The sequence below is a fragment of the Pseudogymnoascus destructans genome (genome assembly GCF_001641265.1).
Source record: "Pseudogymnoascus destructans isolate 20631-21 unplaced genomic scaffold scaffold_2, whole genome shotgun sequence".
Taxonomy (NCBI): Eukaryota; Fungi; Ascomycota; class Leotiomycetes; order Thelebolales; family Thelebolaceae; genus Pseudogymnoascus; species Pseudogymnoascus destructans.
Genome location: NW_020167521.1, coordinates 1 through 60,060, shown reverse-complemented (window position 1 = coordinate 60,060; position 60,060 = coordinate 1). Strand labels below are relative to the sequence as shown.

At 50.7% G+C, this 60,060-nt stretch overlaps 17 protein-coding genes across 17 annotated transcripts in view; 7 read left to right on the top strand and 10 right to left on the bottom strand.

The window, feature by feature from the left end:
* The window catches only part of VC83_00691 (uncharacterized protein), a 2,344-nt gene extending 1,543 nt beyond the window's left edge, over positions 1-801 (bottom strand). The window contains exons 1-2 of the mRNA XM_024464378.1: positions 506-801; positions 1-445 (exon numbers count right to left, since the gene is read on the bottom strand). The exon at positions 1-445 is cut by the window's left edge and continues 721 nt beyond it. Coding sequence (XP_024327718.1) covers positions 1-445; positions 506-623 — 563 coding nt within the window. The 5' untranslated portion in view covers positions 624-801. The remainder of the gene's footprint in view (positions 446-505) is intronic.
* Positions 802-5,404: 4,603 nt separating this feature from the next.
* VC83_00690 (uncharacterized protein) lies at positions 5,405-7,824 on the top strand. The gene is made up of 2 exons (XM_024464377.1): positions 5,405-6,517; positions 6,586-7,824. The coding sequence occupies exons 1-2, from the start codon at positions 5,824-5,826 to the stop codon at positions 7,383-7,385; spliced, it is 1,494 nt and encodes a 497-aa protein (XP_024327717.1). The 5' UTR covers positions 5,405-5,823; the 3' UTR covers positions 7,386-7,824.
* A 7,827-nt stretch (positions 7,825-15,651) lies between these two features.
* Positions 15,652-17,906, bottom strand: NOP2 (rRNA (cytosine-C5-)-methyltransferase nop2). Its single transcript, XM_024464376.1, has one exon. It carries the CDS (start codon positions 17,827-17,829, stop codon positions 15,730-15,732), a length of 2,100 nt encoding a protein of 699 aa, XP_024328057.1. The 5' UTR covers positions 17,830-17,906; the 3' UTR covers positions 15,652-15,729.
* Positions 17,907-18,159: 253 nt separating this feature from the next.
* On the top strand, positions 18,160-18,836 carry VC83_00688 (uncharacterized protein; the record flags this gene model as incomplete). The annotated part of the gene is made up of 2 exons (XM_024464375.1): positions 18,160-18,270; positions 18,318-18,836. 2 exons carry the CDS (start codon positions 18,160-18,162, stop codon positions 18,834-18,836), a joined length of 630 nt encoding a protein of 209 aa, XP_024328058.1.
* Positions 18,837-19,083: 247 nt separating this feature from the next.
* On the bottom strand, positions 19,084-20,162 carry COF1 (cofilin; the record flags this gene model as incomplete). The annotated part of the gene is made up of 4 exons (XM_024464374.1): positions 19,867-20,162; positions 19,797-19,807; positions 19,274-19,580; positions 19,084-19,221 (listed from the first exon to the last, which is right to left on the bottom strand). Exons 1-4 carry the CDS (start codon positions 19,867-19,869, stop codon positions 19,084-19,086), a joined length of 459 nt encoding a protein of 152 aa, XP_024328059.1. The 5' UTR covers positions 19,870-20,162.
* HSP60 (chaperonin) lies at positions 20,163-22,793 on the bottom strand. The gene is made up of 3 exons (XM_024464373.1): positions 22,580-22,793; positions 22,387-22,528; positions 20,163-22,335 (listed from the first exon to the last, which is right to left on the bottom strand). Exons 1-3 carry the CDS (start codon positions 22,691-22,693, stop codon positions 20,828-20,830), a joined length of 1,764 nt encoding a protein of 587 aa, XP_024328060.1. The 5' UTR covers positions 22,694-22,793; the 3' UTR covers positions 20,163-20,827.
* A 931-nt stretch (positions 22,794-23,724) lies between these two features.
* VC83_00685 (uncharacterized protein) lies at positions 23,725-26,019 on the bottom strand (the record flags this gene model as incomplete). The annotated part of the gene is made up of 1 exon (XM_024464372.1): positions 23,725-26,019. One exon carries the CDS (start codon positions 26,017-26,019, stop codon positions 23,725-23,727), a length of 2,295 nt encoding a protein of 764 aa, XP_024328061.1.
* A 964-nt stretch (positions 26,020-26,983) lies between these two features.
* VC83_00684 (uncharacterized protein) lies at positions 26,984-27,524 on the bottom strand (the record flags this gene model as incomplete). Its single annotated transcript, XM_024464371.1, has 3 exons — positions 26,984-27,269; positions 27,348-27,400; positions 27,453-27,524. 3 exons carry the CDS (start codon positions 27,522-27,524, stop codon positions 26,984-26,986), a joined length of 411 nt encoding a protein of 136 aa, XP_024328062.1.
* A 1,176-nt stretch (positions 27,525-28,700) lies between these two features.
* On the bottom strand, positions 28,701-29,087 carry VC83_00683 (uncharacterized protein; the record flags this gene model as incomplete). Its single annotated transcript, XM_024464370.1, has 1 exon — positions 28,701-29,087. The coding sequence occupies one exon, from the start codon at positions 29,085-29,087 to the stop codon at positions 28,701-28,703; it is 387 nt and encodes a 128-aa protein (XP_024328063.1).
* Positions 29,088-30,843: 1,756 nt separating this feature from the next.
* On the bottom strand, positions 30,844-31,538 carry VC83_00682 (uncharacterized protein; the record flags this gene model as incomplete). Its single annotated transcript, XM_024464369.1, has 2 exons — positions 30,844-31,239; positions 31,425-31,538. 2 exons carry the CDS (start codon positions 31,536-31,538, stop codon positions 30,844-30,846), a joined length of 510 nt encoding a protein of 169 aa, XP_024328064.1.
* A 982-nt stretch (positions 31,539-32,520) lies between these two features.
* VC83_00681 (uncharacterized protein) lies at positions 32,521-34,063 on the bottom strand. Its single transcript, XM_024464368.1, has 2 exons — positions 33,600-34,063; positions 32,521-33,534 (listed from the first exon to the last, which is right to left on the bottom strand). Exons 1-2 carry the CDS (start codon positions 33,663-33,665, stop codon positions 32,776-32,778), a joined length of 825 nt encoding a protein of 274 aa, XP_024328065.1. The 5' UTR covers positions 33,666-34,063; the 3' UTR covers positions 32,521-32,775.
* Positions 34,064-34,878: 815 nt separating this feature from the next.
* Positions 34,879-35,760, top strand: VC83_00680 (uncharacterized protein; the record flags this gene model as incomplete). The annotated part of the gene is made up of 3 exons (XM_024464367.1): positions 34,879-35,021; positions 35,361-35,684; positions 35,748-35,760. 3 exons carry the CDS (start codon positions 34,879-34,881, stop codon positions 35,758-35,760), a joined length of 480 nt encoding a protein of 159 aa, XP_024328066.1.
* An 802-nt stretch (positions 35,761-36,562) lies between these two features.
* Positions 36,563-38,460, bottom strand: UFD1 (ubiquitin fusion degradation protein). The gene is made up of 3 exons (XM_024464366.1): positions 38,292-38,460; positions 37,897-38,220; positions 36,563-37,843 (listed from the first exon to the last, which is right to left on the bottom strand). Exons 1-3 carry the CDS (start codon positions 38,292-38,294, stop codon positions 36,977-36,979), a joined length of 1,194 nt encoding a protein of 397 aa, XP_024327751.1. The 5' UTR covers positions 38,295-38,460; the 3' UTR covers positions 36,563-36,976.
* Positions 38,461-38,621: 161 nt separating this feature from the next.
* Positions 38,622-40,064, top strand: VC83_00678 (uncharacterized protein; the record flags this gene model as incomplete). The annotated part of the gene is made up of 1 exon (XM_024464365.1): positions 38,622-40,064. The coding sequence occupies one exon, from the start codon at positions 38,622-38,624 to the stop codon at positions 40,062-40,064; it is 1,443 nt and encodes a 480-aa protein (XP_024327750.1).
* A 705-nt stretch (positions 40,065-40,769) lies between these two features.
* On the top strand, positions 40,770-42,910 carry VC83_00677 (uncharacterized protein). Its single transcript, XM_024464364.1, has 2 exons — positions 40,770-41,690; positions 41,746-42,910. The coding sequence occupies exons 1-2, from the start codon at positions 41,258-41,260 to the stop codon at positions 42,783-42,785; spliced, it is 1,473 nt and encodes a 490-aa protein (XP_024327748.1). The 5' UTR covers positions 40,770-41,257; the 3' UTR covers positions 42,786-42,910.
* A 1,358-nt stretch (positions 42,911-44,268) lies between these two features.
* Positions 44,269-45,383, top strand: VC83_00676 (uncharacterized protein; the record flags this gene model as incomplete). Its single annotated transcript, XM_024464363.1, has 2 exons — positions 44,269-44,932; positions 44,971-45,383. The coding sequence occupies 2 exons, from the start codon at positions 44,269-44,271 to the stop codon at positions 45,381-45,383; spliced, it is 1,077 nt and encodes a 358-aa protein (XP_024327747.1).
* A 2,261-nt stretch (positions 45,384-47,644) lies between these two features.
* On the top strand, positions 47,645-48,472 carry VC83_00675 (uncharacterized protein; the record flags this gene model as incomplete). The annotated part of the gene is made up of 2 exons (XM_024464362.1): positions 47,645-47,807; positions 47,868-48,472. The coding sequence occupies 2 exons, from the start codon at positions 47,645-47,647 to the stop codon at positions 48,470-48,472; spliced, it is 768 nt and encodes a 255-aa protein (XP_024327749.1).
* Between the last annotated feature and the right edge of the window lie 11,588 nt (positions 48,473-60,060).

Here is a 60,060-nt window from a genome sequence, read left to right as displayed (position 1 = left end):
AATAAGAACGGGTACCCAAGTCCATCATTTGCTCCAGACTCGGCGATAATAATCTTCTGCAGCTCCTTCGGCACATTCTTGTCCGCAAATTTGCCCTTGACGATGGAATTCGACAACACGGGGTCCGTCGGCGTGACACAAGCGCCCACCGCCAATGCATGCAGAAATGGCAAGTTGGGCACCATGGCCCAAATCAGCAGACTACTGCACATCCACATGGTGGTCATAACAGGCGCAAGCAAAAGCGAGAGCGGTTTCCATTCTCGCTTCAGATACCGACTGGGCAGCTGCACGCCAGCGAGGACAAGTTGGACGCCAAGGACGAGGCGTGAGAAGGCGAGCGTAATCTGCTCGAGGGCAATTTTATCTCCATTGGCATATTCTAGTGGCCTCACGAAGTTGGTGGCAGGCGGAGAGAAGACAACTCCCGCGAGAAGGGATATCACTGATATGGAGGTCGTTAGTGGGGGTGCTGCATGTGGCATCATTGGCTGGGCAGGCTTACAGGCTTCGGAGAGATAGAATTTCTCCTTGAACAAGTACGATACAAGCCCAAAGAGCGTGATGAAGCCGCCAAGAACAGAGCATACAACATTAAAGTTTGTAACAGCGAGTGTAGGCATCTGAGCGAGATGTGCGGGAGGGACGAAGCTTATCGTGTTTCTGATCAGCGCAATCCCGAGGAATTGGCAGAGAGCAGCAAAAGGTGAAATATATGTCAAAACATAGGGTAATAATGAGAGAAGATGGATTTTTATCTATGGTGGTTATTATTTGGTCAAGGGAGAATAATTTGCTGTGGGAAGTTGAGACGAAAAAGAAACGCGTTTGGCGGCGGCCGAGGCTCAAAAATCTAAGCGCCAAGGCTCTAAGGGCCCCATCCTCATTGTTTATTGTTGCTTGTTTGGGCAGGAGCACGTGGGGGAAGGGAGCTAGCTCTCCAGACGTGCCCAACTTCTTCATAGCTGCCACTGTAAGTTTAATAGGTTTATGGCTTTCTTAGTACCGGCTACCGGCGGCATTCGAGACTATTATATTGGAAATTAGATGAAAGCCGTTTCGAGGAGGCTGTATCAAGCGCCATTAGCGCTTATTATGGTGGAAAAGGCCCGACAATTACTCCGCCGATCACCATCCAACACCCTTCAAACACCTTCATAATCATAAATTATCATAAATTTATCACGAATAATCGCGAATAAGTTCCCCTAGACCCCTACGCTACTGCACCCATTTAACTAGGTTAACGCCGGTAGTGCGGCGGTAGTCAATGCCACCCCCGCATAATGATGTTCATACTCTATTTCACTCTATTTGGCACACGTGGAAGTGCACAGTTACCCTCATCCCCTCCCTCTGGTTTCCCCATTTTCCAAGCTTTCTCCATCTTCCTCTAATACTTTATCATACTCTAGCATAGAATAGACTCCTCCAACTCGGCACGTTGACCAAGAGCGCGAGGTTCTAGGGACGTCAGTATCTGGCAATGAAGATAGGCCCGGTAGTGGTTGTTGTGTCGAATGTTGGGGCGACGGGTAGAACCAACGGATTCAGCGTCCCATCATCTCAGTTCGATTCCGGGGATACAATCGTCGACCTCTTTACCTGCACAACGGTAACCGCAGGTTCCGGAGGTGCGTTTCAGAGTGCGGCAAACAATGGCGAATCCAGAGTATGGATACGCACCCAGGACAAGGGCAGCTTTTGCGCTTGAAGGGACAGACTGCTTGGCAGACGGTAGAGGAAAGGGCAGCGCCTTCAGTTACTGGGGAAAAAATGACTTTTACGCACAATAAATGTTGAACTAAGTGGATTATCTCAGTACAGCGGTAGAAGTAAAAGTAATAATGGTGAACAGCAGAGCACTGGTGTATGTGATTGTTTTGTTGTTGTTGTTAGAGTGAAGCAATCTACGGAATCTATACCTTGCCAGCGCACAGGCCAAATCCATTACAGTGGCCATACTGTATGGCTACCGTAATGGTCGGCGCGACCGTCGCACTGGAGCGACTGTATAATCGCCGCTCTAATACTGACGGTGTATTGAACTGCCCGTAGGCGGCGACCGTGCCCTCAGTCTGGGATGTATGGCCGGCGCGACGGGTTTTGGATGTAATACTGTAGTTGTAATAGTACTGTAATTGTGAAGAACCACCGCCGCCGGCCATAATCCGTAGATGCCTCGCCATAGTATGGCGACGGCAATGCTGCCGTAATTCTGTGTGGACGCCGTAATGGTGGCCAGATCCATATCCAAACGGTGTTGTTAGCGAAGCCGTGGCGGCAAGTTCACGGTGGTCATCAAGAAACGCAGAAATCCTGGTATAATACTGTATATTCCTAAACTACCTACTCTATATATCCAGCCCCGATCCATGGCCCCGTCCAAAGTAGAGGTGCGACTATTCCAAAGTCGCACCAACCACCAACCAGCCCTCCAGACGTCCACTGCCTCCTCTGGCCTAGCGCTCCAGGCCTTGATCCTATCCCGAATCCAATGTCAGCTCCCAGCCCTCGCCGTATCCTCTAGTGTATGTGTTTATGGCTGGAAGTTACATATCCAGCCAAGTCCGCCGGCCCAAGGTTTCTCTGTCGGGGGTGATATCCAAGGTATTGCCGAGCTATTGTGTTTGTTTCGTATCGCCAGTCTTCGGTAAGGGTGTGGTTGTTAGTCGGAGACAGAAGAGCGTCGAAAGCTGGATATCTCCACATTAGTTTGGCACTGTTCTAGATGGATCCAGATATCAGTTAGTGGTTTGTGATGAAGGGGAACGCAGACTTACCTAGTAGATCTGTGCCCGAGTTGTTGATGGGCTGCTGGAAGTTCTCGGCCGAAGCAGGAACGAGCGGAGGAAAGAAGAGGAAAAGAAGAGGCTGACGAGAAGCTGTACTTACCTTGTGTGAAGCTGGCATAATGTTAGCAGCCACGAAGAGCACGACACAGAAGGAAACTCCAATGTGAAAACATTAGAAAGAAGCTGCTAAAGTAGCACGAAAAACAGGAAGAAGAAACGGAAGAAATAGACAAATTTGAAATAGATAAACGAACCAAATACCAACCGTTAAACGAGTGTGATCATCGCCAGAGCTCTGAGCTGCACTGCTAATAAATATTAACCCAAAACATGAGAACGAAACGATACCTAGACCTGTTGAGTATAACCGGCTATATATGGCAATGGCCAGGGACCCCAAACAAATACCAAGCTCTGTATCCATCTCTAAACCAAGAGCTAAGAAACACAAGGTAAAACACGAAAAAGCAGAGGAGAAAACGGAGACCCCGTTCAAACCAGAAGTACCTGCCTATGCATCGCTGATGACAGCTGTCTAAGAACAGCTCCACGGATCGTGCATAGTAAACACCCCAAAACACAGCCAAAATCAACCCTGAGCTATGCAACCTCCGTTTTTTCAGAATTCGGCAGGCCGACCCCTTCAAGATAAAAAACGCCATACAAATTGAGGATCTGCGCAGTACTACCTTAATGGCTCGAAAATGCGCAATATGCAGAGCATTTCAAAGCTCATAAGATGCCTAGAAATCAAAAAATAAATCGGAAAATAAGTTGAGAATATATTCGGGCTGTCCATGGGAGTGTGGGCAGCAGCGAGGACTCACCAGGTATCTTAGCACAGAAGATTCCACTCAGGGCATCAGTATCGAGAGGGATAGTTCGGAGACGGGCGTGAAAGGGTATGGCTAGGTGTCGAGCGTTAAGGTGGGAGGCGGCTTGGTGTTGAGTATCCAGTGTGAAGACACATGGGGAGCTTTGGATTGTGAGAATCCATCCTAGGGATCATTCCAGGTTTGAAGCCCAGAATGAGCCTGGGGAGGTGCTGACATGACAGGATGTCGAGGGCTGAGGGTATGGGAGGGTGTGGTATCGATATCTTGGCACCTGGATACTTTGGTTGATGGCATTGAAGGCCGGAGAGGTTCCAGCATAGAGACCAATATCTGGAGATCATTGCCACTGTGATGATCAGCATGCGGGTGGGTCAGCTTGCTGTCCATTAGAGCGAAGAGAATTGTATGGAGTTATTTGTAGGTAGCTTGGGCTTCGGCAAGGTCGTGGATTCAAGAGTGGTTTTGGCTTTTGCGATTAGAAGAGGGGAGTCAGCGAAGACTCAGTCAGAAAAAGTGGTGATAGATAGAGAGAGAAAGCTTGCCTTGATGTGTTTCCAGCAAGATGATCTAATGGGCTCTGGGAAGCACGACTGCCAGCTCGACTGTCAGCTGTGTTGACGGTGGTACTGATGAGGGCTTGGATAACTGGACCTCTTGAAATATCAAGCTTCTCAAGCTGATACTGGCATTTGAAATGCCCCAAGGAAATACTCCAGATGATGACATGAGCTGTGGCAGCTCTGCTGAGGCTTGGCGGGGTTTTCCTGGTATTGTGCTGGGTGCGTTAGAAATACAGAAGCAAACCCATCTCAAAGCCGTTTAGATAGCTTTCCTATCTAAATGTGAAGTTGTTGATTGTATAGAAAGGTAATAACAGCAGTAGAAATACAGTATCCAAGACATAGAAGTATGAGTGGAGGTGAAGAGATGGTGAACTCAGCAGAGGTATGGAAGCAAGCGATTTGTGGGATTCTAGCACAAAATGGAAGGATCCCAGCTTTAGTCTAGAGAGCTCCGATTTACCTAATAACATTCTTTTACTGTGCCTAGGCTAGGTCACTAAGCTCTGTAGAGGTTGCATATGCCTAGATGATAGGGAAACCTCTTAGGGATCCATAGTGGTCGAAAAGTGCGAGTAGCTTCGACGCCATTTGCTTTGACTATTATGGTATCTAATATGGGCACAGGATCGGCAATATCAAAGAAGTGATCCGCCGGCCGCCGAGCCGAGAATGAATGACCATGCTGTGTAGAAGGGGTAGTTGTGGAGTTGACTGAGTCCAGGGCATGGATGGCAATAGCATCTGTCCGATGGTCGGAGAATCTTAGATAATCCCAGCGCTTGCGATACAGCATGGGCAAGCGGGGTTACTGACTGTCTCGTCCCGGCCATTCTGCTGCTCTGGGATCTACAGTCTAGAGGCGTTCTATGTTTGATGCCCTATACCTATAGCGATAAGGGGGCGGCCCCTTGGTAGCTGGCTTGAGCCAATTGCAACTCTTGCGGCGCTCGACACTAGAGCATATGCAGAATAGCAGCGAGCGCGTACCGCAATCCTTATCATATTATAACCCCAAACAGTAGCAGTTGCTGGTTTCGTAGTAGTGGATTGATTAGCAACTCATACCCCATACCCCATACCCCATACCCCATACCTCATACTCCCTACCCCATACCCCATACCCCATACCCCATACCCCATACCCCATACCCCATACCCCATACCCCATACCCCATACCCCATACCCCATACCCCATACCCCATACCCCATACCCCATACCTCATACTCCATACCTCATACTCCACACCCCTATACTCGGTACCCCGTACGGGGCACAGCAGGATACAGTACGGCGACAAAAGTATGTGTATGTGTACGGGCCTGTGCTCTGCTCAAACGAAGTAATTCCAGCAAATTTGTAGTACAAGACCACGGGCCATACACATAACTTACTCTTATCGCCGTACTGTATAGGTTGTCGTTAGTCCGTGCATTACTTGATTAACCACGGCAACTGGCGCAGATGCATGCAATTACTCCACTATAAGTATCCGTTCCCATTTCCATTTCCATCTCCATTCCCCCCTTGCTGGCTCGCGGGATGCAACTTGCTACCAGCTCCTAAACTACCCCAACACAGTTCTTGAATCAGCTCCAAACCCATCGACGCAACGCCACACGACAACCTCATGGAGGCCACGCGCGATGCCAAAAACTCTCTCAGCCAGATGGGCTACAAGTCCGAGCTCCCTCGCAGCCTCAGCATGTTGAGCATTCTCGGCCTGTCCTTTGCCATCATGGCCGTCCCCTTTGGTCTGTCTACTACAATGTACATCACCTTGACCAATGGCCAGTTTGTTGCCGTTCTCTGGGGCTGGGTCGTCGTCTCCCTTATTTCCCTCTGCATTGCTGCGTCCCTTGCTGAGATATGTGCCGTCTACCCAACTGCGGGCGGTACCTACTATTGGTCTGCCATGTTAAGCACTCCTCGCTGGGCACCTGTTGTGAGCTTCATTGCTGGCTGGCTCACCCTTGTTGGCAACTGGACTGTTACACTCTCCATCAACTTCTCTGGTGCACAATTGGTATTGAGCACGATATCAATTTGGGATGAGGACTTTACGCCTAATCAGTGGCAGACAGTGCTTTGCTTCTGGGCTGTCATGCTTCTCTGCACGCTTGTCAATGCCTTTGGGTCGCGCTATCTTGACCTGATCAACAAAGTATGCATCTACTGGACAAGCATTAGCATCTTCATTATATTGGCTACACTGCTTTCCATGTGTGATCATAAGAGGTCCGCGAAAACGGTCTTTACCCACTACGATCCATCTGCTAGTGGCTGGCCAGCGGGCTGGTCCTTTTTTGTTGGGCTTTTGCAAGGTACGGGATGCTCCCTCTTATATCGTACAACGACGGCCATTATGGATGGTGACGCTAACGAATTGCAGGCGCCTACGTCCTAACAGGATATGGCATGGTTGCCTCCATGTGCGAAGAAGTCCAGAACCCAGAGCGCGAAGTTCCAAAAGCCATCATCCTCTCAGTTGCTGCAGCCGGCCTTACTGGCGTCGTCTATCTGGTTCCCATCCTCTTCGTACTACCGGATGTGAAACTGCTCCTAGATGTGGCCAATGGGCAGCCTATTGGTCTTATTTTAACAACGGCCACAGGTTCAAAGACTGCTGGCTTCTGCTTGCTGCTGCTAATTCTAGGGATTCTCTTCTTTGCCGGGGTTGGCGCCTTGACTGCTTCCTCTCGATGCACATACGCTTTTGCTAGAGACGGCGCAATTCCTGGATACAAGCTGTGGAAAAAGGTCAACAAGACACTTAACGTCCCGCTATCAGCCTTGCTTCTTTCCGCGTTTGTTGACTGCGCCCTTGGTTGTCTGTATTTTGGCTCCTCTGCGGCATTCAACTCGTTTACTGGAGTGGCCACCATCTGCCTGAACGCCTCCTACTGCGCCCCTATCCTTGTCAACCTACTTCGTCACCGGGAGACTGTCAAACACTCGCTGTTCCCTCTGAAAGACGCGGGTTACATTGTGAACGGCATTAGCGTGGTGTGGATCTTCTTCTCGGTGATCATCTTCAGCATGCCCGTTTCCGTCCCCGTTACCGCATCACCTATGAACTACGCTAGCGTCGTGTTTGCCGGGTTCGCCGCTATCAGCGGAGCGTGGTATCTCGTTCATGCACGCAAGAACTTCAAAGGGCCGGTTGCTACGCAATGGCAAGGCTCAGACTAGGATGACAATGGAGTCGACGGGTAAGTCTCTTAGCCGACCAGAGACTGAGCCAACGAAAATTGACACCAGTTCGGAAGGTGGCGAGAAGGCAATAGATAATCAAGAAGATATATTCGAGAGGGTTGGATATATTAACTAGGTTCTTATTATAAGATAGTAGGTTCTCTCGCCTAATGTAGGGCTTAGTTGTCTAGGTACGACATGCGAATGATGAGCTATTAAAACCGCTACTACATTGCGAAACATACGAGTTACCTAGATGGATGCACGTTGTAGGAAATGCGGCTCTTAGAGGCTAGGCCTACGAAGAACGAGCAAGATAAGGCTCTAGGCCATAAGGCCTACACTCTACTTAATGAGCTGTAATGGTGGGTGCACCAGATATGAGAATCTAGCCACCCAAGGAAGGGATGAATTTACTAAGACAACACACTGTCTTAGGAAACAGAGCCAAAGGGTTGTAGCTTAGACTATTCCACAACGCAGCAATCAGGTGTATGATGTGGTGAAGTGGTTTAGACAAGTTGCAACAAATGTTGAGTCTGAGAACTCAGGGGTAAGTCAGAGGTTAGCACCTCACTGACTTTTCAAAAACAGAGAATAACAAGATCAATGCTTGGAAGCTTGGAAAAGACGTAGAAGTATGTGCTAGTCGATTTACTGTATTGCCTGCTTGCCCTTTCTTAAGGAAAGGGCAATCCTATTTATGCCAAAGGAGTGTAGTTCTCTCATTTTCCATGACTTTCCATGACTAACCAGGCTTGGTAAATGTATTAGAAATCAAGTGCGACCCACAACTAGCTTGCTAATCATGTAGTGAACGTAAGAGAATCCCATAGAACCATCTCTTGGGTTCCTAGCCTATAGGAAGTGAAAAGGAGGTCCAAGGTCAGAGTACCTATAGATAAATTATGTCATAACTTAACCAATCTTGTGGGTAACTAAGGAGCGATGACGTGTAATGAATCATAGAGGGTTGTAGAAGCTTCTAGAGCTATTGTTCATGTTCCTAGGCCTCTAGTTGGTAGAGATATGCCATGTGGTAGTATTGGCCCACCCCCTTAAGGAGGAGATTTTCTTAATAACTTGTTCAATGAGTGTCCAAATGATATGCCGTGATGTATGTAGCATAAACAGATGTAGTAGAAGAGTTTGCAGCAATCGTTGAGTAGTATTGCTTCTGTTGTTGGTGTGATAAGCCAAGATATGTATGGTGACTTGTAGGTTTGAGGAGGAGATTTCTAAGTTTGCTCTTGAGTTTGATAGCAAACTGAGTGCAACGAATGTCAGTATGACATGAGCGAGAAACAGGGGCAGGTAATCAAGAGAAGTAAAGGCGAGTTAAGGTAGAAATAGCGTTAGATTTATAGTGCTGCTTTTCAGGAACTTAAGACGAAGTTCACAGAAGCACCTATCTGTTACGATTACAGCTCACAGCTTGTCACAGCTTGTTATGGTTGTTATGGTTGTTACGGTTGTTACGGTTGTTACGGTTATTACGGTTATTACGGTTATTACGGTTGTTACGGTTATTACGGTTATTACGGTTATTACGGTTGTTACGGTTGTTATGGGGATTACGGGTGTAGCCTTAGCCACCAAGGTTACAACTGCTAAGCAGACAACTGTATGTTATGAGGAATAGCCTCACCTTCCTTCCTTCTTCTTCTTCTTCTTCTCTCTTTAGATTCAATCTAGATTACTTTTCCTGGACTGGCATCATGACCTCTATGACCATTGTAACATAAGATTGAATCTCATTTCTTCATTAGCTCATCCTGAGCAAGAAACTAGAAACCAGCACAAACCTTCGAGCAACAGAACCCTCAAACCAGAAACCAGCACAAACCTTTGAGCAACAGAACCTCCAGAACCAGAACACCAGAACATCAAATCCAGAAACCACAAGTCAACTCAATACCACACTCAAGCATCAGAACCCAGAACATTATATCAGCAGAATTAGACCTTTCCGTGATGCTCCCTCAACAAGGATATAACCGTGACGGAAGTGTGCTCCTCTTGAGTGGCTCGTACAGCCGACAACTGCATAATAGGGCCTTCACCACATACGTGTCTAGTTCCTGATACCAACAAAGTCAGAAGAAGATCCTGACCTCAACAATTCCAATGACAAGAAGCGAAGCCTGTTATAATGGCACGCGATGCACAAGGACATGTCATCCGTGACGAGGAGTCAAGATCAAGGACAAGAAACCCAATCTACTATAAGCAATGAGGACTGCTTAGAAAGCCACACCTACAATAGCAGGGAAACACTACTCGAGGATCCAGAACACCAAGCTACCCTTCGCATTTGGGAGCTTAAAGACCTCAGTTGTGAGCACCTGGAGCCAAGCCCAGAGAGAGGCTGCGCTTCAAATCCAAAAGCAGGTGATGGAGGATTATGATCATGTCACCCAGCTCTACAATACTACCCTCCAGAAGAGTCGAGAGGAGAAGGCTACATATGATGACAATATCAGCCAGCTACAAGAGGTTATCCAAGCTCATGAGCAAACAATGGCAGGACAAGCTGCTGTTGTGAAATATCTTGAAAATGAGAAGTCAAATAGCAGCACTACTCGCAATAGAGAATCACACCAGAAATCCACTAATATCCCAGACCCTCCTACTCTCACAGACGGAATAGAGCCAGCTTATGACGATTGGAACATTAAGATAAAGATGAAGCTCGAGGCGAACCTTGACCATTTTCCTACTCCAGCCCTTCAGATGGGTTATGTGCAAAGCAGACTAGGTGGCAAAGCCTCCTCTCACATCAATCCACGCCTTCGATCTACTCAGAACAAGTTTCAAACTGTAGAGGAAATGTTTGAAGTCCTAGACAGAGTCTTTAGTGATCCAGACCACTGCTTTACTGCACAACGCACTTATAGAAAGCTCTTCCAAAACAAGGATAACTTTGCTACCTTTTGGGCAGAGTTCCAGAGACTCACTGTTGAACTGGATTACTCAGAGGAGACCCTCATTGATGACCTCCACCATAAGGTTAATACGAAGATGCAGACTGCTTTAATAGCAGAGATAAATCCAAGCTCTCTCCATGCCTTTGCACAAAAGTGCTTACTGATTGATCAGAATATCCAGCAACTTCAAATCCAAGATGCTCGCACTGTCCCTCGAGTTATTCAGCAAGCCTTTAAGCCACAAGACTTTCACAGTAAGGCTAAGCAGCCTACTACAAACCCACCTGCTGGCTTTAGACCACCAAGACTATATCGTGCACCACATCAGAACCCTGCAACTGAGAAGTTAATGCAGGAAGGCCGCTGCTTCCATTGCCAGAAAACTGGACACTGAGCTTATGAATGTCCTACCAAGAATGCTCAAGTCCACGAAGTTAGCACTTATGATGCTCCACTTTCGGGAAAAGAATAACCTTCAGACAAGACGTCACTGAAGGTGTCATGACAGCCAGAATTGCAACTTCTTCCTCAAGCTTTGGATTAGATCCAGATACTCCATTTATAGTTACTTGTATGATAGGAAAATCAAAAATCAAAGCACAAGCTCTTATCGATACTGGAGCTACTGGAGGAAACTTTGTGAATGCTGTTGACGCAGAACGAATTTGTGAGATAGAAGGCATATCACCAGTAGAGCTTTTAAAGCCACGCCCTATTCAAGGCTTTGATGGAACAGCAGCCCCTCCCATCACTCATGCTATATACCCTCGCCTGAATTCGAAATTAGGACATGCGCCCCTTTACAACATGTCAATGATTGGAGCTGCACCATTTAATATGCTTCGGAAGCAGAAGGGAGCTGAGGTTTTTGCAGTATCATTTAAAGATATACTCGCTGAACAGGCAAAGGAGAAAGTGAAGGAAATCGACCCAAAACTGATCCTCCCAAAGGAGTTCCATGAATATCTCAATGTGTTCTCAAAGCAGGCTGCAGATGAACTCCCCCCTCACCGATATGCAGACCACCACATCGTCTTAGAACAAGATTCGAAATTAGGACATGCGCCCCTTTACAACATGTCAAAGGAGGAACTTGATCTTGTGAAGAAATATATTGACGACAACTTGTCGAAAGGATTTATTGAAGCTAGCAAAGCTCCCTTTGCCTCTCCTGTCCTTTTCGTCTGCAAACCAGGTGGCGGACTTCGATTCTGTGTTGATTACCGCAAGTTAAATGCCATTACAAGAAAAGACTCATACCCACTACCCCTCATCGATGAAACATTGGCTCAGATCACAGGTGCCAAATATCTTACAAAGATTGACATTCGTCATGCATTTAATCGGATCTGTATGCAAACAAAAGAAGATGAAGATCTCACTACCTTTAAGACGAGATTTGGATCATACACGTACAAGGTCCTCCCTTTTGGCCTTACAAATGGCCCTGCAACATTCCAGCAATATATGAACGAAACCCTTATGGAATACATAAACAAATTTGTTACAGCATATATGGATGATCTTCTCATCTATAGTGCGCATCGATCTGAGCATACCCAGCATGTGCAAATGGTTTTACAGAAGCTCCGTGAAGCTGGACTACAAGCAAACATTGCAAAATGTGAATTCTATGTCCAAGAAACAAAATTCCTAGGACTTATCATTGGAATCTACGGCATGAGAATGGACCCCGCAAAAGTCCAAACTATATTTGAATGGAAAGCACCAAGGTCGCTCCAAGATACACAAGCCTTCATTGGGTTCTGTGTGTTCTACCGGTGGTTTATAAGAAGCTACTCTACTATTATGAAGCCACTGGTAAATCTCACAAAGAAAAGTCAAATATTCGAATGGAACCAAGCCTGCCAGGCAGCCTTTGAGTTGATTAAGAAGACTGTTACAGAAGCACCCGTGCTACAACACTTTGACCGGGACAAAACAGCATATGTGGAAGCATGTCATACTGACATTCGTTGCACTCAGTTTGCTATCAAACTCAAGAGCAAACTTGGAAATCTCCTCCTCAAACCTACAAGTCACTATACATATTTTGGCTTATCACACCAACAACAAGAGCAATACTACTCAACGATTGCTACAACCATCTATGATTCATTACACGTCATCGCTCCTTAGTTACTGGGCCGATATTACCACATAGCATATCTCTACAACCCTCTATGATTCATTACATGACATCACTCATACTACCACATGACATATCTCTACCAACTAGAGGCCTAGGAGCATGAACGATAGCTCTAAAAGCTCCTACGAACCTCTATGATTCATTACATGTCATCGCTCTTTAGTTACAAGATTGGTTAAGTTATGACATAATTTGTCTATGACATAATTTGTCTATAGGGGTACTCTGACCTTGGACCTCCTTTTACTTCCTATAGGCTACAAACCTAAGAGATGGTTCTATGGGATTCTCTTACATCGACTACAGTTACCAAACCTGGTAAGTCATGGAAAGTCTTGGAAAATGAGAGAACTACACTCCTTAGCATAAATAGGATTGCCCTTTCCTTAAGAAAGGGCAAGCAGACAATACAGTAAATCGACTATCACATACTTCCACGTCTTTTCCAAGCTTCCAAGCATTCATCTTGTTACTCCTTGTTTCTGAAAAGTCAGTGAGGTGTTAAACCTCTGACTTACCCCTGAGTTCCCAGACTCAACATTTGTTGCAACTTGTCTGAACCACTTCACTACATCACACACCTGATTGCTGCATTGTGGAATAGTCTAAGCTATGACCCTTTGGCTCTGTTTTCTAAGACAGTGTGTTGTCTTAGTAAATTCATCCCTTCCTTGGGTGGCTAGATTCTCACATCTGGTGCACCCACCATTACAAAGCAGATGCCTCAGACTATATGTTACGGCTATAGTAACATGATGTCATGGTTACAGGGCCAGGGCCTAGTAACGTGACGTGTGAGTCACAGTGGGAAGCGGGGTAGGCTGCCATGTGACGGGGCTAATGGATAGTTGCAGAAACTAGTGGATATTGGATAGTTGAGCTATCCACGAACTATCCTGAATATCTAGCTATCCGCCAACTATCCAGATTACCCATGAGGCACGACGCCACTATATAAGTAGATAGTATTTCCTTAGATAGGAGCTTCGTGCTCAACTCAATACAGTATTTGTTATATACTAGTAACGTGTTACTTGAAGCCTTTGTGTCTGATCCCCTGCCTCCTCTGATAAGTAAACCTTTACGCAAGAGAACCTCTGTGTCTTCTATCGTTTAGAAGTCAGCGTTACACTATATATCCTCAGGAGTTCTATCACAGAAGGACGGCCAAGGAGTACTACACCTCATTGCCTTCTTCTCAAAGAAAATGACACCTGCTGAGTGCAATTACGAGATCTATGACAAGGAGCTACTGGCCATCATTAGATGCTTCGAAGCATGGAGACCAGAAGTTGAGGGCACAGCAATGCCAGTACAAGTTTTGTCAGACCACAAGAGTCTTGAATATTTCATGAGCACAAAAAAGCTTACTAGGCGGCAAAACTCGATGGGCAGAATTCCTCTCTCAATACAATTTCCAAATCATATATCGACCTGGCAAGCAGAACGGAAAAGCAGATGCGTTAACTCGAAGACCAGGAGATAGACCAGAAGGGAATGAAGAAGATGACTGTCAAAAACAACAGCTTCAAACCCTATTACCCCTTGAGAGACTCCATCCGGATCTCGCACAGCAGCTAGAACTCAAAAGTCAAGGGCAGGCACAAGATGCTCAACTTGCACCAATCCTACCACAAGATCAAAGCATCCATGAACAGATTCAAGCTGCGCAGCTCCAGGATGAATTATGCAAGGATACAATCTGAAGACTACAGAACAACGAGCGAGATAGCCCAAATATAGCCTTAGCACATTGCGAAGAGAGAAATGGACTCCTACTCTACCAAAATCGAGTTTGGATCCCAGAAGACGTCCGAGTTAAACTCCTTCATGAGGTTCACGACCAGCCAGCAATGGGACACCCTGGAATTGGGAAGCTGATTCGAATCATTAAGAGACAGTACTACTGGCCCCGGATGGACAAGACTATCACTCAATATGTGAGGAATTGCCATACCTGCAAGAGATCAAAACCAACCCGGGACGCATACAATGGACTCCTACAACCAATCCCAATTGGAAGCCAACCATGGAAGGACATATCACTCGATTTTATTACAGGATTACCATTATGTGAAGGAAACAATTCTATCCTTGTAGTAGCATGCCGACTTACAAAAGAGCGCCATTTTATCCCATGCTTTGCAGGTAAAGAAGGCACCAGTTTGTAGCTGTAGTGTGGAAAATCCTCTGCAAAGTTTGGAAAGTTACAATCAAATTGTCTACAGCCTTCCACCCAGAAACGGACGGGCAAACTGAGAGGTTTAATGCAGAACTCGAGCGATATTTACGGGCTCATGTCAACTATCTCCAAGACAACTGGGTTGAATATCTTTGCATGGCTGAATATATATATTAGATAATTAGAATTATATTGTGTACGTACTTTAAGTACATTGAGTCGCAGCAAATGCCCTTCCATCAGACTCAACAAAAGTTAGCCCATTTTTTGCAAACAAGGGTTTCGAGCCAAGAATGAGCTTTGATATAGAGGATAGCACGTTCCAAACTGCCCTTCAAGAACATAAGGACATAGCTCAAAACATGAAAGATATTTGGGAATTCCTACAAGACCAGATTGCCCTCTCACAAACCCGAATGGAGCACTTTGCAAATCAAAACAGGAAGCCAGCACCAAGATATAAGATAGGAGACCGGGTCTGGCTTTCTACTCGGAATATCAAAACCCAAAGAAACTTGGCCATAAGCAAGTTGGTCCATTTCAAATCCTTGAGCAAATTGGGAATGTTGCATACCGACTCCAGCTACCACCAAGCATGAAGATACACCTGTGTTTCATAGCAACCTCTTACGACTTGACTCAGATGATGTTTTACAAGGCCAGCACCATGAACCACCCCTGCCAATCATTATAGAAGATGAACTTGAATGGGAAGTTGAAGAAATCCTAGATTCTAAACTCCTATGGAAGAAGCTGTTCTATATGGCAGCATGGAAGAACCACCCACTAGACAACACTTGGTATCCTGCTGCTCGAGTGTAGTTAGGGGGGCGTTTGGATATCGTTTAGGAGGTGGGTTGGTGGCATGGGGTTAGATTATGAGGAAACATGGCTTCGTGGAGAGGGGTATACGCATTACAGGGAGGCTGGAAGTTATATCCCCTCAATTCCAAAGACACAGGGAATCACAAATTCGATCAGCGAACAGAGCAATCAACAATTTCTCGAAATAGTATTCCGGCTATCCTAGCAAAACTCCTATTATGCAAGTCTTAGAACTCCACTCATATCGAGACAGAACTACGCATCAGCCATCTCCACATCGGCCTTCTTCTTCTCCAGCTCTGCCTTCTTGGCAAGATTCTTCTTCGCATTCTCCTTGCTCTTGTTCACCTTCTTCTTCTCCTCCCTCACCGCAGGCTCTGCATTCTTGGCCGCCCCATTAGGATCAATGCCCTTCCGGCGCATGCGTGCCCGTTGTGCCTTGTCAATGAAAACCCTATCCGCCTCATCATCCCACTCCATCTTATCCTCACCACCCATCAGCTCAATCGGACGCTTGTCAACATCCAGCTCGTCATTCTTGGCCGCCTGGTCCTTTGCAGGTGCTGCATTGCCCAGTCCCTTGCCAGGAGTGAGAGCGAACTTCTTGAACTTCGCTACAAAGAAACCGTCCACGTTGTACGCGTGCGGGTAGTATCTCCGTGTAATCTTCATCTTTGCGTCAAAGTTCTTGCCCATATACGCCGTAAAACCCTCCTTGCCAAACGTCAGGCCAGTCTCCACGAGCCTCACATTAGGTCGCTTCGATAAAGCGTACTGCACAACCGACTCGTTCTCCTCCACAGTCACCGAACAAGTTGAGTACACAATAAATCCTCCCGTCTTGGACGCATGGTCTACCGAGTCGATTGCTGCGAGCAGGAGCTGCTTCTGGAGATGCGGTAGCATCAGGAAATCGCGCTCAGTTTTGTTCGTCTTCACGGACGGATCCTTGGCAATGACACCAGTACCGGAGCAGGGAGCATCGAGCAGGACCCTGTCAAAGCCACCCATCACCTTGGGGAATTCGCGTGCATCGTAGTTGCACACAATCGTATTCTTGACGCCCAGACGGTGGATGTTACCAATGAGACCCTTGGCACGAGCTTTGTTGGAATCGTTGGCGAAGATGCAGCCAGTGTTCTTCATTAGGGCAGCGATATAAGTCGTCTTACCACCGGGAGCGGATGCCATATCGAGAACGCGCTCATTCTCTTGCGGTGCGAGGGCCATGACGGGAAGGAAGGAGGAGGCGGCCTGGAGGATGTAGTGGCCAGCAAGGTATTCGGGTGTGGCACCGAGCGGCACAGCAGACTCGAAGACTTGGAGACCAACCTTGGACCACTTTCCAACAGGCTCGAGGGTAACTCCACGGTTGATCAGGGCTTGCGCGAGGTCTCTGCGGTGAGTCCGCAGGCTGTTTGTGCGGATGACTACCGGGCGTGCTGTCTCGTTGGCCTCAAAGAAGGCAAATGCCTCCTTGGGCGGGAAGAGGTTGAACAGTTTCTCGGCCAGGAACTCAGAGTAACCGTAGTATGCGCAAACATCCTTGAGTAATTGCGCAGTGTACTCTGCTCTTGATCGGCCTTCCTCGGATAGGTTCGCAAAGTCGTCGAGAACGCGAACAGTGTCGTTGATGCGCGAACGTAACAATTGAAGATCTGGAGCAAGAAGAGCCTTGCTCTTCACCGCGGCATCGTCTCCGCTCTCTTCGTCCGAAAAGACCTTGGGCCTGTCACCGGCCAGGTTTGTCTGCATCGCGGCATCCTCCAATTCCTGCTGAGCATCAGCTGCCTCCGCTGCCATCTGCTCGTCCAACTTCCGAGACAACCCCGCAATATTAGCCGCCGTCAACTTCTCCTCTGCATCGCTTTCATCCTCGTCCTCCGAGAACATTGCCCTCGTCTTGTGGTCCTCCTCCGAGTCGTAGACCTCTGACCCCGAGTCCATAAACTCATCTGCATTGGCCAGCTCGGCCTCATCCCCGCTCAGGTCATCGAACTCGTCATTCAACAGATCTGATTCGTCGCTATCAGCGCCCTCCATATCGTCATCGCTGCCTGGAAGTGGCATTGGGCCCTTCTTTGCCTTGGGTGCAGGTTTCGATACAGCCTTGACAACGGGCTTCCCCTTCTTCACCTGTGTCGTCGTCTTTGTCTTCCTTGCCGGCTTATCGGAATGGCTTCCCTTCTTGGTCATATTGTGATCTTGCTCCTTCTTCGCAGACACCTTGACCCTCTTGCTCTCATCCCGCGCCTCCGTAACGCTTAAGCCAGCCTTCCTCTTCAGATTTGTGAAATGCGCCTCATCCAACTTGTCCGGCATTCCCTGCTTCTGCATACGTCTGGAGGGCCCCATGGTGACGGTTAATTGCACCTTCGGTGCTGTTGTGAGGGTGGGGTTTTGAAGTTGAGAATTCGCAGGTTATTGCGAAATTCCCTTATCTCCTCTTCCCTCGGAATATTTTTTGGCGAACAGAATTTTGTCCGCCCGATAAGTCACTAGCGTCGACACCTCATCGCCGAGGCTGCCGTACCATGGAGCTTCATCAATACAATCAATACAATGCCACCAAGCTTCCCCCCACACGTACTTTACGCCTCGACCCTTCTCAACCCTTATATTTTCTTATTTCCTATGGAATCTCGAATTCTCTCGCCATAAACCATTTTCTCCGAAACCGCAAACATGAGCGAACTTTCTTTCGCCAAATCGTTCCTCACGACCCTCTCAAGCCGCCCCTCCAAGATCTCACCAACACATGCTGAAGACCCCAAATCCTACCCACCCCGCGGCGCTGTACGTCCCCAAACTCCACACTCACCTCATCCTGCTAATAACTGCAGTACATCCTCCCGAAACTCCCCAAGACCCTCCCCAAACGCAGGAAGCTCGCCCCAGGTGCCCAGCGCACATTAACAATCACTTTACGCTCTGCGCGCAACCCTCCAATCGAAGTCGCCCTCAAGCAGCAGTCACCCCTTCTCTCAGTGCTTGACCTGAAAGCCGAAGTATCCGCGCAGGCAAATGTACCGGTAGATAAAATCAAGATTTTGCACCGGCGGAAGCCTGTCGGCGACGCCAAGGTCGTCGAGGAGCTGGTTGGCGAGGAGGATACCGAGATTGAGTTTGGAATTATGGTTATTGGAGGCGCGGCAAGTGTGGCAACGAAGACCAATGGTAAATCGGACGAGCAGTTGCCTAGTGCGGCGGTTGGGGAGAGTGGAAGGGAGGTATTTGGGACGGAGGCGTTCTGGACGGACCTGAGGGGTTTCCTGGCACAGAGGGTAAAGGACGCGGGAGATGGAGAACGGGCAGCCACACTGTTTCGAGAGGCTTGGGAGGCGAGGAATGGTGCGTCATAGGCATGAGAAAACATCGTCTAGATCAAGTGTTCAAAGCATACGTGTGACTACAAAGATCAAGTCATATACACCATGTTGAAATTGCATCCTCTGTTCTGCCGACCTGTCGTTCGACATCTACCATCCGAACTGCTCCTGCTATCGAGCGCGCGGGCAACACACAGCTATCTAACTAGCGACAAGTCCTCCCACCCTGTCCATTCTAACGTGGCTCAGATTCATGTTCTTCCTGTCTTAGTCGTGTAGTCTATGCGAGACCCTTGGAGACTTTGTTGAGCACGCTGGCGTACTCAATATCATCTTCATCGTTGGCTTGGAACTCGGCCGCGATGCCGTTCAGAGAGCGCTTGAGGGCGTCCTTGGACGAGGCGTAAACCATCTTGGGCTGCGTCGGCGTTAGTACTGTTACCATATCCAAGACGCCATTCGAGTATTACCTGGATCCCAGCATCATCAGGAGACCATGCAATGAAGGTAATCTTGCTTCTCGAGCCCTCGCCAGACGACAGGTCGTAGGCAAAGTCGTATACGGCGTATCGCGGGCCCTTGGTCAGAGCACCGCTCTTGGTCTTGGACTTGGCGTTGATAAGCTTCCCGCGGAAGTCATCCCAGTCGGCGTCTTCAGAGGTATCCTCAACCACGATCTCCTTGTTGTCATCGGAGAGCTTGTAGATGATGTACTTGATGCTCTTGCCGAGCTTGAGCTCGTTGAACTTGCTGACGCATTCTTGCGAAACTTGGACACTGCACAAACGTCTTGTCAGCGATGATTCCCAGGCTATACCTGCCACTGGCTTGTATCGCGTTGTAGCAAGCGTTTGTTGTTGTTGTTGATGTTGTTGTTGTTGATGTTGTTGTTGTTGATGTTGTTGTTGTTGATGTTGTTGTTGTTGTTGAATGTCGAACACTCAATCGGCCTACTGCGGGGCGGTGACAACGGGGGAACTGAGCTATACTGACCCTGATTGAGACTATGGCGATGAAGATTAGTATATCTATGATCATGCTGCTTGTGCGAAGGAGCTCGTACCATTTTGTTCTATATTGGACGCACAACAAAGGTTGGGGAGGCTGTCACAGAAGTCCGGGTCAGCATGAAGCTTGGTGCTGCGCAAGGCATCCGTTCGGAGGGGGGAAGAGAGTGATGACGACGATAGCATTGTGAGGGATTTCTGATATGGGAGAGAGACGTACAGAGTAGGGTAATCGTGTGGCGGATTAATAGGAAGGCAGGACGTCGTTACAGTTCCGCAGGTAAAGAGATATAAAAACCAGCGACGAGGGTGATATGTGCAAGTTTGTGTGAGGGATTGAGGGGGATTGTTGTCGACGACACACTGCCTACTTGCTACTTGCGACATGTTGGTGGGGTGATGCACGTGACTGCAACTCGCTTACCCGTCAGCGACCAAATAACATAATCGAAAACTGGGCAGGCAGCCAATTTCGAATTTCGGCGTCAGTTAATGGGAATCTTGTTTAACAAACTGGCTGAAGGCAGTCTACGAACACAGTACACAAATTTAGCTGTCTAGATTAGGCGTCAACCCCTTGATTCCACAGAGCAGGTTTCAGATGAGACACTCAGTGAAAGTCACATGACAATAACAGCCGGAGTCGAGACATTCATCAAGTGAGATATGTCAGATATTAGAAGTGTTACAGTGTTTTTATTCTTCTTTACAAGGTGGTTCTCGCTATCGTCGCATAGTATGCAACATGCACATCGCAAATCGTCCCATTCCCTCCCACGACCCCCTCCACAGCCCCGCCGTCTTCCCATCCATCAATTAGTTGAGTGGAGTCGATCAAAGCGCTTCGAAAGTCACCCTCTTGCTTTTATACACCAAAACATCCCCGGACGCTAATATGACACATAGTATTTTACAACGGGTTCGGACCCAGGTTCTTTCTCGTTTGCTTATCGTCCCTCTCTTACATCATTCCGCTGGAGATTTGTTAGCTTAGCCTTATCACATTGACAGAGTCACTTACCCCATGCCGCCCATGCCTCCCATGCCGCCACCCATGCCGCCCATTCCACCTGGTGGGCCAGACTTGTCCTCGCCCTCGACGATGGCGACCTCGGTCGTACCGAGCAGAGATGCGACTCCCGAGGCGTCAACCAGACCAGTGCGGACAACCTTGAAAGGATCCAAGATACCAGCCTCAATCATATCGACGTACTCCCCAGTCGCGGAGTTGAAGCCCTTGTTGAACTCGCCCTTGTACTCATCCATCAGCTTACCGACGATGACGGAGCCCTCAAGCCCGGCGTTCTCGACAATGGTGCGAGCCGGCTTGGTGATGGCGTTCTTGATGATGGAGACACCGAGCTGCTGGTCAAAGTTGGCGGGCTTGACGTTACCGAGCGCGTTGGCCGCAGCCTTGAGCAGTGCAGTTCCGCCACCTGGCAGGATGCCCAGCTCGACAGCCGCGCGGGTGGCATTCAGAGCGTCGACGTAACGGTCCTTCTTCTCGCCGACCTCGACCTCGGATGAGCCACCGACCTTGATGACAGCAACACCGCCAGAGAGCTTAGCGAGGCGCTCCTGCAGCTTCTCCTTCTCGTAGTCCGTGGTGGTTGGGTCGTTGACGACGCCGCGGATCTGCTCACAGCGCTGGCTAATGGAATCCTTGCTGCCATCACCGTTGAGGATGATGGTGTCCTCCTTGGTGATGGTGATGGAACCGGTGGAGCCGAGCATGTCGGCTGTCGCCTTCTCGAGCTTGATGTCAAGCTCATCGGTGAAGACGGTGGCGTTGGTGAGGATACCAATGTCGCCGAGGATGTTCTTGCGGTTATCTCCGAAACCAGGCGCCTTGACGGCGGCAACCTGAAGTTGGCCGCGGAGCTTGTTGAGGATGCAGACGGCAAGGGCCTCGCCGTCAATGTCCTCGGCAATAATGACAAGCGGCCTGCGGAGTTGGGTAGAAGCCTCAAGGGCTGGGATGATGTCCTGGACGGCGGAGATCTTCTTCTCGGACAGCAGGATCAATGGCTTCTCGAATTCGACCTTCTGGGACTTGGTGTCGGTGATGAAGTATGGGGAGACGAAACCACGGTCGAAGCGCATACCCTCGGTAACGGACAGCTCGTCCTCCATGGTCTTGCCCTCCTTGACGGTGATGACACCCTCCTTGCCGACCTTCTCCATTGCGCTCGCGATGAGGGCACCAATGTGCTGGTCGCCGTTGGCGGAGATGGTAGCAACTTGTGCGATCTCGGCGCTAGTGGTGACATCGCGCTTGTTTGCCTGGAGGTATTCGACGACGGCCTCGACGGCGGCTTGTGTTCCCCTGCGGAGATCCATCGGGTTGCATCCAGCAGCAACGTTCTTGACGGTCTCGGAAAAGATGGCCCTTGCGAGAACGGTGGCAGATGTGGTTCCGTCACCCGCTGTCTCGTTGGTCTTCGACGCGACGTCTTGGAGCAGGCGGGCGCCGAGGTTCTCGAACTTGTCCTGGAGAGTGATGGCCCTCGCAACGGTGACACCATCTACCTGTCGTTAGCAGTTGTTCGGGATACGTTTGGCGGTGGATATCATACCCTTGGTGATCTTTGGAGATCCGTAGCTCGACTCGATCAGGACATTACGACCCTTCGGTCCGAGAGTGGTAGCCACGGCCTTGGCCAAAGTCTCAACGCCGGTCAAAAGGGATGCGCGGGCATCGACACCGAACTTGAGCTCCTGGGATGGAATTAGACTTGCCCACATGGAATCCATAGCTTCAGAACATACCTTGTGTGCAAATCGAAGCTGCTGGGTGTTGACACTGGCCGCTGGACGCAATTTCGACACAGCTGATGCCGAGAGGACCGAAGCCCGAGCCCTTTGTGTTAATGCGCGCTGCATTATGAGATGAGGATGAAGAAAAAGGGACACAAGGGCGCTATTTTACAATTGAAGGATATTAAAGATTCGACTTTGGAGGGAAGATGAGCAGAAGACGATCCCGTTGTTTATGAAGAGACTCGGGAATCTGGAGAAAGTTTCCAGTCGCTTCTTCCGTCGTGAACCGAATGGCGCTAGTGCGTTATGGGAATAGCGTGGCAGCTGAAGGAGAAACCCAGAACCGCAGGGATTGTCAGGAGAGGAGAGCGAGTGCCGTCGGTACGGTGGACCAGAGAGACCATAGTAGCTGTTTATGTTTTACCTATTCTGCCATCATGCAACTGGGACCACAGAATAGGTAAATCAACCTCGTCGACGGCGGCAAGCATGGAATCGGCATGCGTTTCCGCTTCTCTACTACTTCAAAGGTAGGATTAGATGTTGAAGTCAACCATAAAATTCCTGGTGAAAGGTTCATACGATGCCTTCATGGGAGATTTACGTCAGTCTCAGGCCAGGCAATAGTTTGCACGTCTCATTTTTGTCATATATGTCTTGATTTGAATGGGCTGTCTATCTAAACCACTGCAAGTTCAGAACATCCCCATACCCCCGAGGCCTACGACCATTGCTCTGAGCCTCCGGTGTTTGACAATGCCGCATCAATCAAAAAATCAAGAACTCTTTGAAGGCAGCGCTGGAGTCTGAAGGTGAACTGTGATTGTAGTGATCTCAGTAAAGACCTAGCAGCTCCTGAATACCCCCAGGTCATCAGTGTGAGGTTCTCTACACTGTTCTTTGAAGTTTCATCGCATGCCAAACAGAGCGCATCCAATCTCATTATGGTCGCAAGGCGATGCGGCAAGGAAACACGGGCACTCGCATATATACCCATCAATTGGTTCACGAAGAAAAGACACTTGCTTGTTTTTCCTTTTTTTTTTCCTTTTAGCAAGACGTACGATGACGACGCATTCAGTTCGTGGGCATTGTTTGGCCCCCAAATGTTTGGATGCGACTCCCTGCGTGAAAGGTTGCAATCTACCTTTGTACTAGAAGTAGTCTGCCAATGGATCCAAGGGCCCAAAGCCGCCATCCAAGGAGGCATCTCCACTTCTGGCGTAGTCAAATGAGAAGAACTCATCATCTGGCGCTGGCGCTAAGGTGGCGTCTAACCCCGAAAATCCTGCTGGAACAGGGTCTGGATTGATATTTCCACTTGAGTTAGATTTCATTCCTTTCATCTTTTCATACTGAGCTGTATCGATCAAGCCGTTTTCAATGAAGTTCTTGGTATTGTAGTACGCGGCCTTTCCCTGAGTTCCATCTGAGTGCACTGGTTGGAAATCGAAGTCACCAAAGCGGATTTGAGAATCACCAAAGCCGACTTGAGGGGAATCACCAAAGCTGACTTGAGGGCCTCCAAAGCCCGAGAAAGAGCCAAAGCCATTGGAAGTGAGCTGGTTTGGTGCTTGGGTCTGTCCGTATTGAGACATCTGAGTCTGATAGTGTAACTGTGCAGGGGATAGATTTTGCATCATCCCAGCTCCCTTGAGTGCATTCATTTGCTCCAGATGGATCTCCCAGAGATCTTTATTGATCAATTGTCCGTTATTGTCGGTGTTCCGGTTTATGGCACCAAGAAGATCCTGCAGGTTGAAGTGTTGCTCATCCATCGAGCCATCTTGTCCGACTCCGTCTACGCCATCATCAAATTGGATATCTGGGTTGTCTTCAAAAAGGACGGCGGCTTTATCATCTGCATCATCTGCATTGACAACGTATTCGCTTCCATGGCATGGGACGGCAGGACCCTCAGCGACCTCGTCGTCAGCATAATCATCGTCCCCAGGGCCCTGGATGCCAGGCGGAAACTTGCTGAGAGCACCAGGAGTAAACCCACGGACAATAACAATGGACCTGAGGGGTCTAACCTCCTCGTCTTTGTCAAATGCCATCATCATCAGTCGATTGCTGGTGGGACTCTCGTCGTCCTTGCTCTCATTGGACTCGGCCGTTTTGGTAGCGCTGGAATCCGAATCTTCGTCAGGCGGTGTCCTATCACAGCTCTTGGGTCTACCTCTAGGGCTCCTGTATCGACCAGCACCAGGCTCCTTCTTTGGTACACGCTTGCTGCTACCTGCGCCAGCTGTGGTGCCCTCATAGTCAGTGTCATCGGCCTGCGTCGCCCTCCCCTTGGCGGAAATCTTCTTTGGACTTGGACGAGCAACTGGCCTGGGCTTTTTTTTTGAAGAGTCAGTGATGACGGTAGCCTTACGCTTTTTCGGTGTGCAGGGTACGACAGCACCATCATCTGATACTGCCTCCATCTCTTCCTCCTCATCCTCGTCTGAGAGCAACTCATCATCATCCATTGGGACTGGACCAGAAATGGGAGAAAGATTCAACGCTTTATGGGCATGCGTTGATTTCAGGTACTCCTTCTCTGCGCCCGGGCTGATCCACAGACGTTCGGGGTATTGAAGGCCCTTATTTTGAGCATCGACGTGGCCCTTGTTGATATCCTTGGGGTCTATGAGTTTGGATGCATCCTCTTTCCAAAGAACGAATCGGCCCTTGTCAATTCCCGGGGCGAGACGAACAACGCCTCGGACGTCTGGTCGAGTGTTCTGTGGGGTCTTGCCAAGAATAGGTGGCACCCACGAACCCCTATTCAAGCACTCGATGCGAAGCTTCGCGAATCGCTCCTTGATAGCGCCACCTGTGGCATTTTTTTCCGGGAACATGCGTTGAGCAATAGCCTCATACGGAAGCTCTTCCTTGTTCCGGGCCAATTCGTGGTGGAGACAAAGCAACAACAGCTGGTCCGCTTGGGCTAGTTCGAGGCGTGTTAGCTTCGGATACACTTGCATTGTTCGGGCGCGAGTCTTACCGGTCCAGCGAATGAGCCTCCGACCTTTCCTACGTCCGTTTCCGCCACTCTGGGTCGCCTTTCCTCGGTACGCAGCAGCGCGAGGATCGAATTCCTCCTCTGCATCGACCATAGCTTGGCTAGTCGTGAATTTTATTGCGTCTCTTCTGAGGTGTTTCTTATAGATCATCTTTTTGGCAGGCTTCACTGCACCCTTCCTACGTTGTGTGCTGGAAGGGGAGTTTCCTTCAGTGCTATCGCCATCGATCTCATCATCGCTTGGCTCATAAGAAGGTTCACCGTCCTCGACACCGTCATCTTCGCTGCTTTTGGCGGGGAGTTTTTGGGGCAATCTAGAAGTAGGGCGTCCAACAGCCACCTTTGCGGCTGAGTTCCTGCGGCGAGCAATCGTATTCTTTGCTTCGGAACCAGTGGCGCATTTGGTCCCGACCTTGGGTTTTTTTACTAGAGCCATGGCAATTGTTTCGAGTTTACGGTACTCGAAAAATGACTTGTTGATTGGGGTCTGGAGCAATAGGCTTGAAAGCTGGTGTCAAAGTCAGCTGTATCATCCACGACGCTGACAGGAAAACCAGGTGAATTGGAATCTCGATATCGGATGGGGCTCCTAGGACCTCACCTAGATGTGGAATGTTTATCCAGCGAAAAGCATATACGAATAGTAACCTTTGATGATCAGCTATTGGTGAAGGTGAAATGGATGTGAAGGAAGAAGCCCAAGTCAAACGAAGTGGTAATGTTGTAGGCAAGGTGGAAGGTGAAGTGGGCACCAGATCGAGGCCAGCCTCAGAACCGGAAGCAAAGAGCAAGAATCCAGACGAAGTGACAGCAGGATTGGTGATGACAAGAACTCGATCTACGTACCTAATTGAGCCGTACTAGAGGGACTCTAGATACCCGTTGCAATTGTTGTTTGGTTGCTGTTGTGGCAGCATTGAAGAAAGGAGACAATGTTTACAAATGGGTCGTTGGTTAACTGCGAAGACGCGTCGTGGTCGCCGGTCTTCGCGAACGCAATTAAGCATGTGAGGTGCTATTGTACATTATTGTCTTTACAGACACTCTCGCACCCCAAAAGACTCTTACGTTGAAATTTCTCACACCTACCCCAAAAAGTTAAGCTGCGACCAAGTTGTTCATGGTCGAGAATAGAGTCTGCATATCTTTGTGGGTATCCACGGCAACTACGAATGGCAATTATCACTTTTAAATCTTCACAAATGTTTACTACGTGGAAACAGATTAGAAGCGTCGGATTAATATCTGTAACGGTCACTATCTGCAGTTCACAAACGCACATATCTTCCCCTCATGTGCAAAAGTATGCTTCGCCTCAAACTATTAAATCATAGAAAAACTTGCTTTGGATGGGAAATTCTGTGAGCCACAACTCGGCAGCCGATCATCTTTCCAACCCCTCAATCTTCTTGGAGGTCTTGGACTTCATAGAACTGCTCGGACTTGATGACGAGAAGCTCCTCATCCTGGCTGTTCTCCGCCTTGAAGTTGTCGCTTGCCGCCGGCTCCTCGTCGTCGTCAACGTTCATGCTCTCATCGAACGCGGCGGCCTTGCCCTTTGCTTTCTTGGTAGGGGATGGTCCTGCATTGCGCTCGGTCTTTGGTTGGCGAGCGGTTGGAGCCCTTCCGGGACCTCCGTTGGGGTGTATCCCATGAGCGCGCATCATACGCTCATATCGCTTTGCGCTGTGTCCGGTTGTAAGTAAAACTCATCAAGGTCGCCATCGAATATGACTAGGTGACTGGGAATGGAGGTTGTCTTACGCAGCACCTTTACTCACCACCTGGCACTCTTTGGCAACTTCCGTGAAATCAACCTGTGGAAATGGTCAGCAATGAGCTTCCAGTGGCACCAAATGAGTTTAGTACCTTGCCATTGTTTGACCAACGGATACAGGAGATCAGGAAGCGGAACTGCTCTTCGTTTGTAGCTGGTGGCATTTTGATGATATCCGTGGATGACGTGCAACTGAGCTCTGGATAGTAGGAGGAGGTGTGTGGATGCGACGGAAGAAAGTATTTGACTGGATCACGACTGAAGCAGGTGTGTCGGTGTGAAGGAAGAAAGTGCTTGTGGATGCTTAAAGTCCGAAATATATGTTGCTCCCCACTGAAGAATTAGCCTGTGCTTGGCAGATATATTTGGTTTTAAGTATGAAAGCAGGACCTGCACCGACTTTGGCCAAATGCTACGAATCTTGAAAACGAGCACAGAGTTTGTGGCAAAGTCTGAGATGCCACTGTTGTATATATCGGCCTCCAACAACGTCGGGAGCAACAAACTCCAATGTGAGGATATGTGAACTCCCGCACCTACGTTTACGCTTTGGATATATGTTCAATCAGGCGTAAACAGGTTCGTGAGAGCTCGGATGCACCGCATGCAATAATACCAGCAAACATTCAACTAGCCAGCGTGGCTGCGGCACAACTTTCAACCAGTTTCTTTCAGATATGTGCATTACATGTGATGTCAAAGACCGTTATGCGGCGTATGGAATGGTGCATTATGAAGCCGTTCCCACGGCCGCACAGTAGAAACGTCACACGTCTGCTTTGAGAAGGCATATGTGGACCAGATTTGATGCTTCAATCTATCCTTCCATATTAAACATTTTGGTATTACTATAAAGTGAAGTTATATCACAGTTACGAACTGAGCTGCCACTGCTATCACTTCGCAGTTTTAAATGGGTTAATTCTATAAGATTTATGGTTGGGTTGGATTGGCAAACTGCATTTGGTTGGATAATGAATCCCAAACATGTCCGGCATTCATTGGTGTTCGCCATCAGACCAGATACCAGCATTTCCTCCCCATATCTTCATAAAACTGCATGGACTTGCCTTATTTTGAAGACTATTCTTGAAACACAAGTACAATCACATTCAATCATTATAGCAAGACCATTGGAAGATCAAATCTTATTAAATCCCACTTATGAGGGGAAAACATTAGGCCTCGAATATCCATCCGATATGACTCCGCCTGGTGCAACTTCTCGGCTCCCGTACGTCCAGTCCCTTGGGGAGGTGATGTTGCATCAAAGAAATAGAAACTGCCGCTTAACTCGAAAGTCAACGCCCAGGCCGCTGGCCAGAAGGCGCTTGAAAAGATCAGACAATGTCGTGGTTGCCGTGGACCATAACTGCCATACTGTCTTGGTCGCCGTCATTCTCTTCATCATCAGGGTTACCAAAGACCATCTTCTCCATTTCATCCGTGTCTATGGCCGACTGACGGTCCCCGTCGACATTGTCGTCGGAAAGTCTCTGAACGAGGGTTTCCTCGCGCTTGGCAATCTTGTATGGGGCTTTGCGAGCTGCGTTCTTCTTGGGGGTACGCTTGACAGGGGAAGCTTGGGTGCCAATGGCGGCATCGTTGTTGCCGTCGACGAGATCACCCACTCTGGCAGCAGCTTTGGACGTGCTGGTAGCGAGGGGCAAGCCGTACTTCTTCTTCATGACAGCGATGCGGTTTGCGACAGACTTGGGGTTGGTCATGCTGCGCTTCTTGGCGACCGCGCTGCAATCAATCTGAGCGAAATGTTAGTATATGGCAGCGTTGTGAATGTTCGGTCTCAATACAGCACTTGATATGACAAGCTCAGTGTTTGGATAAAGGGGTTTCAGGGCTGCTTACCTGGACTTGGCCACCCGTATTGTTCTGGAGGCAATCGATCAAGAACAGGACATCATCGGCGCGCATGCCGGAACCGGTGGTGTCAGCAACACCTTCAGCAACAGTGTCAAGCTTCTGGTTCAAGTCAGTCATTGCCGTTAAATTTCCGTTCATGATGTCGCGTACCTTGGGTGGCATCTTGGCGATGTTCTTGTTTCTGAAGAAAATTGAAGTCAAGCTGTAGCTGCCTTAGTATAGTTTTAGATGAGGTTGAAGAAACCAGGTGGGTCAAGATTCAAATCGAATGATTGCCACCAGCTTCCTTTGGGTTTTGCACATACCTGGTGCTTATGTTTCCTTTTCGGAGCGATTTAACAAGAGCAAGTGTCGTAGAGGCACCGATTGTTGTGTTTTTTGTTTGGTGTTGTTGGTGATGAAAGAATTAAGGTCTGTAAAGAAGCCAACCTGGGTATTTATATTGGGGGGCTCCGTGGCAACCGGGGATTTTGCGGCTGCACTCGGTGCTTCGAGCGGCTTCACCCTTTCATACATTCGTTTGGGGATATTCCGAGTCATCTACGCCTTCCTTGGATCATCTAGAGTTCACTTTCACTTTCCTTCTATCAAGACCAGTCTCCTCGGTTCCCCAAAGGAGAGGATCCATATCATTCTCATGTATTTCCAATCTGGCCCACTGGTATGCAATCACCTGTTTTATCCTATTTTCCCTTTAAATTATAAATAGGGGTGCTCTCACTGTCATATACACTGAGTCTCAGTTTCTGACCTCCAATCACCTACTTTCGTTGCCTTGGGCGAAGCTAGGAACTGAACTACGGCCGCAGTATTATCACGGGCGGCATGATTCTGCAGACGTCCCAGTGCTTACCCTCGGTATTTTAAAGACAGAGAAAATAGAACAGGTAGGGTAGGGCGGTGTGGGGTGGCCGCAGAGAACGATGGAGAATCGTAATTGTGATATAAAAACATATTTTGACAATTTCTTTCTCCAGCAACATGCACCAGAGGAAACCCCATTTATAAACTATTAAAGTCTTTTCGGGTGCTCCGCTCTGCAAATAGAAGACTCCATGAGTTTGTGACTCTCGTCTTATATAATATCGAGTTCTACATTGACAGCATTCTTTCGTTTCGATTGTTTGCGTTTCTGTCCTCACACGAAATCTACAGCGTTTCAAATGAGGCAATATAATAAATATGGGCTTTAGATGTGTCACAAGGGAAGGGACTGCAGTTATCAAAAAACGCGGTTTCATTCCTAGCTTGAAAACTGCCATGCGCCCCTCCCTTCTCACTCCATCCAGTCCATGTCATGCCGCAGAGTATATATTCAGAACGAAAAGAAACATTTGCAAATTGCCCATCCCTCCATTATGTAGGTTTCCGGACCCACGTTCAGATGCACTGTAAATGTGTAAACCTGTAATCTGAGTGGTTTTCACGTCAGCGTATGCTCGATAGAATTCAGGAAATGTGGAAATAGACAACGTACAAAATGGGCAGAATTTGCTGTCAGAAGCACCGAAACCCAAGCGTCGCGGCAAAAACAGTCAGATGGGAATGAAACCTCCACTGTTCTCCCAGGCTCTGGCTTGTAAATCGGATTCCCGCAAGCCTTCAGGCACAGTCGTTAGCAGAAGCGTACTCTTCCTCAACCGCCGTATCCGCATCCTCATCGACGTCTTCAGTCTTGATGACCTCATGCTCTTGCTTGTAGCCATTTCCATACTCCTCCTTGTGGCCATTGGCATCATCCTCCTGCTTGTGGCCATTGGAAACATCATCCACAGCCTGAGCCAAGGCCTCCTGCTGCTTCTTCGTCAGGGCCTTTGGCTTACGGGCTCTGGGCTTGGCGGGCTTCTTCTCAACCTTGGTGGGGCTTTTGATTGGGCTGGTCTTTAAGCCTATGGTGCGGACTGACCAGCCGAGGGCTTTCTTGACCTGGCCGAAGCGGACACGGGCTGTGGCGGCGTTGTTGTAGCCTGCCTCGCTGGCCACGGCGTCCCAGTCGATCTACGGGGTTGTTAGTAAAACTGTATGCTTTTGTTTGTCATCTCAAGAAGACGAGAAGTTTTTTCGGGCCACTCTTGGAGGGATAATTGCTAGGGGTGAATTTATGATAATTCTCAATAGAAGGGTCCCGAGGAGTGACAGTGAAACCAAAACAAAGCCAATGGCTGTATAGAAAGAAAGCTTACGTTGGTGACTCCATCACTGTTTTTGACAATGGCCACGAGGAAGTTGCACTCCAGTGGGGTTGGGACGCGGGTGGCGCCAGGCTGAGCCGGAGAGGATGGTGGTTGTCCAGACATCTTGACGGTTGGATGCAAAGATCGAAGCTGACTGTTGAACTTGTGTTGATTGTGGTGGATGTTGAGACTTTTGCGGGGGTTGGCGGCCTGAAAATGTAAAGTGATAGGTGTTGTCAAGTAGGTTGTTTGGTGAGCAAAGTTCGAGGTGAAATTGTGAGACTGTGATTATTGCAGTGGTGATGTGAAGGCCGCCAGCTTGACGTTCCACTTGCAGATGCTCCAAGTAGATATCTTTGACAGACCCTGAAGTAATCACTAGTCTGCCTTTGAAAAAAGTGCAAGTATAACTCAAAGGTGGAATTCAACCAAGCGTGGTTCATGTGAACCAAACCGGCTGAGGCTCATTACTCTATGTGAGAAGATAGAAATACAACTTACTTTTTGGTATTGGCTGCTTTGATTTGCAAAGTATAAAGCCCTGTAATGACAAAAGGCCAAAGCAAGGGCAAGTGGATGGATGTTTGCGGAGCAGATTATGGATGTAATGTTTGTAAACAGTTGTGGCGTGGAAGGTTCAATTTATAGGCCTCGAAGCGAAGAGGTCCGGTAGAAGGGCGGTAAGAAAATGTAAGTTTCTCCTGCAGCTTCTCCTGCAATTTGTATGGTTTGGATTCGGGAAGTCCAGAGCACTCGAGCTGTGTTTGTATAGTTGGTATTTTGGAAATCGAAAGTAGAGCGGCTGATTGGTAGACAATGGCGATTCTTTCCGGATCGATATTCGATATATACTGGAGAAGCCTTTCGAGTCTTCCCGTGCTACGTAGTTTGTTCCGTGTTGTCTCGAGGACTATTAAGACCAGAAGACAACAGTTTTCCGAATAAATATAATTTAAATTCACCAATAATAATATAACTGTTAGTAAGCCTGGTCTTATTTTCTTTCACAATCTGAGCCAAAATGAGAACACATCTCCGAGTGCGGATTACCATTTTCATATCAACACCCGAGAAAATAAGAGTGGCAACATATTCCAATTTCCAAGCCCTCCCTTGCATCCATCTAATCTAATTCCCATCATTATTTCCAAATCCAAAACGATCTATGCTATGGTATCCGTGACGACAAAAAAAAGCTCAAACACACACAAAATACCTACAAGCTCACCCTACCTTCGTCATCCATGCAAGAACTCCAACACGAACCCATATTATCCATCCATCCCATCCGACTTCGCCAACGTCAGCATTTTATCAATCCCGCCCGCCGATTCATTATTCATCTCGCTCCGCCCAACCATCAACAAAACGACGTATCCCACTGAAGCTCGCCCTTCACCAGCCTCCCCTGCGCATCCAGCAGCGTCTGCTGCTGCTGTGGCTGAGGCGACACGAACATAAACGGATCATAGAATGCGCTCGTCGACGCCATCCCCATATCCTGCGACCCCACGCCCTCCATAGACTGCATGAACATGCTGCCCTGGGAGGACATCATCTCGTGCGCGGAGAAGGTGAAGCTAGAGGCGGGCGAGAAGTTGACCGAGGGCCGGCGTGGCTGTGGTAAGAGCTGGTGGTAGAGCGATTCCTGAAGGTGCGTGGGAGTTGTGAGTGGGTGTGATGGCGTCGGGATGGTCGAGTTCGGCGGCGAGTGAGAGGGTGTGGCACTCACGTGCGCGGTCTGCTTTGGGATTTCGCTCTCGTGGACATCCTCGCCCGGTGCATCCTCATCCCCAAGCATGACGTCGTCCGCCGGCTCGGGCTTGACTGCCGGCGACCTAACCGGAGCTTGGTCCGCGGGCCCCCCCGAGGTGGGAGCCGAATCGGCCGTGGCACCCTCTTCGAGCTTCAGTTTCAGCAGGGCCTTCTCGCCGCCGTCCTCCTCCTTCTTCTCGTCCTTGGTCTTGACGCGCTTGGCTTTTGGGGCGCGAGATTTGTCGCGGGGCGCGCGGGCCTTGGGGACTGTGCCTTCCATCTGATTCTTGAAGCGGGCAAAGCGCATGCGGGCCGCGTGGCCGTTAGTGATTTCCATGTCGCTAGCGACGAGGTTCCAGTCGACCTGGAGATGTGTTAGCCTGTGTCTCTTTGCGCGGTGTGTGGAGAGGGAGTGGCGCAAAGACTTACACTGCGCACATCGAGCTGCTTGACAATGTAGTACATGAACTTTGCCATCTGTGCCTCACTCGGCATGGTGGAACGTCGTAGGGATGCCAGGGTGATGGATTTGGGTTGGACACAAGGGGTGGTGGGGGTGGTGGGGGTGGTGTCGCGCAAAGCCTTGATGGAGAGTATGCAAAGTTCTGCGGCGGTGGGCGGCTGTTCGGGTGGTGCAGAGTTTGAGGAAGTTCAGGAAAGTGGGAATGTCATTGGGTGAGGGAGGTCACGACGGGCTGGGAGAAGGCGCTGTTGATATGTGAAAGATGGTGAAAGGGAGAGCGTGGCGAGGGTTTGCTGGCACGGCGCAGGGCAAGCATGGTGGGTTGTTGGGTGGGGGATCCGTCTCTCGTTCACGATGGCATGTCTAGCTGGGCGGCATGGGGCGGGCAGAGATCGGCAGGGTTCGGCAGGGGTTTGGGGGGAGGGAAGGGAGGGGAAGGGAGGGAAGGGAGGGGAAGGGAGGGAAGGGAGGGAAGGGACCCGCGGGGACGTCCCGGGATCGAAGCAGATGAGGGGCCAGGGAGCGGACCGATGCATGAATGAAGATTGGCGAATGGCGAATGGCGAATGGGGAGCATCGGGTGGTTGCAGAAGGGTTTGGCGTGGGGGTGAAAGGACGGGGTTGGAGGGTAAAAGAACGGGGTTTTGGGAGGGTGAAGAAAGGGGAAGGGGGGTGTTCGTTCAGTATAGAGAAGGGAGGGGCATGGAGATGGGGATGGAGACAAGCGCGCTAAGCGACATGGGGGTGTCGGTGCCGCCCAACTTGGTAACTTGCATGTTTTCTCCCAGCCGCATGATTTCGTTTCCCCCTTTCTCCTTTCTTCTCCGGCTGGGATTTCTCCAGGCAATTTCCCGAATTTAATGCGCAAAGATAGCTGTCACTATTTGATGGGGATCCGTGATGGCTGGCGTGGTCTAATATAGTTCAGCCGGATATCCCGCCCGTTCCCCGTGGCTGGGACGATGGGGCTGTTCCCTGTCACTTAATGTCCATCCATGTCCACACCGCCATTGGCTCAGTGGCGGCCGGCGGCGGTCAGAGGCTTTCGGCGGATGCTTCCTTGTTAATATCACTTTCCGACGCGTCCCTTCACATCTGCACGCACTTTACCAAGTACCTTTTGTTCGTCCCAGATACCCTTTACCAGCCTCCACGTTCTTCTTTATCAGCCTCCACGCAAAACATCAAAGCCGCTGCAGTTGGCCTCGCTGCGTTACTCTCCCTCGTACAATCATCATCATCATCATGCCTTCTGCCTGGACTCCTGCCGCTGACCGCGACCTTTTGCTCGCCATCATCGACGAGAACAAGCTTCAGGGCCTGGATTGGCACGTTATCGCCGCAAAGATGGCTACCAAGAGCTATTCTTTCTCTCACGAGGGCTGCCGGTATGCCATTTGTCTTTCCTTCATCTGTTCTCCGCATAACTTCACAACTTTTGTATGCCGTTTCACTACAACTACACGTCTACTAGCGCTGTAGCCCGATATGAGATCGACTTTCCTCACAGCTTCATCTTCATCAGCGGCCTACCTTTCTTTTATGCAAAATAAAATTAGCGGTTCTGCTTTACGGAAACTCTCTGTTTTATCACTGTTCTCTCTTCGCGTTTGATCTCTCCAGCCCCACACGCTGCTATCATCCCGCCGCCTCCCACCCAGTCCCCACAGTTAGTCCATGAAGTTATTATCCCGCACTCCACATTACAGCCAACTAACACCATCCAGCCAACACTTTCAGAAGCTCCGCAAAGCCTCCAATACTGGCGCCAACGGCAGCGTCCCAAGCACTCCCAGAACCCCCAAAACCCCCAAAACCCCCAAGACGCCTGCCTCGCGCAAGCCCAAGCAGTTGGACAACATTGTCGATGACGAGGAGGTAGAGGACTTCGCCACGCCGAGCAAGAAGAGAAAGCGTGACGTGATTAGGGAGGACCAGGAGAATGACAATGTCAAGGAGATCAATGGCATTGCGTTCGGTGGGCAGACTGCCGCGCAGTTCAAGATGGAGTCGCTGAGTGGTGAGGAGGAGTTTGCGGATCTGGAGGAAGAGTGAGTTTTTCCTTTTTACTACATTTGAGTGTATGGGTTACGATGAGAACTAACGACGTCTAGTCTTTACGCCTGATCGGTTTCATTTCACGGTCTGGCACAATGCCTTTCGCTGTTACGGACCACGATTTTAATTCCCTTTACCAATGATGGGTATTCTCTCGCCAGTGGCCACGAGCCTCTGCCAGATGAAAAGCTGGAGGGTGGGGTTTATATTGGCCATACACTCTGGATGGTGTTTATGGATGGATGGAGGGAGTTGATATACCAGGCCTGGAAAATCGATATACTGCTAAATGATGATGGATGGGAAAGATGGTATATATCCGCGCGCGCGTTAAATGGAGATACAGTACATCAAACCTTCATTCACTCTCATGCTCTCGTGATTAATAGTATCATACAAACCAAAACCGACAATTTCTCATTTTCCCATAAAACCCCCCCTCACCACCATCCCATCCACCACCACAGCCAACCCCACCACCACAGCCAAAACCCCCCCCCTTTTTTACAACCGCCTCCACACCGCTCCCCCAATTTCCACCCCGCCCGTCAAACAAACCAAACCGCCACACGCACCGTCCCTCCCGCCACCACCGTAACCCGCTCCATCTCCTCCCACATATGTGTACCAGCACACCTGCGCCCATCCGTTCAGTGCGGTGTGCATCCCGATGCAGCAGGCCGGGCGGGGCGGGGTGGAGGGGTGGAGTTGGCAAGTTGCAGGGGTTGACCACAAAGCAAAGTCTCAGGCGCGGCGGGGCGGAAGGTTGTTCCGGGTGTGGGGGGGGGTACGGCGGGGCTAGGGGGCTAGGGGGCTAGGGGGCTAGGGTAGATTGCTGGGATTGGAGATCTTGAGGTTAGGGGGGAGGGAGCTGGGGCTGAGGGTGGGGAGTTGGGTAATTTGGGGTTTGGATTTGTCAAGTTGGCGAGGGTGAGTCTGATTATCGATCTATACACAGCGTGATATAGTTCGATATATTACTAGAGTGATGATAGCTCCGAAAAGCCGGAGATTTGATGCACCAACTACCTGGTTCAGCTGACCGGCATACACCCACCCACTCGTCGAAATCAAGCAGCAACATGACGACAATAGCCTCCACGAGATCAACCAACCAAGGCTGTATAACACGATTGGTCCTTCCGAACTAAAAAAACAACCCATATGCCCGTCCATCCCTCCCCATCCCACCTTGCCCAACACCTCAATCCCGCACGCACCCTGACCCGAAAAGCAAAGCCTGCCCTTGAAAAATCTCCAGAATCCACGTCCTCGGGAATCAGTCCTAAGGTTTCCTCCCGTCCAGCCTGCGCCCCACGCTCGGCTCCGGTTTCTTGGGTGCCTCCTCCTTGCTCGCCTCCTCCGTGTTGTCGCCCTTCCGCTTCGCGCCCCCGCGGAGCGTCTGTCCCTGCCCTGCGAACGCGGGTTGCATCGCGTCTGCGTTCTCCTTCTCGCGGTTCTCCTCTGTCTTGAGCGGCTTGATGTCGTATCCGAAGAACAGCTTATTCGTCGGTAAGCGGAGCGGTTGCGGCCCGCTCGACCTCGCGATCGCTGCGGCGGCCTTGGGGGCGTTCGTCGATGCCCCAGCGACGGGTGTTGATGGTTTTGGTGTCGGGGCTTTCCCTCCCTTCTTCGCATTTAGCTTCTGTCCGCTGAGGAGGAAGTTGGAGGACACGGCTTTGGCGCCTGATGTGGCGGCGGTGGAGTTGGGTGAGATGGCGTCGTAGTTTATTGACTGCGCCATTGTGCCTTGGTTGTGCAGGAGGCCTCCGGCGGGTAGACTGCCGCCTTTGGTGCTGTGGGGTGTGCTGGTGCCGCTGCCCTTTGTGCGCTCGGGCTCGACGTAGCCGACTGGGGCGGCGAAGTCGACTTCGACGTCTGTTTCGATCATGCTGACGCCCATTTTGTCGCTCTCGGGCTTGACTTCTAAGACGGCGACGTCGTACACGGTGTCGTTGTAGTGGAAGCTGAAGATGTCGCCCTTGGTGAGTGTGGAGAAGTTTCGGAAGGCGTTCTCGAGGACGGCCTTGGGGTCGCTGATGTCGAGGAAGGTGGGGGATTGCGGTTGTAGCTTGACGAGCTTGGCATCTGCGAGGTTTGTGGATTTGATCTGGATTAGGTCTCCGACTTCGAGATGTAGCGTGTTCATCATCTATTGGGGGTCAGTAAAGCAGCAGATCGTGGGAGTGGGGTAGGGATGCTCACCCATTGTGGTAGGTACACTTTCCCCTCCTCTGCCACAAACTCCAGTACTCCAGCATGTGTTTGTGCCTTCTTCGGCTTATTGATGAGCTCAAATAGCATCGGATATGTAATATGCAACCTCGTGAGTTTGTCCAGTGCCGACGGTGGCATGATGATCTTCCCTCCGTAGTTTAAGTAGTCGCGACTTGGCCCGGACATCATGACGGTAGGATAGCAGCGATAGTACTCATCGAAGCGCCGCGCAGGCGCTCCACGCATAGCTCCAGACTGAAGCATATTGTACATCTGTGCCGGGTCGTTGGCATCGAAGAAGTCGGGGTTGAACTATGAATGTCAGGTCGAATCCAGCAGCGAAAGAATCGGACCTGCGGGGTGGGGTGACTGAAGAAGCTTACCATCGTAGAAGGTTGTAGAGAGTAGGTTCGGTATTATATAAGCTGTATAAGCTGTACGTGTCCAGCAATTGAATATAAGAGAATGTGGATTCAAAGACGGCGTGGTGGTGAATCCCAGAGAAGATAATGGCAGGCAATGGGTGACTTGATGTGTCGTAGGCTACAGAGGTACAGCGGGATGACGTTTCGCAACTTTTGGGCCTAAAGAATTTAAGCTTTCGGCTCCAAGGTAGTAGCTCGGAGGCGAAAGTCGAACCCCAACACAGCGAAGGCGGCCTCGACCACAGCACAATCTCATGGGCCTCAACCTCGATCTACCATTATATGCCAATGTCCTCCAGTCGATTTAATGCTGCGCGCCCAAAGCGCGCCGGCGAAGAATACACCCGCTTCCAGCAGCCACAGACCGACGGCCCTTCCCCGAAGAAGCCTAAATTCGACCTCCGCAACCCGTCCGCATTAGCACCCGATGCGCCCGAGGACGATGCCGTCCTAGACGCTGATGTTATCGGTGGAGGCGCGCATACGAAGCGTAATGCCGTTAACATCGATGGTTACGACAGCGACTCAGAAAACGAGGGCTTCGATGCGCGTGCCGAGGAGCGCGGGAGGGGCAAGGGTGGCGACGTCAATCTATTCGAGCAGCTGGATAGCTACGAAAAAAATGGAAGCTCGAGAGCAGGCGCACATACAAAGGACGAAGATGATGAGGATGATGACATGTTCGGCGGGGAGGAGGATGAAGCTGGCGAGGGAGGTGCGGAGGGGGGAGATAATGTGAGGAAATCCAAGGGCGTGCGGTTCTTGGAAGAGGACGAGATCGAGGGCCAGGTGGACGCGAGCAAAAGTGGAGGTCATATATCCGGGAATTTTGCTTTGGACCCAAAAGGAAAGCTATCGACACATGCGATGGATGACAGGGAGAGCAGCGACGACGAGGACGATGCGGCTCTGGCTGCCGAGGAAGAGGGCGTGGACAAGGAGGTTGGCGCGGGTGGCCTCAAGAGGAACGCTCCCAGGGTAGATGCATTTAATATGAAGGCCGAACAAGAGGAGGGTCGCTTCGACTCGGCTGGGAACTACGTGAGGAAGGCTGGGGACCCAGACGCGGCTCATGATACATGGCTGGAGGGAGTGAGCAAGAAGGATATGAAACGGGCTGCCGAGGCGCACGAGAAACGCGAGGCAGAGAGGCGGCAGCAACGACTAGACGATGATGCTATGCTCACCTCCGACATACTACGGACGCTTATTTTACAACTGGAGAAGGGCGAGTCGGTGTTGGAGGCGCTGGCTAGGCTAGGAAAGGGCCAGACGAAGGTGAAGAAGATTCCCAAGTGGAAGCTCAAGAAGCAGAAGCAGGGCGACGATGGAATGGATGTCGACGCCGAGAAGCCAGCTGAAGACCCTGCTCAAGTAAAGATCAGGGATTCTATCAACAGTATCACGGGAGCCGCAGACCAGCTTCTTACACGTGGCCAAACAGACATTTACGAACAGGAACGCGAGATGCTCATTCGTCAGTATGGTAGAGAGACAGGAGACGTCTGGGTTGAGCCGTCGACAGAAGATACTGAAGAGCCGAGTGGGGCCAGGCCAACGAAGATGTGGGAGTATCGCTGGATCGATGGTCGCGATGGAGCTGCCAAGCAGGGACCATATGATGGCCCTACGATGGTCGCCTGGCAAGGCGCTGGATACTTTGGCGAAGGCGTGGAGTTTAGGCGCGCGGGCGAGGAGGGAGCTTGGAGTAGAGTGGTGGACTTTGTATGAAGCCACGCATTGAAGGGCTGCAAACCACGGCAATGGCAGGAATTAAGCAATTCCCCGATGTAACGACACGGGATATTTGATATGGCGATCAGCATACTGCAGGAGTGTGATGTGAGACTGCATTTCTGTGCGACTATTTCACTCCCGCAGAGAGGAATGGCCTGGGGAATGTGAAACCATACCACAGTGTACAGTACAATACAGTACAATATACGATGACGCCGTCGCCGTGTCATTAGATCAAATACTGGTTGTCACAGCCCGCACGGACTGTTGTAAAATGTATATGTCTTAAGCCGTGCCGCTTTGATATCTGACAGCTCAGTCGGTCAATAATTCAGAGTGCATGATTGTTGTTGTTGGTTCACATTCGGGACGGCAGCGTCATGCTAATTGGCTCTCTGGACCTCAGAGTCAGTTTGATGTCTCACAGGCGTTGTAGAGTGCTACACGATCGTCGATGACTGACATATACACATATCATACACGTATACAAAAACTGATTTTTTCCCCTCTTTTCATTATGTTCGCGTCGCGGATTGTATTACGGCAATCAACTGCCGCCGCTTCAGTTGTTTACTCTAGGGCGCTCTTTCCGTTTCTTCACACGCTTCTCTCCCTTTCTCATGCCAACAATCCCTTTGAATGATCAGCCTGCAATAAGCTACCATAAAAATGGATAAGATCCTGGAGAACGCCATGACTGGTGCAAACTACGAAACGCGTGAAAGGGTAGAGAAATTCCCTGGGAACTTCATAGCAGGTCCAAGCTATGAAACGCGTGAAAGGGTAGAGAAATTCCCTGGGAACTTCATAGCAGGTCCAAGCTATGAAACGCGTGAAAGGGTAGAGAAATCTCCCGAGAACTTCATGGCTGGTGTAAGCTTCGAAACGCACGAAGGAATGGACAAATCCCCTGAGAATACCACATCTGGCGCAAGCTATACAGCGCGCGACAGTATCTCTGAGTCTGACCGCATTGAAGTATATACTGGGAACAGTCGTGACCCTTTACCTCTACCTAGTCCAACAGACGCCACGTTGGCCGAAGACAGAGATAGAGTGTACCCTCCAATGAGCCAGGTTATTCTCATAATGGCGTCTCTCCTGGTATCGATGTTTCTCGTTGCTCTGGTAAGTCTCGCCGCCGTTCTCAACTGCTGTTCTCTGATGATAACTCTTTCCAGGATAGAATGATCATCGCCACTGCCATACCCAAGATTACAGACGAATTCCGCTCACTCAGTGACGTGGGCTGGTATGCCAGCGCCTTCATGCTTGCAGGATCTGCCCCCATCCTTCTCTTTGGCAAGATCTACACTTTCTACTCGCCCAAATGGCTCCTGCTGAGCGCCATGGGCCTGTTCGAAATCGGGAACCTGATATGTGGCGTCGCACCCAATTCAAATACATTGATCGTGGGACGCGCTGTTGCCGGGCTTGGAGCAGCTGGCATCTTTACTGGGTGTGTCGTGGGCGTACAGCACGTGCTCCCACTCCAGAAGCGTCCCATGGCGATGGGGCTTTTTGGTACCGTTTTCGCTATATCATCTATTATCGGGCCGTTGCTTGGTGGCGCCTTGACCGATGGAGTCAGTTGGCGTTGGTGTTTCTACGTGAATCTCCGTTCGTCCCCCCATATGAAGTTACCATGCCCCTGAAAAAAGCTTACCATTCACAGCAATTGGTGGCGTTGCCATGGCCGTTTTGGCAATTGTCCTGACGCTTCCCGCGCCCGCCGCGGCGGAAACAAGTTTCAAGAAGAAGTTATGGCAGCTTGATCCAGTGGGCACGATCTGTTTCATCCCTGGAATTTGCTGCATCTTGCTTGCCTTGCAATGGGGTGGAAATCAGTATCCGTGGAATGCTGGCGTGATCATCGCTCTCTTCGTCGTTGGTGCGCTCCTGATTATAGTATTCGTTTGCGTTCAAATCTGGCTCCAGGACGGGGCTACAGTACCTCCACGAATCATCAAGAAGCGCTCCGTTGCCTCTGGGTTCTGCTTTTCTCTTTGTGTTGGCGCGAGCCTGATTGTGTGCGTTCTCTACCTCGCCATCTACTTTCAGTCTGTCAAGGGCGTCAGCGCCGTCCAGTCTGGCATTAACACCATCCCCCTCCTCTTCGCAACCTCATTTGGGGCGATAGTAGGGGGCGGTTCCGTGTCGCGCTTCGGATACTATGCTCCGTTCATGCTTGCTGGCCCACCCATCATGGCAGTTGGCGCTGGGCTACTTACTACCTTTCGCGTGAATACCCCCCCTAGCCAGTGGATCGGTTATCAAATCATATTTGGTTTTGGCTGCGGGATTTGCATGCAGCAGCCTAGTGTGGCAGCGCAGAGAGTATTATCACGAAAGGATATCGCGATCGGTTCGGCTTTAATGATGTTTGCACAGCAGCTGTCGGGGTCAGTCTTTGTCCCAATTGCACAGAGCATCTTTCAGAACCGGCTTGTACACACCTTGTCAGTTGTTCCGGGCGTGGACATCAAAGCGATCGTAGATGTTGGAGCAACAGATTTGAGGAGGATCGTGCCACCATCGCAGATGGATGGTGTTCTCAAAGCGTTTAATGATGCTCTAGTCGCCACTTTCTTTGTCGTCACGGTGGCATCCGGCTTGGCTCTTCTTCCAGCGCTGACTGTGGAGTGGCTGAGCGTGAAAGTAAAAAAGGACAGCGCAGATGGCGAGAAAATACCAATGGGAGATATGGGGGCATAGGCAGTGAGTATAGCTAAAAACAACATGGGCAGTATATAGTATAATGATGTCACGCAAACGAATATGAAGTAATACAATGGTCATTTCTCTCGTATTTGTGAATCGGCAGCTGCAGTCTCATGAGGGGTTACAGTATATAAATCACGGATGGATCTTGTAGCAGGGTCCATCCGAGCAATGCACGGCCTGTAAAATCTACGGAGGTTTTACCTCCGTAGATCCTCACGACTGTAGCGCTAATAGATGTTAGCTGCTTTGCTCCGCTAAAGCTACCCCTATGCCGGGCGCGTCCTTCGGCGAAAGGCGGCGGGCGCGGGCCCCGGATTGGCCGGCCGACCCCTACCGGACCCGCTTTCCGGCGAAGGGCGATGCTGGTCAAGGACACGGGCGTTCATTTGTACTACAGTATCCCCCCCTGAATGATTGTAAAGACCCGCTATTTTGAAGTTTGTGGAAACCCACTTATAGCGATCGGTTTTGGTAAAAAGGCGTAAATAAGATGAGATCACTGGCAGAGGGCTTTTGACAAAATAGTGGATGGTGACAATCATTCAGGGGGGGGGATAGTATAGGGATTCCTAATTTGCGCCGTAGTGCTAAATGCTGTAGTAGGCGCGTAAGGGTCTTCAAAAAAGTCGAAAAAAGTCGAAAAAAGTCGAAAAAAGTTGAAAATGCAAAGCAGGCCCTAATAGAGGCTAGCTTCCTAGTAAATGTGTTAAAAGTCGAAAATTCCAAACTTCATTAATTTATTATAAATTATGACTTGAATGGGTTGTTCGAAATTGTGTCGTCCTCCCCATCGTCCTCGTGTGGCCTATGCTTCCGCTTCCTACTAAGCTCCCGCCTCCTCTGCAGGTCCTGCTCCTGCTTCTCGACCCAGCGGATAGCGCTACTATGTACCATTAGGTCGAGGCTGTTGCGGACGCCGCTCCGCACCTCCTCAACGCCGTGGGACACGACCCGGCCAGCAAGGAACAGCACGTCCCCAGGCCGCTAAAGAGAATTCACTCCACAATAGATGTATATAGATCGAGCCACTGCTCGAGTGCTCCTCTTCTCTTTCCTTTCTTCTCTAGATTGAGTTTAATTCATAATACCCAACTGGCGCCCTATGCCTTGGTGAACCGTGACATAAAACTCAATCTCTCTTATACCTCTTTTCCTGCTCTTTGAGCTGAACCCTCTTCCGAATCGAAATCGAAATCCACTCTTTGAAAACCCCAGAACCAGAAACCTTATCCGGAAGTCGATTCCAGGACGATCTCGAGGCAACCCCTCAAAGTTGGCTTTCGACAGTCAGCTCGACACACACACACCACCTTCGCAAGTCAGACCTTTTACAATGCTCCCTCGACAAGGATATAACTGTGAGGGAAGTGCGCTCCTCTCGAGTGGCTCCTACGGCCAACAACTGCACAATAGGGCCTTTGGCAATATGTGTCTGACTTGACGATATAAACCGAAATTGAAATAGCAACTCGCTATGGCTTATACTGCTGAAGAAAAAGCTGCAATGGCAGCTCGAAATGATCCAGAACAAGACCAGGAATCCCTGGCAGAAGGAGCATCAATTCCAAGCTCTGCAAACCAAACCAATGAACTTCATGATCCTAATTTCAAATCCGAAACCTTCCTTCATACTCTGGGCAAAACAGCTCAAGAGAGACATGAATCTATACTTGCAAATCGACATGAAAAGGCTGAATGGAATGTTGAAACCTTTGACGAATTCCAGAAACTATCTGTCGCCAACCAGAAAATGGCATGGACTTTGCACAAGAACATTCTTCGGGACTATTTGGCCCTAGCAGAGGACTCAAATTCGATACTGGCTGAAAAGGATGATGCCATTCTCCAGTTACAGGAACTGATCCAGAGCAACGAGCAACAAATCACAGAGCAACAAACAATTCAGAAATATCTTGAAAAGCAAACCCAACAAGCTCTGAAGAATGAACCAGGACACCACTCTCACAGTCGACTGTCAGCTCGGATTCCAGACCCTCCAATCCTCCACTGGCAGTTCGACATGTCAATCCAAGGCTTCGACCAAACTCTACAAACAAATTGCAGACAGCAGAAGAAATTCTCGAACTTTTGGAAAAAGTCTTCAGTGATCCCGATCGAAGGCACACAGCTCAAACTGAGTATCGAAAGCTGTATCAGAGAAACAACACCTTTGCAGTGTTCTGGGCTGAGTTCCAAAGGCTCACGACAGAGCTTGATTACTCTGAAGAAACTTTGCTGGATGACTTGCGCTTCAAAGTCAACCAACAGATGCAGAAAGCCTTAGTGGCTGAAGTTGGAGCTACTACACTTCACGAGTTTGCAAAGAAATGCATGCTCATCGACCAGAACATTCAGCGGATCAAGGAACAAGAAGACAAAAGGAAGCCAAAGTCATTTTCGAACAACATGGGCCAAACTCAAAATCAGGGCCAGGCACTTCGAACTTCAATCCCTCAACCTACAATGGATTCCAACATGCAAAACAAGACACAGAAGCTGTATCGACCACCGCATCAAGATCCAGCAAAAGAAATGCTCATGAAACTTGGGAAATGCTTCATATGCCGACAAAATGGACATCGAGCTTGAGACTGTCCCCAGAAGCTCAAAGCTCAAGTGAATGAGGTATCTACAGCTGAGTCTATCATCGATTCGGAAAACGAATAGCCTCTAGACAAGTCATCACTAGAGGCAGTGCAGCCAGAATTGCAGCTTCTTCCTCGAGATCCAGTTTTGATCCGGACACCCCTTTCCTAGCTACTTGTAGAATAGGAAAATACAAAGCTATTGTCCATGCATTGATCGATACTGGTGCCACAGGTAGAAACTTCATTAATGCTGCTGATGCAGAAAGAATATGTGAAATCGAAGGGATAAAGCCCCAGTCGAACTTGTGAAGCCAAAACAAGTTGAAGGATTCAATGGAGAGGCTGCCCCTGCTATCACACATGCTATATCCTCGACTACAAGTGGGAGAGCATGTGGAAAGCCTATGTCCATTATTCATCACTTCGCTGGGAAAACATTCCATCATTCTCAGGAAAGCTTGGATGAAGCAACATGGAGTTGTTCTCGATATGATCAATGATCAAGTCCTCTTCACTGGAGATTATTGCAACCATTCTATACCAGATCGAGCCCTCAAAACAGAGCCTATATCTAAAAGCGAAAGACAAAGGCCAAAGAAGAAAGCCAAAGAAATGCCTCTCCGGAACCTGCTCCGAAAGTGAAAAAACCAAAACCTTGCACCATAGCAATGATTGGCGCAGCACCATTTCGAATGCTCATGAAGCAAAGAGGAGCTCAAGTCTTTGCTATATCAATGAAGGACATAATCGAGCACAAGAACAAGACCAAAACTGAAGAAATTGACTCTCGACTGATCCTTCCGAAGGAATTTCATGAATTTTTGGATGTTTTTTCAAAAATGGCAGCAGACAAGCTACCTCCCCATCGACCTTCAGACCATCATATTGAACTCGAAGGTAAGGCAAAGCTGGGATATGCACCACTCTGGAATATGTCAAAGGAAGAACTTGATTTGGTCGAAGAATATGTCTTCGAGCACTTGCCAAAAGGGTTCATTGAAGCAAGCAAAGCCCCATACTCTTCACCCATTATGTTTGTGAGAAAGCCAGGTGGTGGTCTTCGATTCTGTGTTGACTACAGGAAGCTAAATGCCATAAGGAAAAAGGATCGATATCCCATACCACTCATTGATGAAACGCTGGCCCAAGTCATAGGAGCAAAATATCTCACCAAACTGGACATTCGACATGCCTTCAATCGAATTCGAATGCAGACAGAAGAAGATAAAGACCTCACTACATTCAGAACTCGATTTGGATCCTACAAATACAAGGTCATGCCCTTCGGACTCACAAATGGTCCAGCAACATTCCAGAGGTACATGAATGAAACCCTCATGGATTACCTCAACCAATTCGTCACCGCATACATGGATGACATTCTTATCTACAGTGCTACTCGAGCGGAGCATACAGAGCACATAAGGAAAGTCCTACAGAAGCTTCGAGAAGCTGGACTGCAAGCAGATATCTCAAAATGTGAGTTTTTCGTCCAAGAAACCAAATTCCTAGGACTATCGTGGGAGTCAATGGCATTTGCATGGACCCTGCAAAGGTTTCTACTATATTGGAATGGCAAACTCCAAAATCGCTCAGGGATATGCAAGCTTTCATTGGATTCTGCAATTTCTATCGAAGGTTCATCCGAAATTACTCCAGCATCATGAGGCCATTGGTGAACCTTACCAGAAAGGATCAGATATTCGAATGGACTCATGCATGCCAAACTGCATTCGAGCTGTTGAAACAAACAGTCACAGAAGCTCCTAACCTTATGTCTCTGCCGTTGGACGCCCAAAGGCATCCATTTTAGGTTAGATGTGGCCCGTGCACTTGTCTTGGCACTAGTTGCCGATGGGCGCACAACGGCATTCTCTAGGGTTACGTTTTATATGGATTACTATAGCTATTACCATCAATTCCATCATGGCAGAACGTCAGAGCATCAATTCCATTCAAGTTCCAGTGACTTTGAGCCATCTGATCCAACTAAACGTTGAGTATAAGGTGTTGGTTTGTTTGAGTGCACATTGCTGCAAAGCAGTTAGCGGTGTAGGACTAACTGAGCACTTCCGCAAAATCCATAAGGAGAAACTGGAAGTTCGAAAGCAGATACAGCACTATATTCAGAGGGTTCCATTTGATTATAATTATTCAACTATCCAATTACCAGTTGATGGACTACCACCACAGCCAGTTATTCCAATAGTTGATGGATTCCAATGTCAGCATTGTAGGTATTATACAATCAGTCGAAGAGTAATGAAGGATCATGGCCGAAATAAGCATTCAATGAAACGGGTGGATGACAACCAGTTATTCCAGGCTGTACGGCTGCAGACATGGTTTCGAGATGGAAAGGAGCGATATTGGGTTGTGGATGAGAGTAGACAGGCTGAAGGAATGCAAGCGACGCATCAATTGAGTAAGTTGGATTCTGGCAATCTTTATAGTAATCATTATAGTAACCAGCTGATGATATTAGTACGCGACGTTGGAGAGCAGTCTAGCGATGATGTTAGTGAGGAAGAGCAAGCCAGCAACCAGGAAGGCGATGCTGAGGACCAGATCATACGCGACATCGAGCAGTGGAAGGAGGCAGCACAGGAGCGCAGGTTGACACTGCTAGCCAAGCCCGCGGCTGATGAGCTAGACCCATGGCTACGATACACTGGGTGGAACGAGGTTCTTCAGGAGTCACAGGTTGATATTATCCAGACGTACAAATACGCGCGTGAGCCAGAGGAGAAGGAGACCAAATTACAACGACTGTTACGTGCATGGGATCGGATTCTTGAACGCTGTCTTGATACGCTAGCAAATATGGACCACAAGGATGTACTAAAGTGGTGGGCATCACCAAAGAATGAGGTTGCGAGCCAGCATCCATTCGAGCTTCACCAGAGCGTTCAGTCGGTTCATAAGTGTAGTGCAGTATGGCAGAGGTTCATCTGTTACATGATGAGGACGGCGACAGTTGACTGGGAGGATGATACAGGTATGTGGATGGTTACTATGGTGGTTACTATGGAAGAGGCAAACCCATCTGCGCAAAGCGCACGGCGTCAACGAGTGTGGAGGGTTGGGTGATAGGATATATCAAACCCAGACTCGTGTGGGTGTTTACTATAGTAGTTACTATAGAAGACCCCAACCCATCCGCGCGAAGCGCACCAGCGTCCCGCAACGTGTGTGGAGGGTTGGGTGGTAGGATATATCAAACCCAGACCCGTGTGGGTGTTTACTATAGTAGTTACTATAGTATATGACCCAAACCCGTCCGCGCGAAGCGCACCAGCGTCCCGCAACGTGTGTGGAGGGTTGGGTGGTAGGATATACCAAACCCAGACCCGTGTGGGTGTTTACTATAGTAGTTACTATAGAAGACCCAAATGTTACGACGGAACAAGAAGGCTGGCCAACTACAGGACAGGAAGGAGGGAGGTCGCATGAGACCGGCCCTGGTACCTGGAGGGGCAGCGGGAAATAGTAGTTCCGAAAGTATCACGTGACGGACTCGCAGGATGATGAGAAGAGTCCTAAGAGTCCAGGACTCTGAGGACTCGAGTGAGTTCCCAGGAGTCCACTAGGCACGTGATGGACTCGCAGGATGATGAGAAGAGTCCTAAGAGTCCAGGACTCCGAGGACTCGAGTGAGTTCCCAAGAGTCCACTAGGCATGACGCCACTATATAAGTAGATAGTATTTCCTTAGATAGGAGCTTCGTGCTCAACTCAATACAGTATTTGTTATATACTAGTAACGTGTTACTTGAAGCCTTTGTGTCTGATCCCCTGCCTCCTCTGATAAGTAAACCTTTACGCAAGAGAACCTCTGTGTCTTCTATCGTTCAGAAGTCAGCGTTACACTTTGAGCACCACTTCTACGAGGTACCGGCTTACACACAAAGCAACATGTCTGTCGTCAGTTCGAAGGGGAAAACCCCCACCACGCCAACTTCATCTCAGAGGTCTAAGCCTGAGAATGAAGAGATGCCCGATGCACCCACCGTCAACGAACTCAAGGAAACTCTACGCGTCAAGTTGCCCGACACTTACTCCGGCAACTGAAAGGAACTTGAGGTGTTTTTGCTACAGGTCGAACTGTACCAGCACTTCAATGATGAGAAGTTTCCCACCCAGGAGAGCTATGCCCTGTGGACTGCGTCCTACCTTAGGGGGGAAGCCCTGCGATGGATCGAACCATTCCTCAAGGACTATTTCAAATATGAAAGTACCAATGGAAGCATGACAACTACGCAGACTATGTTTGGCAGCTGGAATGGATTCTGTAAGGAAATCCGACGCATGTTCGGAGACATCGATGAGATTAAGACCGCAGAAGACCATCTGTTTGCACTTAAGCAGACTGGCAGCGCCCTCACATACTCCACAGAATTCCAGAGATATGGCAATCAGACAGGATGGGACACCAGCGCACTCATCAGCCACTACCGACGTGGGCTGAAGAGCCATATACGTATGGAACTTGCCCGTTTGGAACAACAACCAACGGACATGGTAGCGCTAATCGAACATACGGTCCGAATCGACAATCGACTATATGAATTCCAGAAGGAACGTCGGACCTATGACAAGCCCAAGAAAAGTTACCCCTACCGGGGAAACGAGGGCAGACGACGGGATCAACACCCGCGAGACAACCGTTGGTCGGACCCAATGGAACTCGATGCCACGTTCAAACCTGGACGACCCCGTGACCCTAAGAAAGACAGACAATTCAAGGAACGACTCTGTTTTAACTGCGACAAGCCAGGCCACATGGCCCGAGACTGCAGACAGCCAAAGAAAGGGAACGGCGGACGCAAAGTCGGCAAACAACTCAATGCCACCTGGACAGGACAGTTGAACGCAACGTTTGTGAGCAAACAGGACTGGGGAATAAACGGCGAAAGCACCCCAGAAGACGAGAGCTCAGATGAAGGGTCGGAGGCGGAATCGTTCACCGTCTCGGAACAGGAGACCTTCGATGAACTCGCACCTACGGAACCAATGAGTCCACGGTGCAAGAACGTAGTAAGACGCATGGCAAAACACGCCCACGCGAAGATTAGGGCCGAACGAGACAAGCCCAATGGGCAGAGGAAAATCCCCATGCTTAAAGACCTCTACGGGAACCTGTTACAGGGACTTCCGTTAAAATGCAAGGTGGACGACTGCAAGGATGACCTCTGGAGATACTACGACCAACTAACGAATACCTGCAGGCTGCTTGGCACGTCCCTACCCCTAGAAGCGGCCGTATCTGTAGTGCAAATTGGGAATCCCCACGCGAGCGACCCCTGTCGCTCGCGCGCGCACGGGCCATTGTGGAGCGATTATTGTGCAGCAAATTGGGAGACCCCCGGGACGGCGCAGGCGCATCAAGCACGCATACAGAGCATGCAACGAAGGGCGAATAGCGCACACACACCGCTCGCGCAAGGGAAGGATGGCGGCCAGCTTCTCCTACCTCGCAACTCACGGGGTGCTGCTCTGCCGCGACTGCGGGACCTGCCTCATGCCCGCGCGCGCCAGCCAGGAGTGGCACCTGAGGCACCCACCCCACGACCTCAAGGGGCCGGAGCTGCGCACCCTGCTCGACCTCTTCGCGACGCATGAGCTGCGGCCCCCGGGACAGGTCGCCCTGCCAGACCAGCCCTGCATCGCCATCGAGGGACTGCGCCGCCATCCGGCATTCTCCTGCATCCTCTGCGACGACGGCCGGCCGACCCTGACCCGGTCCGGGCCGGCCATCAGGGCGCACGTGTCCCGGGAGCACGGGCAGAAGCCGTCGCAGCAGAGTGAGGGTGGCGCGTGGCAGAGATGCACGGTGCAGACCTTCTTCGCAAAGACCGAGCATGTCCGGTACTTTGTGGTTACAGACGACGACAGGGCGGAAGGGGACGCAGCTACTGCCGCCATCGCCCTCGAGCTGCAGGAGCAGGCCTTCTTCGACCTGGCCGACGCGGACGCGACCATGGTAGCGGACGACATCAAGACGGAGGGCAACAAGGTGCACGGCTTCGACAGCCACCCCTCGGCTGCGGTCCCGTGGCTGAGGCGGACTGGCATCGAGAACCACGTGCGGGGCCTAGAGAAGGACGAGATGCACGCCTCCTTTGCGCTGCCGAAGAGCGCAGATGAGGGAGAGCCCGAGCTGTTCCTGATGCTCGAGGTCATGGACAAGATCCTCGCTGAGGTGCACGGCTGGTGCTTCGACGGGCCGGACTGCATGCTGACGTGGCCGAGGCAGCTCGCGCTGAGCCGCTTCCATGGCGCCCCTACCTCATCGGCACCAGCCAGTTGCAGGGCAGGCAGGGTGCGCGGCTTCGACCCCAAGAAGGAGCCATCCACACTGCGCACAAACTTTGGGTACTGGAAGCAGTTCATGGCGTACTGCTACCGCGTCGCCTACTGCGGCAGCCACTTCACGCCACCTCTGAGCGCGGACCAGGGCAGGCGCCCCGAGGACCGGATCCGGCTGACGGACGAGCAGACGACAGCTTGGGAGGCCGCCCTGGAGTGCGCTGCCGACGGAGACCGCTTAGCGCTGAACGACGCCCTCCGATCCCTCTGCATGGCCCTCGTCTGCCACGAGTTCGGCGGCGACCGCTTCAGCTCGCCGCTCCTCAGCTTCTGCGCGATGCTGAGCGTCAAGCCACGCACCAAGTCGTGGAAGGAGCCGGGCAACTTCAACAGCTGCCTGTCCGGCCTGATCTGGGCTGTGCAGCTGCTCATCTTCAGCACGGCCGCATACCTCGAGAGGTCGGGCGCCGGCAGCACGCTCGAGCACATCAACAGCATCTGCGAGCAGTACCTGCGGCCGGACACGGAGACGCCCATGGGCGAGATACTGGGCTGGCGCCTGCTGCTGTTCGCGGTGTCGAAGGACGGAGTGGGCTCGCACCAGGCGCACTGGGACGAGGACGAGCAGATCCTCACCTACAGGGACGTCGACCTGAACATGGACGAGGTGCAGCAGCTGCTGCTGTCGGAGTTCAGGCAGGCGCAGCATCTGCTGCACGGCGAGCTCATGTTTGGTGCAGCGGGCCTGCCACGGATGCGCGCGTGGGCACTCAAGGACAACCTCGACGCCGACAACTTTAGCTGGCACTTTGGCGAGCACCGGGAGAACGCGGCACTGCTGAAGCCGCTCGCGGGCTCACTGCGCAATGTCATACGGGAGTCGCAGTCACTCCGAGCGTCATTCCTCGACACCACTGCTGCACCTACTGCTGAGGATGGAGAGGATGGAGAGGCTGATGCAGGGGTCACGAGGGTCATGTGGCGACAGAAGGCCATCGACCAGTACGAGGCCGTCGCTGACGAGTTCCTCAAGCGGCTCCTCGTCCTCATCCACATGGCCTCGGGCCAGCCGCTGCGCGAGAGCGAGCTGTTCTCCCTCACCTGGCGCAACACGCAGCGGAGGCGTAGCGTCTACCTCAAGCACGGGCTCGTGATGCTGCACACCACCTACCACAAGGGCCAGCAGCAGACGGGCAGGTTCAAGGACAACATCCGCTTCCTGCCAGCCGCCATCGGAGACCTCCTGCTGGACTACCTCGTCTACGTCGTGCCGCTCCGCCAGGCCTTCCTGCGCCAGTCCTCCCCACGCGCAATCATGTCCGCGTACCTGTGGTGGAAGGACGGGGCCGTGTGGGCCGACAACCGGCTGACGCGGTGCATGGAGCAGGCGTGCGTGCGGGCCAAGGTGCCACGGCTGCACATCGCCAACTGGCGCCAGATGACGGTCAACATTGTGAAGACCAAGTTTGCGGGCGACCTTGCGTGCTTCGAGGGCATCGGGGCCGACGACGACGATGAGGATGCAGAGGAGATGGAGGATGACATCCGGACCATGACGAGGCAGCGGAACCACAGCACGCGGGTGGTGAACCGCAGCTACGCGAACCAGCTGAACGCGAACTTTGGGAATGTGTGGGATGGCCTCATCCGTCGGAACCTGCGCGCGTCATCCCTGTGGAGGGGGCTGTGGGATCTCGACACGGTGCTCGGGGATGCGGTCGCAGCAGCAGGGAAGAGGAAGCGCGAGGCGGCAGAGGTGGCAGGGTCCGACAGGCCGCGGATGCTGAAGAGGATTGCCGTGGGCGTGCACCGGCCGCGGAAGAGGTGGTCTGCTGCAGCCCTGCTGAAGTGCGCGAGGGGGCTCTACCACGACGACAAGCTGCAGTGGAAGTCGGCCGCACAGGAGCGGGCGATGACAGTCGTCATGTCATGGACGGAGCAGGTCGTCGTCATCCTGGGCACCGGCGAGGGGAAGAGCCTGCTGTTCATGCTGCCCTGTGTCCTGCCTGATGCGGGCGTGACGATCCTCGTGCTGCCGCTCGTGTCCCTGCGTGGCGACCTGCTGCGGCGTGTGCAGGAGCTCGGGATAGACCACCTCGTGTGGGCCCCGGGCGAGGAGCGGGACGCACCGCTGGTGTTCGTCACGGTCGAGGCCGCGAGCACGTCTCAGTTCCGGGCGTATGCGCACAGGCTGGCCGCGACGCAGCAGCTCGGCCGCGTCGTGATAGACGAGGCGCACCTCACAATCACGGCGTCCGAGTACCGTCACGCCATGGCCGACCTCGCCCTCATCCGCAGCGTGCGCACGCAGTTCGTCTACCTGACGGCCACCCTGCCGCCAATGCTACAGGCCGCGTTCGAGAGGCAGAACAACCTCGTGAAGCCAAAGGTCGTGCGGGCCTCAACGAACAGGCGGAACCTCTCGTACCTCGTGCAGCGGGCCACAGGGCAGGGGAGCCTGCTAGAAGAGGGCGCGCGGAGGGCCAGGGACGCGTGGCGGGCGAGCGGGCTGCTCGACCAGACCCGAGACAAGATCATACTCTACGTGCGGACACGGGAGGAGGCACAGGACCTGGGCAGCCTGCTCCGCTGCCCGGTCTACACCGCGATGGCCGGCACGGCAGAGGAGAAGCAGGAGCTGCTCAGGACGTGGCTCACCACACCCGAGCTGCCATACATTGTGGCGACGTCGGCCCTTAGCGCCGGCTTCGACTACCCACATGTCCGGCTCGTCATGCACCTGGACGAGCCACGCTCCCTCGTCGACTTTGCGCAGGAGTCCGGTCGGGCTGGGCGCGATGGGAGGGAGGCATACTCAGCCGTGCTCCTGCCGCACAAGTGGCAGTCGCAGGCGGGCAACGCCGGTATGGATGTCGAGACGAGGGCACTCTACCGCTACCTCGAAGGCCGGGAGTGCAGGCGCACGTGTCTGAGTGCGCACCTCGATGAGGCATCAGAGCTTCGGCAGTGCGATGGCACCAGGGATGATGTGGCGTGCGATGTCTGCAGCAGTGGCCCCAGCCCATCACACGTGCCCCGTGACGATGCCACAGAGGCAATGCCGCACACAGGGAGTGCAGCCATCCACGAGAAGCGGCGTTTGGCATACCTCGAGCTCAGCCGCTACAAGGAGGACCTCCTCACCGTGAAGGGGACGTGCCTGCTCTGTCGAGGGCTCGGGGAGCAGTGGGACCACCAGTTCACCAAGTGCCACCAGCGGTTCGACTTCTTCAGGGCGCGCGACCAGGCCAGAAGGAGGGGGCAGGGCCGCGGGCCATGGATCTCAGCTTTCGCGGCGTGCTACTGGTGCTACAACCCACAGTCGGTCTGTCAACGTGCAGACCCGGCCAGTGGCCTCGAGCAGTGCAGGTACGCAGACATCGTGATGCCGCTCTGCTACGGCGTGTTCCACAAGACTGGGGGCGAACAGTGGCTGCAGGAGAGGTTCGGTGAGCAGGCAGTGAGGGCAGGGGCAGCAGGGGCGTTCAATGACGTGGATGTGTTCCTGTCATGGTGTGGGCAGGTGGCCGAGTTTGCAGGTGGGAAGGGCATCTGGGGGGTAAAGATCGCAGCAGCAGCGCTGCTCGAGTTCGAGGCATATTAAACTAGCGAATGGGTGTTCGACTGGTAGCGCCATGTATTTATAATATAGACTGTAGCCATAGAGCCATATTAATTATGTCGTGAGTTGAGAAATATTATTCTCTGCAATTTAAATAAATTGGAACGGATTATAATAATCACACTCCTCGACGAGATATGAACTGCATTAAATTACTGACGATGACACATACCGCCAATACATATGATCTTATTACAGCAATATAAGCTGTATATTAAACGTCGAACTCGAGATGTAGGGTTGACATCTTTTTAAGGTTTTCGCCTAACCGCGTTTGGTTGTGACACTCCCGAACATTGATCGTTGCTATGTTTAGGGCATGGGCTGCCCCCTCCCCATCACCCCCAATTAATCGGAAGCGTTTATAGACCCCCATAGCTCGAATACCAGACTAGCCCTTGGGATATTTCGAGGCAATACTCTAGTTCTGATACTCGTACGATTATCTTATAATTACATACCCAGGTGAGACTGGCAAGGACGAATCCCAACATGCAACTCCCATGTCCACACCACTGCCATGGCCTCTCCCGACCAGGGTTAGAAGATGGGGCATTTTTTAACCGAGATCGCCATTTTCTTAGCGAGATGCCATCAAATCCATCCCCCTTTTCATGTAACTGCGTAGCCCTCGCCCAGACGAACGCAGCCATGCTCCTCCCGGCCTCGGATCTCGACGTTTTTTTTTTTCAACCCAATTTTGATGGGGTGGTCAGTCATGTGAGTTGCCACGCAGCTAGCGGGCGTGGCTCGTCTCAGTCTATATCAGAACTTCTACCGTCAAGTCCAAACTTAGTCCTTTACACATTTTTTCCTTCTCGCGCGGCAACCACCCGGCATTTCTTCACACTTTCTTCACGCCAGCACACAGCTCAGTCTCGAGTGGCAGAGGGGCACACCATCTTGTGTCATCTGTCTTTGGGGATCCTAGACTATACCATCTTATAGTGAGGTACCATCAAAACCTGAGCTCGCGCAACAACCACCCAACATTTCTTCACACTTTCTTCACGCCAGCACACAGCTCAGTCTCGAGTGGCAGAGGGGCACACCATCTTGTGTCATCTGTCTTTGGGGATCCTAGACTATACCATCTTATAGTGAGGTACCATCAAAACCTGAGCTCGCGCAACAACCACCCAACATTTTTCCACGCTTTCTTCACGCCAGCACACAGCTCAGTCTCGAGTGTCAAGAGGGGCACACCATCTTGTGTCATCTGTCTTTGGGGATCCTAGACTATACCATCTTATAGTGAGGTACCATCAAAACCTGAGCTCGCGCAACAACCACCCAACATTTCTTCACACTTTCTTCACGCCAGCACACAGCTCAGTCTCGAGTGGCAGAGGGGCACACCATCTTGTGTCATCTGTCTTTGGGGATCCTAGACTATACCATCTTATAGTGAGGTACCATCAAAACCTGAGCTCGCGCAACAACCACCCAACATTTTTCCACGCTTTCTTCACGCCAGCACACAGCTCAGTCTCGAGTGTCAAGAGGGGCACACCATCCTGTGTCATCTGCCTTTGGGGATCCTAGACTATACCATCTTATAGTGAGGTACCATCAAGACCTGAGCTCGCGACACCATGCCACCAGTACCCTCCATCCAGAAGCGCCACCAGCACCACACAGCCCACTCGCCATATGAGTGGAAGGAGAGGAGGGAGTTCTCCCATAACTGGAAGGCCAAGTTCCGCGGCAATGCCCGGGTCATCACCACAGACCTCGCCTGGACCAACCTCATCACGCCACCCAACCCCAAGGTCACCACCACACTGGAGCAGGGCCTCGAGCTCAGCAAGCACCTCACGCTGCTCCAGGGCATCCCCAAGGATGGTGGGAAGGATGGCCTCGACATCCAGCCCGTCACCGTCTTCAACTCTGCTGACAAGGACCCAGAGCAGCTCCTCGTCTACATGAGGGGGGGGCTGAGCCTCCCGGACAGGAACAAGGACCTCTGCCGCCTCATGGCTGGTGCCATTGAGCAGTACACGGAGCTCGCGCCACCCCCCAAGCCCAGCAGTGACAAGAGGCACGAGATGGAGCAGGCCAGGAAGGCTGAGCGCGAGGGGAAGAAGTGGGGAGTCTACCACCTTGGGTTGTGGCACGCCACAGGCCAGACAAATTCGCCTCCCACCATCTGCTCTGACATGCGCAGGACTGGAAATGGCTTCGGGGCCACCCTGGCCCTCTACAAGAAGATGGCCCCCCTCGCGCAGACCATTGGGAGGCTCTTCCAGGAGATCGATCCCAGGGCCTACGAGCAGTACAGGCAGAACTACCTCCGCGAGTGTGCAGCCACGCCTGAGCTGGAGGTCTTCAAGTTCAGCAACAGGAGCTGCTGGCACTGCCTCGCGATCCTGATAAACGCCCAGGTTGGGCCACACAAGGACAACCACGATGTGCTGGATGGCTGGGTTGCGATGGCCTGCTTTGGAGAGTTTGAAGGAGGGGAGCTGTGCCTGCCAGCCCTTGGTTATAAGATTCCCTTCCAGCCAGGGGATGTTGTCCTGTTCCGCTCTGCAGTCCTCGAGCACTGGATCGCACCCTTCGAGGGCACGCGCTACTCCTGCGTCTTCTTCACGAAGCAGAGCAACTGGCAGCCAGGTGAGGAGGAGTAGGGAGCTTGTCCCATGGCCCATTTTCGAACTCACGTTCTTGCAAGGACTGTAAGTTGACAGCCTCGCGACCGATGTAAATGTTCGCTGACGTCTCTTGTGCAGCTTTGCAAGGGGAACAAATTGACGTACTCTGATTGTTGATCAGACTTCAGATGGTGGAGACATTCCGGTTCTAGTCGGGCGATGCATGGGAGGGGTGGTTGGGGGGGGCATGTTATAGGATGGATTGTAAGAACCTGACGCAGCATGCAGACGGTGCGTTCGATGGCGTTAATAAAAGAGATTTGCAAGACGAATCAAATGACGTCCTCCGATTTGTGATATGAGTTGAGACGGGTGAGATATTGCAGATTTCGCTGGGGCATCAGTGGGTGTGGTGGAGCACCTACTTTGAAGGATTATAACTTTTGCAGCTACGGTCGAAAGCTAACGTTCGGTATCGTCATTGAAAGAGATTTACAAGAGGAATCGAATGGCCTCTTACGATTTTTGATACGGCTTGAAACAAGTAAGTTATTTCGGATTTGTTGGGCCGGGCCCAGGAAATGGGGCCCCATGGCAACATGTGAGAAGGATTCCAACTTTTGCAGCGACGGCCGAAACTTAACGGTCGGCATCGTTAATGGAAGAGATTTACAATGGGAATCGAATGGCGTATCCCGATTTGTGATCCGAGTTAAAATGGTGAAGATATTTATGATTTAGACGGGCAGCAGTGGGTGGGGTTGTACATATGAGACGTGGTATAACTTTTGCAGCGGTGCGCAGAACTCAACGTTCGATAGCGCCATTGAAAGATAATTGCAAGCAGAATCGAATGGCCTCCTCCGATTTTTGATACGAGTTGAAATGATTGTGTTATAACGGATTTCGATGGGTGATTAAGAAGAAGAGGGCATGGAACGGGAAGTGGTATAAAACCCGGACCGAGAGGCAAGGCGTAACGTTCGATGTCGTAATTCAAAGAGATTTACAAGGGGAAGAAAATGGCGTCCTCCGATTTCTAATACGAGTAGAAGTGAGTTAGTTATTGCGGATTTAAACGGATGGTTGGTGGCAAGGGGGCCAGTGGACCTTAATTTTCGAAGGCCAATAACTTCTCAATCGACAGACGGAATCTAACGTTCAACACGGCAAATTGAAGCGCGTTTCAAGAGGAATAAAATGGCGTACTCTGAATTTCAGTACGATTCAAATTGGGTTGGTTATTTCGGATTTTGGTGGGTGGTAGGTGACAGGGGTGGAAGGGAGGCATAGTTCTTGAGGGGTGATAACTTTTGAAGCGACAACCCGATCTTAACGTTCGTCATCGTCAATGATAGAGAATTACAAGGGGAATCAAATGGCGTCCTCCGATTTTTGATACGAATTCAAACGGTGGAGATATTCCGGATATGGTCAGGCGGAAGGGGGGAGGAGGGTATGTCAGATGAGGGGCTATAAGTATTGCAATAGGCGGCCGAATTTATCGTTCGGCATCACGTCTGAAAGAGAATTTGGAGGGGAACAAAATAGCGTCTTCATAATTTTGATATGATTTGAAACGAGAGAGTTATTTCGGATTTAGACGACTGGCAATGGGTGGGGGGGGCAGGTATAAGGAGAGCAATAAGTTTTGCAGTAAGCAACAGAATTTATCGTTCGAGGTGGGTATTAAAAGAGGATTGCAAGGGGAAGGGAATGGCATCTTCGTATTTCTGATACGATTTGAAACGAGAAGAGATATTCCGGATTTAGACGGGTGGTGGTTTGGGGGGGTTCCAGGAAGACCCGATTTTTATCCCCAAGTATAACATGTGCAGCAACAGACAGAATTTATCGTTCGACATCAGGAAATGACGAGAAATACGAGGAGAAGAGAATGGTGTCTTTAGGGTTAGGGTTACAAATTGAAATGGGTGAGTTACTTTGATTTCCGTCGGGTGGCAAAGGTAAGGCAGCAAATATATTGAGTGAGGTATTATAAGTTATGATAGAGGTGATTATAAGGAGCGTTCGATATCGTTAATAGGGTAGTTTTTGAAGGGGAAGAGAATGGCTTCTTCGGAATTTTGATACGAGGTGAAATGGAAGGCGAATTTCGAATTCAGTTGAGTTTGGGGGGGGGGGGGGGGGGGG

Coding starts and splice junctions, on each gene's coding strand:
- VC83_00681 (XM_024464368.1), bottom strand. CDS start 33,665: ATGCCGAGTGAGGCACAGATGGCAAAGTTCATGTACTACATTGTCAAG. Junction 33,535..33,599: donor AGCAGCTCGATGTGCGCAGT/GTAAGTCTTTGC, acceptor ACACATCTCCAG/GTCGACTGGAACCTCGTCGC.
- VC83_00677 (XM_024464364.1), top strand. CDS start 41,258: ATGATCATCGCCACTGCCATACCCAAGATTACAGACGAATTCCGCTCA. Junction 41,691..41,745: donor GTGTTTCTACGTGAATCTCC/GTTCGTCCCCCC, acceptor TACCATTCACAG/CAATTGGTGGCGTTGCCATG.
- NOP2 (XM_024464376.1), bottom strand. CDS start 17,829: ATGGGGCCCTCCAGACGTATGCAGAAGCAGGGAATGCCGGACAAGTTG.
- UFD1 (XM_024464366.1), bottom strand. Junction 37,844..37,896: donor AAGTGTACCTACCACAATGG/GTGAGCATCCCT, acceptor GACCCCCAATAG/ATGATGAACACGCTACATCT.
- VC83_00690 (XM_024464377.1), top strand. CDS start 5,824: ATGGAGGCCACGCGCGATGCCAAAAACTCTCTCAGCCAGATGGGCTAC. Junction 6,518..6,585: donor TTTTGTTGGGCTTTTGCAAG/GTACGGGATGCT, acceptor AACGAATTGCAG/GCGCCTACGTCCTAACAGGA.
- HSP60 (XM_024464373.1), bottom strand. CDS start 22,693: ATGCAGCGCGCATTAACACAAAGGGCTCGGGCTTCGGTCCTCTCGGCA. Junction 22,529..22,579: donor AGCTTCGATTTGCACACAAG/GTATGTTCTGAA, acceptor ATTCCATCCCAG/GAGCTCAAGTTCGGTGTCGA. Junction 22,336..22,386: donor ATCTCCAAAGATCACCAAGG/GTATGATATCCA, acceptor AACGACAGGTAG/ATGGTGTCACCGTTGCGAGG.